Raw genomic sequence first — 72,089 nt, 5'->3', positions numbered from 1 at the left:
AATCTGTCTAAGAGATCCACCATCGGGAAAAGTCCGAGATTTTTCTAAAAAAAAATTCTCCATTTTTCCCCTTTTTAAGTCTACTACTCTAAACTAGACTACTTCCAACTATGTGTTATATAAAAAAACTAATCAGAAAGTAAAACTTCTATACAATTACACTAAGAAAGTAGTCCCCCCCCCCCCCCCACTTATATCATGCATAGTCCTTGATGCATGGATCACACAGAAAGATATTAAAACAAGGATGAGAAATACTCCATGAGACCCACTAGGGCCTAGCTAGCACATGATCATAAATACTAAGGGTCGGGACGACCCCACACTTAAGCTCAGTGTGCTCCTCAGTTTCAACTTCATGTACTCCAACTTCTCCTAATCTGCAAAATAAAAACAAACAAAACACAAAACTAAAAAAATAAAAAAAATACATGTTGGGTTGCTTCCCAACAAGCTCCTTATTTATAGTCGTGGCACGACTCTGCTACTATGCTCAGGCTGGGTGCTTTCGCTTCCTCCTCTTTCCATGGAGTTTTTCCTTCTCGCGCGCTCTAGGAGGCTCTTCTCTTTCCTCTCTAAACCTTTTCTCTTTTACCTTTACACATTCAGCTCGCAACACCACTTCTTGTAACTCGATTTTCTTTTCCATGCCAGTAGGCTCCATATAAGGACCTTGCTCTATCAACTTTGATTCTACCACAGAGATCGTGCACAAATCCACATAATGCTTAGGAAGGTTAAGCGCCTTATACACATTAAATGTGATTTCTTCATCATGCACTCTCATCTTTAGCTTGCCCTCCCTCACATCAATAAGTGTCCCTCCAGTGGCCAAGAATGGTTGCCCCAAAATAATTGGAACCTCCTCATCAGCCATGTAGTCAAGAATAATAAAATCGGCGGGAAAGATGAACTTCCCCACTCGCACCAGCACATCTTCAATAATTCCTTCAGGCATTGCAAATGACTGATCTGCTAGCTGTAGAGTTATACTAGTAAGCCTAGGGGCTCCAAGATTGAGTTGCTTGTATACTGATAATGGCATCAAATTAATGCTCGCTCCCGGATCGCACAAGGCTCTACCAACCTCGTATTTTCCGATCGCCAAGGGAGTTGTGAAACAACCTGGATCCTTCAACTTAGGCGGGAGCTTAGTACCCTAGCACTGCACTCCTTAATAAGTGCCATTGTATCAAACTCTATCAACCTCCTTTTGCTAGCCACAATTAATATCTTTGATGTACTTAGCATATTTTGGGATTTCATGTAGCACATCAACCAATGGGAAATTCAATTGAATTTGGCTCAGCATATCAAGAAATTTATTGAACATCCTGCCATCACTTTTCTTCTTTAATATTTGTGGGAAGGGAGGTGGTGGCCTTGCAATTGGAGTCTTTTCACTTTCTTCAATTCCTTTCTCAGTTTCCACCTCAGTTTCCACCACAGTTTGAGGAACTAGTTCCCCCTTAAGAGTGACTTTTTCTTTCTTTCTTTTTGGTACTTCTTCTAATTCCCTGCCATTCCTCAAGGTTACAGCATTCACCTGAGGATTCTTATTTGTATCACTTAGAAGGGCTCTTGCTGGTCGGGTATTTTGTTGTGCAGCCAACTACCCAATTTGCCTCTCTATATTTCGAAATTCACTCCTCAATTGCTAATTGTCCATTCGAAGTTGCTGGTAGGGGTGTTCGTGAAAAATTGACCCAAACCGACAACCAAACCAAACCGGAAAAAAAACCGACTTTTTTTTTGTTTGATTTGGTTTGATTTTCAATTTTAAAAACCGATTAATTTTGGTTTGGTTTTGGTTTTGACAGGAAAAAAACCGAACAAAACCGACTATATATAATTATATATAATTATTTTTAAAATTACAATATATATATATATATATATATATATATATATATATATATATTTTTCTTTGTGCTTTCTGAACTGGACCTTTTAGGTGATCTTAATCATCCCTAACTCCAACTTGTTCCTTTCAAAATTTTCTCTACTCAGTGCCTTAGTGAAGATGTCAGCTATTNCTTATGCTCTTCTAAATTTCAAATTAATCCCTCCTTTCTTTTCTTTTGTATTTATTTTTATTCATTATTTTATTTTCTAATTTTATTAAATGCTAAATTGAAACTAAAGATCTAATATTTCAAAAATTGATTTAAGTCCTATTAAAAAATAAATTCATGACAAATTCTCCAATTAACAATTAAAAATGCAAAAATGGACTATTTTCGTTATTTTCTTCATACTTTATGTTAAACGCAATTTAACTACTAATTAATCCAAAAATGTAAAACTAAACCCTAAATGCACATGCCATATATATATATATATATATATATATATATATATATATATTTTTCTTGTACTCTTGGGCTTTGTATTTTAATTGAATAGATCTGGGTCTTAAGCACTAGCCCACCCAACTCCCAAATGCTTCAGCAGAATGTAGCTCTATTCTAATACAAAGTACTAGCCCACCCAACTCCCAATGTATCTTAAATTTATGTTCATTCCAAAGAAACAAACCAACAGACAGTGAACCCTAGCTCCTTCTTCTCTCAAATTTTCATAGGCAACAATGAACCCTAGCTCAAGTGGCGATAATTGTGACTGCAAATCTGGAACTATGAGTAACGAGCAGGTTGTTTCTCTCGCTTAATTTTATTTTGATTTTGTTATTCTTTCTGTTATATTTTAAAGTGAGATTTTTTCTACCATCATTTATTTCTCCTCTGTTTTTAGATTTAAATGTTCATCTGACGGTAATAATCTCATGTGGTGTTGGATTTCCAATAACTTCAATGTTTATATGCAATTTTTTTATGTAATGTCATTTTTGAATTTTGTTGTTTTTAACCAGTGTTACATTTTGTCTCTCTCGCAGATGGAAACAATGACTTTCGAAGTAGAGGTGAAAGTTCTTTTAACTACACAGAAACTTCCTCAATTAGAAGGTAGCAACACTCTTGTTGCCGATTCAAGTATATTCACACCTCTTAAAAAGCATAAAAGAACATCTCCTTCTGAAAATAATTCTAGTACCGGGAATGGAAGGGAAACATCTGAAATTTGGAAACACTTTACCAAATTTATTGATAAATATGGTAAGTGCAAGGCGAAATGTCCTTTTTGTAGTCAACGCTATTGTTCTGATAGTAAGAGAAATGGGACAACTACATTATGGAACCATCTGACTGGTATTTGTTAAAAATCCCCTTTTAGATTCATTGATAGGAAGCAATCGACAATTAGGCCTATTCCTATTAAAGGAGGGGGACAAGAAGGTACTAATGATACTTGTAAGCTGGAAAAAATTGTGTACAATGTCAATGAAGTGAGAAAAGCCATTGCTGGATTTGTAATCATTGATGAACAACCTTTTAAAGTCATTGAGGGGGAAGGTTTTAAGAAATTGATGTCAGTTGTTTTGCCTAACTTTGAGCTGCCCTCTCGTTTGACTGTTGCTAGACAGTGTTTGAAAATTTATCATGAAGAAAAAGAAAATCTTAGAAAGTTTATCCAGAACCAACATGTATGTCTCACAAGTGATACATGGACATCACTCCAAAACCTAACTTATATGGTTATAACTGCTCACTGGATTGATGATAACTGGAACTTGCAGAAGAAAATTCTTAACTTTTTTCAAGTTCCAGATCATAAGGGTGAAACGATTGCAAAGGGGATTGAGGCTTGTCTGTTAGATTGGGGGATTGAAAAACCATTCACTGTGACTCTAGATAATGCAAGTGCAAATGATGCTGCGATTAGACACTTGAAGGGGAGGATTGAAGATTAGAAAGGAATCATCTTGAGAAATGACTTTCTACATGTGAGATGTAATGCTCACATTCTGAATTTAATTGTAAAAGAAGGATTAAATGTTCATAATGAATCCGTTACTCGGGTTAGGAATGTTGTAAAGTATGTTAAGTCATCTCCTGCAAGATTTGCTTCCTTTAAGTCGTTTGTTGAGAAGGTAAAGATAGAGAGCCATGGTCTTTTGAGTTTAGATGTTGAAACTAGGTGAACTCGACATATATGATGTTGAGTGCAGCTATTAAATTTGAAAAGGCCTTTTCAAGAATGTATGTTGATGACCATAAGTACCAAAAGCATTTTACAGAAATGACTGGAAGAGGAGGGCATCCAAATAGGGATAATTGGAAGAAGGTAAAAGCTTTTATAAAGTTTCTTGACATTTTCTACCAGATTACTCTGAAATTTTCGGGGACTCTTCATGTTACTTCAAATTCCTTCTGCCATGAGCTTTTTAATCTTCTTAATTTTATTACAAATAATTCTCATGGTGATGATTTAGTTTTGATCGATATGGCTGATAAGATGAAAGTCAAGTTTTAAAAATTTTGGGGTGACTTTGATAATATGAACATGTTATTATTTGTCGCCGTTGTGTTGGATCCCCGATATAAAATGAAATACATGAACTTCATCTTTGCCAAATCTTATGGTCCTTTGGTGGGAAATTTAAGATCAACAAGGGTGATGGATGTTTTGTCTCGCTTGTATGATTATCATAAAGATTCTTCTTCTGAAACTTCTGATGAGAATCTGGGAAGTCCATTTAGATAGATGAGTGAAAGTGAGAATGGTGAGATATGGCACTCACAATGGGAAAAATATGTGCAAGAGGAAGACGATGGTGGAAATAAGAATGATCTTGACAGGTACTTGATGGACGATTTGGAGTTGACCAAAAATTTAGATATCTTGGCTTGGAGGAAAGATGCAAGTAAGAGGTATCCGGTTGTTTCTAAGATTGCAAGAGATGCGCTTGCAATTCCTATTTCTACCGTAGCATCTGAATCGGCTTTCAGCACCGGTGGACGGATTCTTGATTCGTATCGAAGTTCTTTGTCGCCAAAGACGGTAGAAGCTTTAATTTGCACTCAACAATGGTTGAGGTCAACTCCTAAAAAATGCACTGTTGAAGATATTCTGGAGGAAATTCAAAAGCTTGAAATAGTTGAGAAAGGTAATTTTAAATGTCTGACTCTTTATGAATATGTTTATATCTGCAAATTACTTAATGATAATTTTTTTTCTTTCAGAATACTCCAGACACTGTTTTGAGCATTGATTAACTCGGATGATGGAACCAGCTACAACTATATCCTTGTTGCTCGGGATTTAGGATGTAATCTCGATGTCGTTGTTTTAGTTTACCATATGAAAAACTAAGTATCCTTTTCTGACTTTATTATTGTAAAAAAAATTTTTGTGACTTTTTTGCTGTCAGCTCTCTAAAGCTGGTGTTGGAATATTGGTGTTAATGGTTGAAACTTGACAGTACATGAAATCAAAGAGTGTTTGAATGTATTTTTGTGAGAACGTCTACAAATGTATTATGAAAGAATCAATTTAGTGGAAGAATCTATAGTGTTTTATGTTTTATGGAAGAACCTATAGTGTGTGAATGTTTAATAGAACTATTTAGTAGAATGAAATGTGAGTGTCTGAAATAGTTACTTTCATTTTTTCAAAATATATTGTCATTGTCTGTAGCAATTTGTAACAAGTTAAAATATAGATTTGCTAGTCCATATCCAAGGTATTTGTGCAGTAAAGTTTAGATATATAGTGAAGTGCAAGTCTGTAGGGTGCTTCTGGGAGCTTGTTTTTAAAAAAATTAATAAAAACCGAAAAACCGATAAAAACCGACAAAAACCGAATCCATAATAAACCGACTAAATTGGTTTGGTTTGGTTTTAATATTTAGAAAACCGATAAAATTAGTTTGGTTTCTCTTTATGGGAAAACCGACCCAAACCGAACCATGAACACGCCTAGTTGCTGGTTGTCAATCAACAGCTTTTTCAACATATCATGAGTGCTTTCTTCTACCTATTATGGTGGACTTTTGGGCTGATTGTAGTTTCCTTGGGGTCTGTATTGATTTTGACTAGCCTGATTTCCACCCCATGAGAAATTCAGGTGGTTTCTCCAGTTGGGATTTTAAGTATTCCCCTATTGTGCATTTTGGTTAGTTGGACCTCTACTCTGCTGGCCCACATAATAAATAGATTCTGGATTCACCGAACATTGGTCACTCGTGTGACCTTCTCTAAAAATTTCACAACATATGGCCATCCTCTGTACCTGTTGCATTTGATGCCCTTCACCCATTTCCATCTTAGCCACTTGGTTGGTAAGTTTAGAAATTTCTGCTCGCATGGCTGGCATCTCATCCAGTTCAATTGTAGCTACTGCTTTCTGTTTCATCATCCTTGTTGAGTCACCCTCACCCTGCCAGTTATGATCATTTTCAGTGAAATTATTGAGCAGAGTCTGGACCTCACAATATGGATTTTACATGCAACTCCCTCCACGAGCTAAGTCTAAATTCAATTTGGATGTCTCGTCCAACCCATCCACAAAGGTGTGTCCTAGTCCTCTCATTTGTTTGACAATGATGGGGGCGGTCTCTGAGGAGTTTCTTGTATCTTTCTCAAGCTTGACGAAGAGTCTCATCATCTCATTGTTGAAACCCAAGAATCTGTCTCCTCAGTGCCTTTGTCTTCTTAGTGGGAAAAACTTGATTAGGAATTTTCGTGCCAGATCATCCCAAGTGTGGATCGAGTTTGAGGGCTCCTTGTTTAACCATTCCTTTGCTTCCGCCATTAGAGAAAAGGGAAACAAAGTCAGCCTGACATAGTCCTTAGAGACGTTCAGATAGTTGTATATATCAAAAATCTCCAAGAAATTCTGTATATGCCTTTAGGGATCTTCACTTGAAAACCCCACAAATAGCAATGTGGATTAAATCAGTTGCACCATGTACTAGTTCAGCTCAAAGTGCTCAATTATATCAGCCTTCACGAGAGCCTGAGTTAGGTTCGCGAGACTAGGCCTTGCTGCCTCAATCACCGGTCTTTCTTCATTTTGTGCCATCTCGATTGGTTGTGGTTGGACTACAATACCCAACTCTGCAATTCTTGCTCTTTCTTCCGCCTCCCTCCTTAACCTGTGAAAGAGTCTTTGGGGTTCAGGATCAGGAGGGGGAAGGTTGTTCAAACTGTTGCTTCTTCTTAGCATTCAAGGTGAACACATGTAGAGTCAAAAACAGTCAAACAGACTAACACTTGAACAAAAACAAATAAGAGCTTATTTCAGACAAATAACTAATTTCTAAATCCTCGGCAACGGTGCCAAAAACTTGTTGGTCCAAACGCACACGTAATTATACGCGGTCGACAAGTAATAAAGTGATAAGAAAGTATCGTTCCCACGAGGATTTATGATCAACTATTGTCCAATCTAAGCTGTTTATAAATTTAATGTTCAAGTGAGTGTGAAGAAGATGATTGTGATTTTTATAACTAAATTACTACAAACTAATAAGCTACCAAGAAAATAAGATCACAAGTAGAGCAAACAAACACTTAGAAAGAATTCAATGAGATGGGATATTCCAGGATTATGGGGTTAACGTCTCTCCTATTGTATTTTTCAGGTTGATGTAATCACTTGACTTATCTAATTTGTTGATTAGCAGGGTTTATTATGCTCGCGATGTTCTTTCGACGCTTCGCTCTCCTATTCAAGCCAACTTAAGACTATATGTCTATAGAATCAAACTTGACAAGAATGCATGTATATCTCCTACAAAAGTATCCAAGTAAGGCAACTAGAATATGTCTATCTTAATCACGAATATATTCTCCGATGCCCGGATTCAAGAACATACTCTATTCAATCCTATATGCATTTTATAGTTCCTACTTTCGAGTTCAACAATAATTCATAGATAGTACTCTATTGTTAGCTACGCAATAGAATAATTAAGTGCAAGATTGAATAAACAAATTAATATGATAAAATTAAGAAAAAACAATCAACCGTAAAATTACAACAGTCAACAACAACCCATAACCCCAGAATAATGAGGTTCTTAGCCACTCATGTTCATAACAATAATCAAAATATCATTTTTAAACATAAAAGCTATGAATACTAGATGAAGGATGGAAGAATTGATGAATTACGTGCTCCCGATTCTTTCGTACTTGTGTTTTTCTCTCAAAGTCACGTCTCCCCCTCCAAAATAGGTTTAGGTTTGCTTTTATACGAGTTTGGGCCGTCTTGGGTTGAAATAACCAAGTCCCGGGCGAAATAAGACAACTTCATGTCATCAGCGCCCAAGGTAGCGCGAGGCGCTAGCCTTGGCTGTGGAAATTTTGTGCTTCTAGACTGCGTCACAGGTAGCGCCCCACGCTACCTGTGGCGCTACTTACTGGTTTTTTCTCATTTCTTCCTCTTTTCGCTTAAATTCAAGCACCTTCATCGTTTCCTCCGAATGATTCCTACACATAAAAATACAACTAAATTAGCACAAATCATTACATTACACATCCAAAATCTACAAAACATGAGTAAAATGTGAGGCAATATACACATAAATAAACATACTTTAAGCTGAATATCAGAATTTCTATACAATAACCCAAGGATTGGTAGTACAAGTCATGAGCCACTAAGATATAGACTTACAAAGATGGTATAAAAATAAATACAATGTCAGTTTGGAATATACATTAACAGAATTCGAATCTAAAACTACCAAGGACAAGTGGTAGCCATATCCGAAAATAGGTGCATCTTCAGTGCTAGCTCCCATCATCCACAACATCGCAACTCCAAGCTCTGCATGCTAGGTGCAGAAGTGTAGTATGAGTACAACTTACCCCATGTACTCAGGAAATATCATAACTAACTGCAGCGAGGTAATAGTAGCAAGAATTATAAATGATGCTCGCTAATCACCTGTACAGTTCGTAAATCTAACAAGTACAAACCCATAATATGATCAAGTCATCAGTCATAGATAAAACCATCCTGGTGCACACAATAACTTAATGTACTCTGCTCAGTCAACAATCCAGCATATAAAGAATATATGCAAATAAATCAGGTAATCAACCAAAGAAATTGCAAGTAAAGATGAAATGCAATAACCTAATCAAACAATCTGTTGCAGCGTGCAACCCAATCCAAATGTAGATCACAATGCGGCTCTAAGGCCCATATCAGAATTCGAATAATCCAACCAAAACATTGATCGGCTTTCCCAAAGCCCACATCAACCAGAACCACGTCGGTCTCTCACAACCCGCGTGTACACCATCAAAAAGACACATGAGAGGGTGATCCTAGGGGGAAGGATCCATATCCACAAGCTGCACAGATAACTCACTTGGTATCACAATTCGCTCGGCGCGGTCACATGCTCAATATCACAAACCACCCGGCGTGGTCACAGGCTCAATATCACAATCAGTCGACATGGTCACAAGATAAATATCACAATCCACTCGGCATGCTCACATGCTCAATATCACAATCCGCTCGGCGTGGTCACATGATAAATATCACAATCCAGCCGGCGTGGTCAAAGGCTCAATATCACAATCCGTCTGGCGCGGCCATAGGCTACCAGTCCAATCCAAATCACACAGAAAGCAGATTTATAAGAACACATGTACATGATCAATGAACATCAAATTTCATACTTTTGGACTGGTATAAGTGATATGCTATGGTGTATGCATGTGCAAAGTGTGCTATCATAACTCAAATCAGGCAAATGCATCACAAAAGTAGCAATTATCAGGTTCATTCAGGAGATTAACCTCTATGTGACCTCAAATACGGTCCAAATAACTCACAACATGGGTACAAATATAAGAAACATCACATCATTAAGCTTAGCAACAAAATCAAGACATATCATAGCCTAAGCACTACCCCGAGCATGAATAATACCCTGGTGCACGCACATGGGCTCAACCCCACACATGTGCTCCACCCGTAGCACGTAGTCATCACAAATAACCCAGAAAACTAGTGCCTCAACCAAGTTTAGGTAAGACACTTACCTCAAGCAAGCCAAATTGATACTCTAGAAGCACCACCCCGCACGAATTGACCTCCGGACGGCTTGAAACTAGTCAAAAGTAACTCAAAGTCATCAAATAATGTCATAGGAATAAAACGCAAATAATAAAGGTAGAATCTTTAATCAAATACTCAAAGTCAACAAAAAATTCAACCCAAGCCCGCATCCCGAAACCTGACCAAACTCACAAATTCCGACGGCCCATTTGAATACAAGTACAACCATACAAGTTTCACTCAAATCCGACTCGGAATTGAGTTTTAAAACCCAATTATTCACTTTTGAAAAATATGACAAAAACCTCCAAATTCTCTTTTGGATTCATCAATCAAATGTCGAAATCAAAGATGCAATCATGTAAAATAATCAAAACCGAGTCAAAAATAATTACACCAATCTAAATAGTAAAAATTCCCTCCAAAAATTACCCGAATCCGAGCTCCCAAACTCAAAATGTAATACAATAAGCTCAAGTCCGTGATAGAGTACTTATAGATCTGCTCCAGGTAAACGCTTCATGATGCACACATCAACCAAACCTCCACGAACCGCCCTAGCCCTCGCGAACGCGAAGGCACCTTCACCAGCTCCCAGTTCTCCAATACGAACATGGATTCCCAGTCGCGAATGCGTAGATTAAAGCACCCAGCCCATCAACAAACTTCACGAACACGGTCCCATATCCGCAAACGCAAAGAACAAAACTCTTGTAGCTTACCTACCTCTTCGCGAACAAAATTACATGATCGCGATCGCGATGCCTTACGTGACACCAGCAAACCAGCAACACAAAACTCATCCGAACTGATCCGAAACCACCTCGAAACTCACTCGAGCCCCTCGGGACCCTATCCACAGACCTAAATAAGGCCTCAAATCTCACAAAATAACATCAAAATCACGAATTGTCGATCAAGATCAATATGTTAAGTTCATATACTTCAAACTTCGAACCAAATGTCTGATTCAATTCTAACCAATCCGGAATCTAACCAAACATCACACACAAGTCCCAAATGATAAAACGAACATATTCCAATTTTCAGAACAACAATTCAAACTCGATAACATCAAAGCCCACTCCCGATCAAACCTATGAACTTTCCAAACCTTCAAATTGCCAACTTTCGTCAAATATTGCCAACACCTTCTAGAAATATTCAAATGCAAATCAGGGCATACGCCCAAGTTCAGAATCACCATCTTGACCTAACAGAATCATCGAAACTCCGATCCGAGTTCAAATATACAAAAGTCAAACTTGGTCTACTCTTCCAACTTAAAACTTCCTAGTTGAGAATCAATCTTTTAAATCCGTACCGAACCACTAAAAAAATAAAATCGACCATACACGCAAGTCATAATAAACCATATGAAGGTATTAATGACTTCAACCATCAAACTAAATGCAAATGCTCAAAATAATCGATGTGTCGTTACTTAAATACTGCTCAAAACTAATCAGGAGCAGTCTAAACTGAGGTCTTGCAGACCCAATTATCGAACTTCAGCAACAAGAAGGTTTTCAAGCAACAAATTGACTTTAAAACAAGTAGTAATGGACCCTTTAAAAGTACAACTACAGCTGAAACTAAGTCCTCAATTGCAGGAGGTTGCTGTCAACTTTTATGGACACAATTAGGGGAGGAAATTTCAGATACGCAGACTTCTTAAATCTATGCAGAAATCTGAAAAGCTGGACAGAGGAGATCTTCCTCAAGTTGTAGCTAAATTGGTGCTTCAAATGCAAGCTGAAACTAGGTAAAGAAGTGCAAAAAACTGGACCGAGACTACAACTCAAAACTGGTTAAACACTGCAGAAATAACTGCTCAAACGGAGCACAAGCAGCAGAACAAGGAAGAAGACTCAAAACAGCAGTTAACTAGTACCAACAAGTGCATAAATGCAACAGAAGCTTCACACAGATTTTCCAACAGCACAAGGCAGAAAAATACAGCTCATATATCAGCAAAACTCAGTACAAAACTAGAACAAGCTCATAAAATCAATTCAACATTCCTGAGTTCATAAACAAAAGCTCCATACAATAGTTCTAACCAATAGAAGCGTCAGGTCGAACTACAAATTCAGCTCAATACTCAAAAATCAAGCTTAAACAACGTGCGTCGAATTTACAGATTCAAATAGGTCAATTCCAGCTACTAGAGATGAAGTTCAGTGTTCCATTCGGTTAATCAATCTCAGCTCCTTCATTAATTCAGAAATTGACATAAGTTTAAGCTTAGAGAAAACAGACCTAATGCGTCCAGGAGTGCATAGGCTACGCAATAGCTTCAGAACTCAAACGCAGACGTTTTGCATCTGGTTATTCAAAATTTATCGAGCTTCAATAACAAGAAAATTCGATTCTCGATCACTTATTCACCGGATGCAACCAAACATTGGATTCTACTTCCAAACAACACAAGAATCAAACTCCAATATCCAATCTGTGAAAATAATTCCCAAAATCTGAAGACTCAGTGTCGTCTTCTTCAACGAAATGATTGCTGAAATTTTCAATCAAACAAAAGTAAAATCAGCTTCAAACGATCTCAAATCTTCATATTTCACCTCGTATCAATGTTTCCAGCTAAAATCTCGAATATCCATCCAACTTCTAATTTATAGATATCAATCGGCTAATTTCTTCGAGGAACTCGGCAACGATGGGTTTCAAAATTATAACCTGATTTCCCTTAGATTCGAATTTACTATTTCAAATTTCAGCTCCAAAAAGTTTTAAACATTAATGTTAACAAAGAGAAACACATCTCAGAATTCAGAACCAGAAATCGATCTATGAGAGTGGGAAAAAACAAGCAGATGTACAATGAACTTGCTATTTTGGGAATTTTCGTTTTTATTTTTATTTTGATGATAACCAAAACATAAACAAGGAATTTCAAGAACAAATCCTTACCCTATGCTCTAATATCAAGATGATACGGATCATATCGAAAATACGAATAATGCAAAAATATGCGGAATCAAAAAAATTAAAAGTTCGAATTCAAAATAGTGAAAGACAAGAATTTAATTATGAACTAGTTAAGCCCTTAATTTACTGTGATAAATACTAATCGAGGAAGAACACTAATAAGAAACACGAATTAAGCTAAGTAAAGAATGCAATTCAAAGCCCCTAGTACATATATCAACTAGAATAACGAATTAACATTCAAATAAAAAAGATAATCCAAGGGTATGAACGTAAACTCATGCATGATTAACCTAACATAGATAATCTAGAAAATATGATATATAAAGAGAAAATAAGGATACCCTAAACCTCTCAAGATTTGGTCTTTTTTTTATTAATCCATCTTCATAAGCTTCCTTTCTAAACGAAGGGAAGGGACTATTTATACTACAGTGCTATTTAGGTCAAATAACCAAACTACAGTTAGCTAGTAAGGGAAGCTAAGTAGACCTAAATTATAAGACTAGCCTAAATAGCTAAATTTCCAACATAGCCTTATTGATCTTGACTCTTTTAAAGTACCCCAATACTATGATGTTGACTTGAAAATTATCCTTGTTAAGTGTGCTCATCCGGCATGCATCATGCTTGAATTTTATATTTTGAGGATCAATAAAATAGGAGATTTTTTCGTTATAGAACATGGAATTCAATGGGAGCAAAGAGAAAAATATACAAATAGAAAATGAAAGGGAGGAACTACAAAAAAAAATATAGAAGAGAAAAGTCATACAAACTTATAAACAAATCGCTACCCCTTTTTTATATTTCCTTAATTGAATTTCGATTTATTAGGATTGATTAGGACGAAGTTCCTTAAAACCTCAGTCTTCTTTAAAATATCTTGAACAATTCATATAGGTTGATCCCCCTTTTTAAGGAAATATAAAATAGCAGGAACATTTGAATAAGTTTGATTCTTTATCGGGATCATTAAAATCCACTTTCCAAAGATCTTTTCCTTCACTTCGGGATCGAACATCAATTGCAACGATTTGATAAATGGCTCATTAGGATAGATGTAGATGAACAACATCCCCCCCCCCCCCCAGAAACGTATAGGAAGCTTTCTCCTCGTACGCCTCGAGAAAAATCATTGATTTGAGGCTTTTTTTTCTATATGGAATTCTATCTAAGAAATGACAACCAGGTCCATAAAATGATCAAATCAATTTTTTTCTTCTTTCTTCCTGAAAATGAAAAAGATACTGTTCGTACTCTCATAACTAAAGTTGGATAACTTTCAAACAGTTCAAAGGAAAATCTTTCAGTAATTTCATTTATTGAGCGGTCTTTCCTCCTTTTATGCTTGTCTCATTTAGAATGGATTTGGATTCTTCAGTTGTAATGACCCAACCAGTCATTTTGTATATTTGAGTCCCGTTTCCCCTACATGATGCTTTACATATGCGCATTTTGTTTTTATGTGACTTACCGGGTTGGTTGGGTTTGCTTCGGAGAATTTTTGATTACATTGGGATACTTAGTCTCAAGATTAAATGCTCAAGCTGTAAGAGTTGATCAGAGTTTGACTTTTGTGTAGACGACCACGGAATGGTGCTTCGATGGTTCCAATAGGTCCGTATGGTGATTTTAGACTTAGGCGTATGTCCAGATTTTGATTTGAAGGTTCATAGGTTGATTTGGTATTTTTTTGCGAAAGTTGGAAGTTGAAGGTTTGGAAGGTTCATAGGTTTGACCGAGAGTTAACTTTGGTGATATGGGGTTCAGATTGTGGTTTCGGGAGTTGAGATAGATCTGTTGTGTTATTTTGGACTTGTATGCAAAATCTGAGGTCAATCCGAGTTGATTTGATGTGGTTCGACATGAGTTTTGGAAGTTAAAAGTTCATTAATTTCATTAGGCTTAAATTTAGGTGTGACTTGTGTTTTTTATGTTGTTTTGTGTGATTTGAGACCTCGAGTAGGTCTATGTTATACTTTGGTATTGGTTGGTGTGTTTGGACGGGGTCCCGAGGGGCTCGAGTGTGTTTCGAATTGATTTCTGGTCATTTTGGACTATATTAGCACTGCTGAAGAATTTATGAGATCTAGTGTTTTCGCACCTACGATGGATGGGCCGGAGGTGCGAGGTCGTAGAAGCGGCTGGATGGCCACAAATGCAGTGCATGGCTGGGGAAGGTTGAGTTCGCATATACGAACAGTGGAGCGCAGATGCGTAAGCGTAAGGACTACCGCAGATGCGGCTTGGTGTTCGCAGAAGTGGCTGGTAGGGAGGATTAGTGGATTCTGTATCTACGATAGAATTTTCATCTGTGGGGAACTGCATGTGCGATGATTTGGACCGCAAATGCGGAATTGCTGGGCACACTTTATATCTCGAAGGGTTTGGTTATTTTTTTCATTATTTGGAGTTGTGGAGCTCAGCTGAGGCGATTTTTGGAAGACTTTTCACTACAATTGAAGAGGTAAGTGAAGTATACTTAATTTTTATGTTAATTATTGATTACCATGGATTATTACACCTAGTTTAAGTGATGAAATTTGGGATTTTTTACTATGATTTTGGAGAGTGGAAATTAATGATTTGAGTGTCGATTTGAGGTTGGATTTGGGTGAAACACATATATTTGAACTCGTATTGGAATGGGTGTTCGAAATTCATGAGTTTTATCGGGTACCAGGGTGCGAGCCCGGGGTTGAACTTTTGGGTTGACTTTGCATATTTGAACCAAGATCTTAGCTTTATTGTTTGGGATTGTTTTCTATGGCTTTTATTGATGATGTTGAGATGCTTTGGCTAGATTTGAGTCGGTCGGAGGTCGATTTGCGTGGGAAGGGATTTTTAGAGTATTGAGTCACGCTCTTTGAGCTAAGTAACATATCTAAACTTGGTTTGAGAGTTATTATTCCTGTGAACTATGATACTTGAGATGTGTTGGGGATGAAGCACGTGCTAGGTGACGGGCGTGTGTGCGTACACTGGGGCATACATGATTCGGATATAACTTAGGCTGCTATAAGACTTGTTTGCTTTCAAGCCTCATTATATCCGTATTTTCTCTACTTGTATGATTATTTGAGATATTATTCATGTTAGAAATCATGTCTATACTATGTACTCATTTATTCGAGACATGATAGGGATATTCTTGTTATTTTGAGATGTTTGCCTAAATTGTAGTTGTATTCTTAGTCATAAGTCTTCATCCACATGGTATATCTCAGTCTTTGTACCTTAGTTGTATGTCATATCACATGTTGCTGTTTCCTTCTATATGTGATATTGTTTGAGTTGAGTTCTATGAGATGTGAGTCATTGAGACTTGAGCGATTGATGACTAATGTGGGTCGTAGAGCCGTGTTGTGAGTTATTTTAGATCGGGTTGCACACCGTAATGGTTATATTGATTGATGATTAGCACTTGGGCAAGGATCCTCCCCTTCGAAGTCTAATATTACATTGAGCGCAAGCACAGAGTTATATATGTGCTTTAGTGAAGGGCATTTGTGCCAGGCACCCTGTAAGGCCCCGTAAAATGTTGCCAAGAATTTGAGGTTTCATGGCGCTGAGGTAGGCTAATGTGTTGGTGGTAATTTTTTGCAGAACATGGAATTTATGTGGTCCATTATGTGACCGCAGATCTATTTCGCCGGCAGCAGAACCATCATGGATTTGACCAGAAGAAGCTCAATTTTGAGAGTCACTTTGTGGCCCACTATGCGACCACATATCCATTTTGTGGGCCCTACATCCATCACAGAATCTGCATAAGGAATTTCTGATGGAGGATTCGCGGTCTAATATGCGATCGCAATCTTGATCCGCGGACCGCAGAATCGGTCGCAGAATTAAACAAGTTAGCCCAAATTTTGGATACCATTTCGCGGACCGCATACCTATTTCGTAGTCCTGTCTGCGATCGCAGACCCGGCACGGAGGTTGAATTTTGGGGATTTATAACCCGGCCCTGTTTTAATAAATAAACATAAGGGACCATTTAAGAAGGAAAAGCTGATATTTTAAGAGAGAGAGGGGGGAGGAACTAGATAGAGAAGGAGGAGCTCCAACATCTTCCACTTCAAATTATTGATCAAGTCTTGGGAATTCAAGAGGGAAAACTCACAAGTCTCCTGCTAAAGAGCTAAGACCTTGTCCCTAGCTTACAAGCAATGCACTGAGTTTATAAGTATGGTTTCTTATATTGGGGCCTATGGGGTGGTGATTGAAAGCCTAAGCCCTCTATTTCAAAATTTGGCGTGCCTGATAAGAATGTGAGGTGCAGTTCTTGATTTGGGGGTGTGTTGTTGGACATGCATGTATCGATGGAGGCGATGCGGAGGTTGTTGAACTACCATGGATTTGGTTTTGTTTGAAATTGGTGGTGGGGTGAAGGGACTCCACCATAAAAACCTTGTATTCGAATTTGTGCACTATGTGTTTGATGAAATTCCTATTTCACCTAGACTTTGAATACCTTCCCAATAATGGTCCAATTTTGATGTTCTAAACGTCAATACCACACAAGAGGGGGGGTGATTTGTGTGGTACCCAATTTTCGATCTAGAAGAACCTGGTTCTTCTAGATATACTAACTACTGCTGTTTGCGGAATAATAAATACAGAAAATAAAGAACACAGAGATTTTTACGTGGAAAACACCTGGCTCAAAAGGTGAAAAAACCACGACCTACTACTCAGTAGGATTTTTCCAAACTTCCACTAAAATCACTGAGCCAAAACAGCATTTACAAAAACTCTTTGTAAACCTAAGGATTAACTCTAATCCCGTTGTAGCAACCAGCCTCTAACTGCTGCGACAACTTCAAGTTAACTCTAACTTGAATACTCAAAATACCTATTACAATTGCTTCTAGATAAAGCTGAAAGGTACAATATGAAAACACCTACTACAATTGAACTAGAAATAAAGAAAGACACATAAAACTCTTTATGGAGCTGGTTCTTCAATCTGGTTCATGTAGCTTCTGGTTTGCACACTTGAATCACACACGAACTGCTTGCAAAAAGCCTTGCTATTTTGCTCCCAATTCACGTTTAACTTCTGCATTTTTGTGCAACTCTTTAATGTGAGAACCTCCTGCAATTTATAGAGTTAGTAGATGAAGAAATAACTAGAGTTTTGATGCAACTCTTCCTTGGTGGAAGAGTTCTAGTTGATTTCAACTTCTAACTCCTTCCCTATCTTGGATAGTGTTCTCTTTGATTAAGGACTCCTTCTCCTTATCAATTATAGCCAACCTTTCGATTAGAGATATTAAATACACCAAGTTAAGCTTATCGTCCTTTACGTGCATCCCACATGCTTGAATCTGCCCGTTTTTGTGAACCTGAGGGATGGACCACTGGATGACCTGGTTCATGTCTGAGTTCCTTGTCAGTCTTCAAAACTAACCTTTACTTGGGCTAACAAATTCCCCCTTTTTGATGATGACTGAAACACTATGCTTTCCATACACTTAGGCCCTGCAGAATCAGCTCAAACATCAACACAATGTTGGAAACATTTTTCCTTTATATCACTTATCATCAAGGACCAGGTACATTAGGTTATAAAACATCACTGTTCAAAGTGTAAACATCACTTGTTTAAAGCACAACCTTTTCCCCTTTTGGCATCATCGAAAAGTTGCATAAAATATGTGAGATAACCAGATTTTTAAAGCTTACTCATGGCCACATGGGGCTACTTCAAATGCAATCATGAATTAATCATCATAAGATCAAGCTAAGAATTTTAACCATACAAGAAATATAAACAAACAGTTAGAGCAAAAACAGTGAATTTTATTAATGATGATAAGATTCTACACAAAGCATAAGAAGAAAGTAAAAATAACTGAAAACATGAGCAAAAGAAACAAAGTCCGGAATGGGTCACTGGTTGATCTACACTAGGTTAGGATTTAAGGCTAGGAAGAGGTAGGGGCTGGGTTATTTGCTTGGAGAAGTTTCAGCATGTCTTGAAGAATTCCATCATTCTTCTCCTTTTCCCTTGCAAGTTCAGTTCTGAGAACATCTCTCTCAGATTCTACCTCAACCAATCGTGTCTTCAGCCTTGCTATCTCAATATCCTTTGCGTCACTCTCCTGTACCAAGACTCTGACTTTGCTATTGATAGGTGTCTTTTTAGATGAACCAGGTTCATTAGGAATGACATTGACTTCATAATCGCAAGCAAGTAGAGTATTAACCCCACTTCTTCATAGGTACCTTGAAATGTGCAAGCACAGTCGTGAGAATGAAACCATAGGGAATGGCATGAGTTTTGGTTCCATTGATAACCCTATCAGTAGGTCCAAGAGGGTTTCCTGTTCAGATGGAACAGGTTCATCTATATTTCTCTAGTTGAACCTACCCCTCAGCAGCTTCCCACTTCCCCCTGTTTTGCTCACACTCTCTTCTATTTCAGTAAATTCCTCTCCCCAAACAACCATTGCACCAGTTTTTTTATCACCAACAGTACTCCTAGCGCCCTTGCTCTTTTTTTTTCATTTTTACCACCAACTTCTCCAGATTATGTAGTCTCAACACCTGCTATACATCCTACCAGTACAAATCCATTCTCTAAATTTGCAGCACCTTCAGAAATTGTCTCAGGAGTAACTTTAGAATCAGAAGATACCTGTTCAGTTTCGGAATACCTACTTTCTTCCCCCTTAGCAGCAGACTTAAATGAATTTTCAGATTTCTAGGATTCTTCTTCCTACCTGCTTTCAATTGCTTGTTTATTTTCTTGATCTGCTCTCCTTCAGCGACAATCTTATGAGCCATCATCTTTACTCTACTTTTCTTCGAGATTGGTGTAGGTGAAGCAGTGGTAGAAGGTGTGGAAATGGTTTCCTGTGGTGGTGATGAAGGTTTTTCAGAAGTGTTTGACATATCTAGGCTAGGGTAGGAAAAAGAAGAGAATTAGATAGTGTTTGGAAGATAAAAGAAGAATGAGAGTTTTGACGTCTTGAGAGAGATGAGGTTAGGAATAAACTAAAGCTGATCAATATACAGGGAATAATTGATGGGGTAACTACAGCTTTTCAGACTCTTAGAAGTTTAATCAAACTAAAATTCAGTTTTGAAGAGACGTTGGAGTGTATCCTTAGAATCTAGGTACTTCCATTTGGTTGGGACTCTTTTGAATAGGACTGGTTCACTTGTAACGGATAAGTCCAAAAGGAGTTTGGTATTTGGTAGGACTCTGCTCATGATCCAAATATAGTTATTTTAAATTATGCAGAGTGTAGAAAATATACCGTGTTACCTTGATGAACCAGGTTCTTCACTGATAATTCTCTTGTGTGAGTCTAAATTTACCAAAATAGAGAAAATATCATTAGAGATTAATGAGTCATTTTAACACATGGCACAAGAGTATATTATGGAAAGTATGAGACTGAACAAGATTTAATCTAATTATACACAATTTACAGACTTTCTAACCAATTTTTGTTTTTCAATCTTTTTTTTTTCGTTTAACCTTGAACTGGTCCTTTTAGGTGATCTTAATCATCCCTAATTCCAACCTGTTCCTCTCAAAGTGATCTCTACTTAAGGCTATTGTGAAGATGTCAGCAATTTGCTTGTTAGTAGCACAAACTCCACAGTGATCAAGCTTTTCTCATAGTTGTCCCTCAAAAATGGCTCCTAACACTATGTGCTTAGTTCTCTTATGATGAACTGGTTTCTTTGTCATACTAATAGCACTAGTGTTATCACAAAAAATATAGGGATGCAACCAACATCAATTCCAAAGTTCAGTAATGGTTGTTTGATCCACAACAATTGAGCACAACATGAAGCAACAACAACATACTCAGGAAGTGTGCAAATTTTGTTCTCAGGAAGTGTGAGGTACTTGCTTTTAGGGTCCCACTTTGGTGCTTGAGTTCCATAGCCAAGTCCTCTTTTGTTGCTACTGTGATGCTCTTGTAACCAAGAGAGTGCATCAGAGGCCTTGTTCCATTTGCAAGTTCTGTCTAATTCATGTTTCACCTTTCCTAGATCTTCTTTTAGGACTTTAATCTGCTCATCTCTTTTGTACAGCTCATCTTTCATTTTTCCTACATTTTCTTCTAAAGTGAGTTGTGTGTGATCAGATTTCTTTTTACCAGTTCCTAATTTCAATTTTAGATTTTCAGATTTAAGCTCTAGGACTGTGGTGTCAAGTTCATGAACCTGGTTCTTCAACTCAACATTTTTACTATCACTCTCATTAGCCCTAAGTTCCAGGTTTTTGCACTTAGCTTTCAGAATCACACACTCCTTAGACAACTGTTCCTTTTCATTATTTATAACTTCAAATTCATCAATGAAATCTAGAAGTAATTCAGATAGACTTTCTTTAGACAAAAACTTAATCTTGTCTTTGAGATGAATTATACTTACCTCAGATTCCTCATCGGATTTCCCAATTGCCATAAGTGCTTGTTCATCTCCATCTTCGTCTTCTGAGTCATCATCTGAGCTTTCACCCCAAGCAGCAACCATAGCCTTTGTTGATCCTTTGTTCTTCTTGGGATGAACCTGTTCCTTCTTCCTGTTCCTTCGTTCAGCTCTTTCCTTCTTCCATTCAATTTCCCATTGAGGGCAATTTTTGATGTGGTGATCAGTCTTCCCACACTTGTAGCACCCCTCATTGGTTTGTTTTTCAGGAACCCTTGGTTTGTTGTAGCTTCCATTTCTTGAAGGACCATTTTCTCTTATTAGGTACTTCTTAAAATCCTTTGTGATCATGGTCATTTCATCCTCATCTAGATCAGCACCTTCAGTGATTCTGAATGCCAGGCTCCTTTCCTTCTTAGGTGCATCCATCTTCATGGTTTGTCTTCTAAGTTTCATNCGTTCTGGTGGTACTTACCACTTTCTTGCATTTAAAAGAAGATCTTACCTGCTTCCCCCTTGCACAAGCCTCACAAACTTTGTCTTCCTTGAACTTGATGTTAGGCAGCCCTATCACCAGGTCCTTGGAGACTAATTTGTTGAGTTGACTCAGACTTGCATGTCCAAGTCTCTTGTGACAAAGGAGGGGATCATTGTCCAACACACTTAAGCAAGTGAGTTCATTTTCTTAAAGTGTGGACAAATCTACAATGCATGTATTGTTTACTCTTTTTCCCTGCAAAACAATCTTGTCAATGGTAAGATTAATCACAAAATATTTGGTAGTGGTGAATGTTACCAAGTTACCTTTATCACGTAATTGTGATACACTGATTAGACTGTACTTTAGGCCATCTATCAAGTAGACATTCTCAATAGAGTGAGAGTCAGTCTTACCTACCTTTTCAACCCCAATGATCTCACCTTTCTTCCCATTTCCAAAGGAGACATTACCTCCTTTGAGGTCCTCAAGTGAAAGGAACTGGTTCTTGCATCCAGTCATATGCTTTGAACAGCCACTATCCATGTATTATATTTGGCTGCTCCCCTTCACTTGGAACCGCGAAAGGAAATCAGGGGTTAGTCTTAGGAACCCAAACTAGTTTGGGTCCCTTTCTATAGGCAAAAGGGTGAATCAAATTCTTTTTAGCCCAACCTGGCAGCCTATTTTTCCCTTGAACAAATTCTTTATTCTTTTGACTAGCCTTTTCTTTTGCAATACATTCACTTTTATAGCGACCATTTTTACCACAATGTGTGCAAATTTTGTTCTCAGGAAGTGTGAGGTACTTGCTTTTTGGGTCCCACTTTGGTGCTTGAGTCCCATAGCCAAGTCCTCTTTTGTTGCTACTGTGATGCTCTTGCAACCAAGAGAGTGCATCAGAAGCCTTGTTCCATTTGCATGTTCTGTCTAGTTCATGCTTTACCTTTCCTAAATCTTCTTTTAGGACTTTAATCAATTCATCTTTCTTGTACAGTTCATCTTTCATTTTTCCTAGATTTTCTTCTAGGGTGAGAAATGATTGATCAGCCCTTTTCTTTCCTGTCCCTAATTTCAGTTTAATATTTTCAAATCTAAGTTCTAGAATCTTATTTTCAAGTTGATGAACCTGGTTCTTCAACTCAGTATTTATGTTGTCACTCTCATCAGCCCTAGACTCTAACCTTTTACATTTTTCTTCTAGGATAACACGTTCCTTAGACAGAACATCCTTCTCACTATTTATTATTTCAGACTCATCTATGAAGTCCATCAGCAGATCAACCAGTTTTTCTTTAGACAAGAACTTAATCTTTTCTTCAAGGTGCAGAATACTTACCTCCTGTTCATCTTCTGATTCTCCGATGGCCATAAGAGCTTGCTCATCTTCAGCTTCATTTTTTGAGTCCTCATCTGATGTTTCTCCCCATGCAGCAACCATAGCTTTAGTTGATCCCTTGTTCCTTTTTGGTTGAACCTGTTCCTTCTTCCTGTTTCTTCTTTCTGCTCTTTCTTTCTTCCATTCAATCTCCCATTGAGGGCAGTTTCTGATGTGGTGATCAGTCTTCCCACACTTGTAACACCCCTCATTGGTTTGTTTCTCAGGAGCCCTAGGTTTGCTGAATGTTGTTCCTTTTGAAGCACCCTTTCCTCTCATAAGATATTTCTTGAAATCTCTGGTTATCATAGCCATTTCATCATCTTCAAGATCTGATCCTTCTGAAATTCTGAGAGCTAGACTTCTTTCTTTCTTTGGAGCATCCATCTTCATTGTTTGCCTTCTCAATTCATAGGCAGTGAGATTTCCAATCAGTTCATCCAACTTTAAAGTAGCAATGTTCTTGGATTCCTGAATGGCAGTGATTTTTCTTTCCCAGGAGATTGGCAGAACTCTAGTTAGAATCTTCTCCACCTTGTCTTCTTCCAGGATAATCCTTCCAAGAGACTCAAGTTCATTTGTCAGTGTAGTGAACCTGGTATACATTTCTTGGATAGTTTCTCCATCCTTCATAGTAAAATTCTCATATTGAGAATACAACAGTGTTCCTCTTGACCTCTTCACCTAAGGTGTTCCTTCATGAGCCACTTGTAAAGTGTCCCAAATCTCCTTGGCAGTAGTACAGCCTTGAATCCTGCTGTACTCATCAGGACAAAGTCCACACACTAACCATTTCTTGGCTTTTGCATTTTTCTCCCATTTCCTTAGATCTTCAGCAGTACAATCTACTCTTGTCTTTTGAACATCCACTCCTTCAGCATTCTTCTTGGTTGTGGCTAAAGGACCATCAGTGATGATATCCCAAAGCTCATTGTCTTCGCCCATTATATGGTCCCTCATTCTGTTTTTCCACCAGGAGTAGTAGAGGCCATTGAAGAGAGGAGGCCTGGCAGTGGATTGCCCTTCCCAGTTCCCAGGTAGTGCACTCATGTTGATCTTTTCCTAAGGTATTAACCTCTTCAAGGATAACCTGCTCTGATACCAATTGATGTTCTAAACGTCAATACCACACAAGAGGGGGGGTGATTTGTGTGGTACCCAATTTTCGCTCTAGAAGAACCTGGTTCTTCTAGATATACTAACTACTGCTGTTTGCGGAATAATAAATACAGAAAATAAAGAACACAGAGATTTTTACGTGGAAAACACCTGGCTCAAAAGGTGAAAAAACCACGACCTACTACTCAGTAGGATTTTCCCAAACTTCCACTAAAATCACTGAGCCAAAACAGCATTTACAAAAACTCTTTGTAAACCTAAGGATTAACTCTAATCCCGTTGTAGCAACCAGCCTCTAACTGCTGCGACAACTTCAAGTTAACTCTAACTTGAATACTCAAAATACCTATTACAATTGCTTCTAGATAAAGCTGAAAGGTACAATATGAAAACACCTACTACAATTGAACTAGAAATAAAGAAAGACACATAAAACTCTTTATGGAGCTGGTTCTTCAATCTGGTTCATGTAGCTTCTGGTTTGCACACTTGAATCACACACGAACTGCTTGCAAAAAGCCTTGCTATTTTGCTCCCAATTCACGTTTAACTTCTGCGTTTTTGTGCAACTCTTTAATGTGAGAACCTCCTGCAATTTATAGAGTTAGTAGATGAAGAAATAACTAGAGTTCTGATGCAACTCTTCCTTGGTGGAAGAGTTCTAGTTGATTTTAACTTCTAACTCCTTCCCTATCTTGGATAGTGTTCTCTTTGATTAAGGACTCCTTCTCCTTATCAATTATGCAACCTTTTCGATGAGGAGATATTAAATACACCAAGTTAAGCTTATCTCCTTTACGTGCATCCCACATGCTTGAATCTGCCCGTTTTTGTGAACCTGAGGGATGGACCACTGGATGGACCTGGTTCATGTCTGAGTTCCTTTATCAGTCTTCAAAACTAACCTTTACTTGGGCCAACAAATTTGATCATGTTTCTATACATTGAAGCTACCAAGGGTCGTGGAACATTGTAGTAATTCTAACGAAAGCTCATTCGAGATATGTTGGCTAAACTTTTTTCATAGAATCGGTTTCCACGAATTTCTCTTAAACTTTGATTATGGTTTGATCAAGTTCATGTTTCCGTCATTACAGTCGGCTTCTATGGCTGGCTTATCCAAAGGCTTTAATTCATGTTCCCATTTTCAAATCACTATGCTCCTCTTTTATGCTTGTTCCCAATGTGTTTTAAATTCTTACATGCCTATGAGTTGAAGAATTTGATTTAACTCAATGTTCATGTCACTAAATGTTTTAAGCAGTGAAAGCATGAAATATGAAATATGAAATACGACCAACGTGCCAAGAATGATGATTTACATGTGTGTCCAAGAGTGCCAATGAAATAAAAGAAAGTATGAAAGGCTATGAAACGAATGCAATTCTTTTATATGACGAATGGCTAGGTCATAAATTCCCAAGCCCGAAACTACACGTGCCAGTGTAGGAGTTTATTGAGGGGCGAGTCCCCATTATAGTGTAATGTGATTATTCCCTTTGATTGAGATTAGATGATAGCTAGAAAGACCAGGTCGATCCACACGATATTTTGGTGAGAAAGCTTAGCCGATCGAACTGTGATCGGATTCCATGCCGCGCACATGGTGGTAATGATTTATTATATCAACCCTCATGGATCGGGGTGAGATGGCTTAGTCGATCGAGCGGGGATCGGAGTCCATGACATAGGCATGGTGGTGTGTCGGTACTAAGGATCTCCCAACTTAAATTATTATTGCTTATTTGAAAGGTTCACTTCTTTTAACTCGGCATTCAAATATTGTTTATATTCTTATTGTTTTCACTTGTATGAACCCTTTATGTTGGCATTCTATTCCATGAGAGGGTACTTAGCTTTACATACTAGTACTATTCCATACATACTAACGTTCTTTTTGCCGGAGGCGCTGCATCTTTAATGGACGCAGATCGTTCCTTGGTAGGTAGCATTAACCGTTGATAGCATCATACTCTCTTCTTAGCTGACTTGGTGAGCCCTACTATAGATCGGGGCCTTGCATCATTTTGATTCCCTTGTACAGTACTTTAAAGGTATAGCCGGGGCCTTGTCACCGGCACATCCATATTGTACTCTTGTTCACTTAGAGGATCAGTAGACATGTTGTGGGTTGTATTTTGATTGGGGTAACAAACTAAAATGTTGTAGTTGTTGGACATGTTTTCACTTCTAGACCATGAACTTGTAATATTTCGGAAATCGTAAATGAAATTTCTATAAGTTATGAAATTGGTGTTGTACATGTTATTCTCTAGTTTTTCTAACTCTTGGTATTCATCATCACATTATTCATGGTTGGGTAGAAGGCATCAAGTAGGCTTGCTTGATTGGGATATCTCGGTTGAGCGCTGGTCGCGCTCCCTAGGGTTGGGGCGTGACACACCCACACAGTGCTGAGTGTGGTTGTGTGTGTAATGATGAGGGGCACGTGTGCCGCGCACCGTGAGTATGCTGAGAGTGAGTGTACTTGATTATTTCACTATGATGTTATTGACTTGACATGTATATTTGGCATATAGGCATAGAGATGTATTTTCCTCATGCTAGCTAGTAAATGAAATGTCTTATCCGTGGTTGAAAGTTTGGAAAATCACAGTTTCCATGATAAACTCACATTTTAGATATTTCGGTGAAAGATTGGGCTTTGACTGTTATACTTGGAAAGCATGTCTAATTTTCCATAATTGTGGACGAGCTGACATGATATGTTTTGGGTTATTTACTTTTACTGTCTTCATTATATTATGAGTTGTTATTGACTATTGGTGTTGGACACTGACTTTCTTTCGAGCTCGTCACTACTTTCAGCACGTGGTTAGGTTTGTAACTTATTGAGTACATGAGGTCAGCTGTACTCACACTACACTCTGCACTTTATGTGCAAATCCAGGTACTTCCAGGTGTGGTGATTGCTAGAGTTCGCACAGGTACCAGCATTATGAAGACTGCGAAGTAGCTGCTATGTTGTTCGTAGATCTTGAGTTCTCTTTGTTTATTTCTGTTATCAATGTTCTATCGTTCATACAGTTTGTATTGAGGAGTTGGATATGTATTTGAGATTCTATAGTGCTCATGTACTCGTTGACACCAGATCATTGGGGTGGTTGTAGTTACGTTATTGTTGTTATTTTGGATACTTTTATATTATCCCATTGTCGAGATTTATTTAGTTCCATTAATATGATTATTGCTATTGTAAAATTGTTGGCTTGCCAGCAACCAGTGTTAGGCGCTATCACAGCTCCGGTGGCAGTTTGGGTTGTGACAAGTTGGTATCAGAGCCCTAGATTGCCCAAGTCTCACGAGTCATGAGCAAGTTTAGTAGAATATTTTGGGTCAGTACAGAGACGTTTGTACTTATTTTCGAGAGGTTACCAGACTATTAGGAAACTTTACTTTATTGCATTCTTATCGTGCGGATTTGTTAATTCTGAAGTCTGAACCTTTGCTCTTATATTCTCTCATAGATGGTGAGGACAGTTCAGCTGATCAGGAGCCAGAGACCCAGACTGCAACCATTACTAGGAGTAGAGGCCAGGGCCGAGGCGGAGCCAGAGGTAGAGGCAGCGCTCCGCCTAGAGCACGTGCAGCGGCACCTGATGTTGAGCCTCAAATTAAGCAAGGGGAGGAGATCCCTGTCCCGGCCGAGCCAGTAGGACCAACTCAGGTCCCAAAAGGGTTTATTTCTACCCCAATACTTCAGGACGCCCTAATCCGCTTGGTTGGCCGTATGGAGAGTGTGGCCTAACCCGATATATTTCCCGTTGCACCAGTCGTTCTATGCCCAGGGGAGGAGCTCAGACTCCCATTACCCACACTCCAGAGCATATGGCTCATGGGTATCAGACCCCAGCAGTTCTACCAGTTGGGGCAGTTTATCCTGTTATTTCTACGCAGCCTGAAGAGAGATCCACGATGTCAGCTGAGGAGCTGAAGAAATTGGACAAGTTCACCAAGTTGTTTCCCACTCGCTTTGGTGGTTCACCTTTTGAGGACCCCTAGGATTTCTTGGACAGTTTCCATGAGGTATTACGCCACATGAGTATAGTGGAGTCCAACGAATTTGACCTCGTAGTGTTTCAGATGCATGGATATGTCAAGAGATGGTGGCATGAGTATGTTCGGGGTGGGCCCGGTTCTCACAGTTGTTCTTAGAGAAGTTCATTCCCTTTCACTCAAAGAGAGAACTTCTGCAGTCAGTTTGAGCGCCTCCAGTAGGGTAGCATGACCGTTACTCAATATGAGACCAGATTTGTGGATTTATCATGCCATGGAGCTATTCTAATCCCTACTGAGAGGGAGAGGGTGTGGAGGTTTATAGATGGTCTTACATATGGTATCAGGCTACTGATGTCCAAAGAGACTAAGGATGATATTTTTTTTACTCGAGCTATGGAGATCGCCAGGAGGATCGAGCGCATCAACGGTCAAGTAGGGAGTCATTTTGGAGGATTCAGTGGTGCCTCATCTGGAGGCCGAGGTCAGTTTCTGAGGGGCCAGTCTAGCAGACCAGTTTATCATTCGCCACCCCCTAGGCAAGGATCTTAAGGCCTCATTTGTTTTTTTAAGATTAAAACGTTTGAATCTGAATGCACATCTGAATATCAAGATGTGCATTAAGATTAAGACATCTGAATTTGAATACACATCTGAATTTTAAGATGTGTATCAAGATCTGAATACTAAATAATTAAGACTGTTTGTATTTTAAGATTTGAATATATAAAATTTATCTTTATTTAAAAATTAATAAACACAAAATTCAAATAAAATACTAATTAATCTAATATTCTATCAAAAAAACTAAAATATATATTTTTTAAAATATGGTTGTTAACGGTGGTGATGGCTAACGGTGGTGCTTGTGAATGCTGACTAGAGGTGGTAGATGGTGGTGGTTCTAGGTAGTAGCTAGTGGTGATTGATAGTGATAGCGATTATGGTTGAGGATAGTGGTGGTGGGTGGTAATAATTAATAATGGTGGGTGGTGGTGGTGGTTGTGATTGAGGAAGGTGGTGGTAGTTCATCATGGTGGGCAGTTCTGGCTATGCTTGTTGATGTTGACGACTCGGAGATTGGTGGAACTCACTTGGAATTCAAGACAAACACTTTTCTTACTTCCCAATACTTTGCCTACATTAGAATCCTACATGAAGTTTTCTGTGAAGATACTGGCCAAAGACAAGAAAGGATGTGAAGACAACACTTCGAGATGAAGTGTGTGTCATTCGACAGAAATGACATTGACAAGCATTTTCAAAATATGGCGAAGATATACTTCGAGATCGGTGGAGACATCAACCTGAAGCAAGCCTTTGTCTCTTCCCTTACAAAGTTGTTTGCAAGCCTAACCATAACCATCATTGAAGAAAAGTTTCAGTCCATAACAATCCCAGAAGTTGGCTACATAAGGCAAGCTATTTTCGTCGTATTGGATGACATTTGTACGAAGCACTCTGCCCTAAAACAAATTATCCAACACAATCCAGTGCTTGACAAAGCATGCCGTAAATCTGATTTGATCACCGGATCAGGATGTTCCTTTCACACATCTAGGCGACGGAGAGGATTCAGGAGGTTCAGATGGCCAAGAATTCCATATGGGAAATCAAGGTCCAGGAGGCGCACAAAATATTTCACACGAAGGAGACCAGGAAATTTTCACAAAAAAGAACGGATGCTTTATTTGCCACAAGATTGGACATTTCGCAAGAACTTGTCCTCAATCGAGGAAATTTGTCAAACTCTTGCACGAAATTGAAGATTACACTAGCATACATCCCGGAAAAGAAGAAGACCTCGAGTCCATATTCTCTATGGACGATGAACCCACTGAAGAAACCTTATTCTCTCTTGGTATATACGAAGATCATGGTGATGACCACTATCAAATTTTAGAACCAGCGGCTAAAGCCCAAGAAGAGATCAATGCTCTCACAGTCATCCCTCAAGTGGAACTCAAGGTTTATTCATCCAAATGGGATAAACCAACTCGGGTCATTGCTTTCATTAACACTGAAGCTGCCTGTTCACTCATGAACCATGTTGCTCTCCCTGAAGATCAATGGGTGCCGCACTTTAAGGATTTCAACAGTGCATCAAATGGAATCTTGACTACCACTGTCATCACAAAGCACCCGGTCACAATTGAGTTTTTTTAGGATTGAAGTACAGAACCAAGATGATAGGGTCCGATGTAACAGGGAAAGATCTTATTATTGGATTCGACATTTTCAGCCAACTAAAAGATAACCTCCAAATCAAGGCTAATGGAATAACCTTTAAGAAGAAGTTCAAACCTTATTCTAAAATTCCAAGGCTATTCCAAATCACCAATGACGAACAAATCAAAGAGATTGAACAAAATCTCATTGAGCATTCATGTGCTGAATCCCACAAGATCTTATCAAGAAAGGAAAAAGCCCGTTATGGATGAACGAAGATTTTTTATCAAGCTCCCTTTCAAGAAGAATGATTTTTTATCAAGCTCCCTTTCAAGAAGAATGAAACATCAATCCAACAAAATCCAATCATTCAGGCATGAATCCAGATCATCTTCAGCTTGCAAAGAAAAAATGCGAAGAACTCTTGGAATTTGATGTAATAGTGCCATCAGATTCACAATGGGCATGCGAAGCGTTTTATGTCACAAAAGAGCTGAGCAGACAAGAGGAAAACTCAGGTTAGTCATTAACTACCAGCCACTTAACCACTTCCTCCAAGATGATAAATTCCCTATCCCAAATAAACTCACTCTTTTCTCCCACTTAGCCAAGGCCAAATATTTTTCCAAGTTTGATCTAAAATCTGGATTTTGGCAATTGGGGATCCACCCTGAAGAAAGACCCAAAATGGAATTCTGCATCCCCGATCATCATTTACAATGGAAAGTCATGCCCTTCGGATTAAAAACTGCACCCTCCTTGTTGCAAAAATCCATGATAAAAGTATTCCAGCACATCCTCCATACCTCTTTAGTTTACATTGATGACATCCTATTATTTAGTGATACATTGGAGGAACATGTCAACTTGCTTCGTCAATTTGAGGCATTGGTAACACAGTACGGGATCATGCTTTCTGCAAAAAAGATGGTTTTTGCTCAAAAAGAGATTGATTTTCTCGAATGCATTTTGTCCAAGGTGCATACCGTCCAGGACCACATATTGATTTTCTCTAATGCATTTTGTCCAAGGTGCATACCGTCCAGGACCACATATATGTCAGGAACTACTCAAATTTCCAGATACCAACCTCACAACAAAGCAGATCCAACAGTTCTTGGGTGTAGTAAATTATGTAAGAGATTTCATCCCAAATATCTCTACATACATTTCTCTGCTCACAGAGATGCTCAAGAAAAATGCTCCATCATGGGAAAACAAACAAGATGAAGCAGTCAGGAAAATAAAGGAGATATCTAAAATGTCAAGTCCCTATACATCCCTTTAGAATGTAAGAAGATACTGCAAACTGATGCCAGCAATAAATATTGGAGTGTCATTCTATTTGAAGAAAAAGATGGCCGGAGAAAAATATGCGGATATGCCAGCGGAAAGTTCAAAGATGCCGAGCAACATTACCACTCCACTTTCAAGGGAATTCTTACAGTAAAGAATGGAATCAAGAAATTCAATTTCTTCCTCATTCACACAGAAGTTCTAATAGAGATGGATATGAAGGCCTTCCCAAAGATGATCCAGATAAATGCAAAAATTATTCCCAATCCTCAGATTCTCAGATGGGCTCAATGGTTCTCTCCATACAAATTTCAAGTCAAGCACCTGAAAGGAAAGGATAATATTCTCACAGATTTTCAGTCTCGGCCGTAAGAATTCTCAAAGAGATTTTCCCTAGCGAAGATGATGTCAAAGAAAAAGTTAATCAGCCACATCTTCATGTTTTCAAATGTACCAAGAACAAGTTCATTAAAGCCAATTGATCATCCAACGGGGTTGTTCAACCTCATGGATCCCTTTGATTCATCAATTATAATGGAAAGAAGAATTTATTATGAGCTCCAAGTTTTCTGGTAACATGGAGGATCCATTCTTAAGCCTTATGGGGTCAATCCAGAATATCCAGTCTGCCATATATTCATAGCACAAGCCATGGATTTTCCACAAGAACTATTATAGTTTTTATGGTACATATGCCATCAGTATTATATTTTCATGGAATTCAAATGCAACGTCTTCAAGGATTTTGATAACATTGAACCAACTCTTAAAGTATTTTAACTATGGTTTAAGCCTAGAAGATATTGGATAAATATTTCAACGATTCCTACACAGCAAAGGTATTCATGTTCCATAGGCCAGTGAAGATTATTAATGGAAAAGTCCAGGCGAAAGCAGAGGCATCGTTCTGTTGGAAATTTCCCGTGTCCATTTTATCGATGGAAGAAAATATAGTGAAGCACAAAGAATTATCTTCCAGCAAAACGGGTGCATCCTGAGAGAGATATGGCCAAAAGATTGGGCGAGCATGAATTATACCAGCACTCATCCTCACTAGGAAAGGGTCTGGGAAGCAGCAAAGGAATATCAAACCCCATAAGAAGTCATCCGAGAAAAGATCACTCACGACATCTCCAGATTAAAGTTGCGGATTACATCTCTCAATCCAAAGGAAAAAGAACACAACAAAGAAGGACCGTCAAGTTCCTGTCGTTACTACACAAGGTCTTTGAAAAGATGCCTAGAAGACAAACCCAGAGAAACAATGAAAGATCATTATCTAAATCCCTGCTAATCCCACATTACCTACCAAAAAACCCTAAAAAATTATCTACCCATGCCAAGACATATTTACACATCTTTCCATACTATCTGGGCCCCATTTTCACATGCTTCCACATACTTTGTCACATGCAACACCCTATTTTCACATGTCGTCACATGCTCCCGCATACTTTTACATGGTATACCATGTATAGTTCACCTCTTTCACATGTTTTCAGGAGCATTTTAGTTGCTTTTCCTAAGGTCCTTCACATTCCAAAAGGGACCCACTTGTAGATAGGTTTGCCATGTTAGATAGGTTTATTTTATAATGTAAGTTTGTCTTGTAATAACCTCCTAGTCCTATATAAAGGAGGCCATATAGTAGTTGTAGGATGATCTTGTAACCTTTGTAAACCTTTGTGATATACTACATATGAGTCTTTTCTAAATTTCCCTCTTGTTCTTTCTTTCGAATGGATGGAAAGGCCGGTCCATGTATGAAAATAGAGTAATAATACTCTAAGAAAGTTAGCTTATTGTAGTACAAAAGTTTTCTGAGTTATAACAGCTAAAGTTGGTTATAGTACAAAAGTTTACTGAGTTTTATAGCTTCGCAAGCCGTCCCTTATGGGTTGTTGAAGCCAGCCCCTTTGTAGGAAAACTTTTGTGACTATAAGCAAATTAACTATTTGTGTAGCTTGGCAACCGTCCCTTATGGATTGTTGAAGCCAGCCCCTTTGTAGGGAAACTTTCGTATCTATAATTTAGTTTGCTTCCATGAAGTCTCTTGCTCTGTTCATTATACTGCTGCTTATTGATGACTTATTTGATCAGCTTCAAGGTGCTAGAGTGCTCTGTAAGATTGATTTGAGATCGGGGTATCATCAGTTGATGATCAGTGCTTAAAAAATTCTGAAGACTACTTTCCGGACCCACCGTGGCCATTATGAGTTTTTGGTGATGTCGTTTGGGCTGACCAATGCCCTAGCAGCTTTCATGTACTTGATGAATAGCGTGTTTCAGCCTTATCTGGATTACTTCATCATAGTTTTCATTGATGATATATTGGTATATTCTCGTAGCCGAGAAGATCATGAGCAACATTTAAGGATTGTACTCTAGACTTTGAGGGAGAAGAAGCTATATGATAAATTCTCCAAGTGCTAGTTTTGGTTAGACTCTGTGGCATTCTTGGGTCATGTGGTATCCATTGAGGGGAACAAGGTGGATCCAAAGAAGATTGAGGAAGTTCATAGTTGGCCGAGATTGTCTACTCGTACTGAGATCCGAAGTTTCCTTGGGCTGGTTGTGTATTATCGCCATTTTTGGAGGGGATTTCATCTATAGCAGCATCACTGACTAGATTGACGTAGAAGGGTGCTCCATTCAGGTGGTATGATGAGATTGAGGATTGCTTTCAAAAGCTCAAGACTGCCTTGACTACGGCTCCAATTCTAGTTTTGCCTTTGGGATCGGGTTCTTATACAGTTATTGTGATGCTTTATAGATTGGCATTGGGTGCGTGTTAATGTAGGAGGGGATAGTGATTGCCTATGCTTAGCTTCAGTTGAAGCCTCGTGAGAAGAACTACCCAGTGCACGATTTGGAGTTGACGGCCATTGTTCACGTGCTTAAGATCTAGTGGCACTATCTTTATGGCGTGTCTTGTGAGGTGTTCACAGATCACGGCAGTCTCCAGAACTTATTCAAGCAAAATGATCTTAACTTGAGGCAACAGAGGTGGTTAGAACTAATGAAGGACTATAATATTACCATTCTTTATCATCCGGGGAAGGCCAATATGGTGGCTTGATGTATTGAGTAGGAAGGCTGAGAGCATGGGGAGTCTTCTTTTTATTCCGGTTGGGGAGAGACCATTAGCTTTGGATGTTCAGGCTTTAGCCAACAGGTTCGTGAGGATGGATATTTTAGAACCTGGCAGGGTTCTTGCATGTGTGTATCATGGCCATCTTTATTTGAGAGCATCAAGGCATGTTAGTATGATTATTCCCACTTGCTTGTCCTAGGGGACATAGTGTAGCACGGTGATGCTAAGGACGTTACTATTGATGATGATGGGGTATTGAGGCTTCAGGGCCCTATTTGTGTGCCTAATATGGATGGGTTGCGAGAGTTGATACTTGAGGAGGCCCATAGTTCGTGGTATTCCATTCATTAGATGTACAAGGACTTGAGGCAGCACTGTCGGTCGAGGAGGATGAAGAAGGATATTGGTAAGTATGTTGCTCGGTGTTTGAATTGTCTGCAGGTGAAGTACGAGCATAAGAGACCAGTTGGTTTGCTTTAGAGGTTAGATATTCTAGAGTGGAAGTGGGAGCGTATCACTATGGATTTTGTAGTTTGACTTCCACGGGCCTTGAGGAGATCTGATGAATTGTAGGTTATTATGGACTGACTAACCAAGTCTACACATTTCTTTCCAGGTCATGATACCTACTCTTCTGAGCAGCTGGCTCGTATTTATCTTCGTGAGATTATTATCCTCCATGGTGTACCCGTGTCTATTATCTCGGAACAAGGCACATAGTTTACTTCACTTTTTTGGAGAGAAGTGCAACGTGAGTTAGGCACACGGGTCGAGCTGAGTAAGGCATTTCATCCCCAGACAGACGGATAGCCTGAGCATACTATTCAGGTATGGGAGGCATGTTACGAGCATGTGTCATTGATTTTTGGGGATCATGGGATCAGTTTCTACCATTAGCAGAATTTGCCTACAACAACAGCTATTAGTAGAGTATTCAGATGGCTCTGTATGAGGCTTTATATAGGAGGCGATGTCTTCCTCCGATTTGTTGGTTTAAGCCTTGAGGGGCTAGGTTGTTGGGCATTTATTTGGTCCACGATGCTTTGGAGAAGGTGAAGTTGATTCAGGAACGGCTACGTACAGCCCAGTCCAGGCAAAAGAGTTATGCGGACAGGAAGGCTCATAATGTAGCTTATATGGTGGGTGAGAAGGTTCTACTCAGATTTTCGTCCATGAAAGGTGTGATGAGATACGGGAAGAAGGTCAAGTTGAGCCCTAGGTATATTGGTCCTTTTGAGGTGCTAGAGAGCGTTAGAGAGGTGGCCTACAAACTTGTTTTTCCACCCAATTTATCGGGAGTTCACCTAGTGTTTCATGTTTTCATGTTGGGAAAGTATTATGGGAATCCGTCACATGTATTTGACTTCAGCACGGTGCAGTTTGATGGGGATTTGACTTATAATGTGGAGTCGGTAGCCATTTTTTACTAGCAGGTTCAAAAGTTGAGGTCAAAGAATATAACTACAATGAAGGTTCATTGGAGAGGTCAGCAGTCGAGGAGGCTATTTGGGTGAGCGAGTAGGAGATGCGGAGCAGATATCATCGCCTTTTTGAGACTCCGGGTATGATTCTAGACTCGTTCGAGGATGAATGTTTGGGAGAAAGTAACGACCCGGCCGGTCGTTTTCTGTATTTGAGCCTCGTTTCCCCTACTTGATGCTTTACATATGTGTATTTTGTTGCTATGTCACTTTCGGGGTTGGTTGGGTTGGCTTCGGGGGTGTTCTGGATTGAATTGGGACACTTACTCTCAAGGTTGAGTGTTTAAGTTGTAAAGATTGACAAAAGTTTGACTTTGATGGTTCTAATAGGTTCGTATTGTGATTTTGAACTTAGGCGTATGCCCGGATTTTGATTTGGAGGTTCGTAGGTTGATTTGGTGCTTTTTGGAAAAAGTTGAAAGTTGAAGGTTTGGAAGGTTCATAGGTTCACCCAAGAGTCCATTTTGGTGATATCGGGTTCGGATTGTGGTTGCGAGAGTTGGAATAGGTTTGTTTTGTCAGTTGGGACTTGTATGCAAAATTTGAGGTCAATCCGAGCTGATTTGATGTGGTTCGACATGAGTTTTGAAAGTTAGAAGTTCATTAGTTTCCTTAGGCTTAATTGAGGTGCGATTTATGGTTTCTATGTTGTTTTATGTGATTTGAGGCCTCAATTATGTTCGTGTTATGTTTTGGAATTGGTTTGTGTGTTTGGATGGGGTCTCGAGGGGCTCGGGTATGTTTCGTATTGATTTCAGGTCATTTCAGACTATGTTGGCATTGCTGAAGAATTCATGAGATCTGGTGCTTTCGCACCTGAGATGGATAGGCTGCAGGTGCGAGGCCTCAAAAGCGTATGGGTGGCCGTAGATGCGGTGCATGGATGGCGAAGGTTGAGTCTGCAGACGCGGACAGTGGAGCGTAGAAGCGCAAGGACCGCTAAGAGGAGCCGTAGATGCGGCTTGGTGTTCACAAAAGCAGCTGGTACGGAGGATTAGTGGCTTTCGCATCCGCGATGGAATTTCCGCAGATGCGGTACCGCAGATGCGATGATTTTGACGACAAATGCGAATCGCTGGCCAGACTTTCTATCTCGAAGGGTTTGGTCCTTTTTTTCATTATTTGGAGTTGTGGAGCTCAATTGGAGGCCATTTTTGGGAGACTTTTCACTACAATTAAAGAGGTAAGTGAAGTTTACTTTATTTTGATGTTAGATATTGATTACCATGGATTACTACACCTAGTTTAGGTGAATTAAAGGTGAAATTTGGGGACTATTGACTATAGTTTTGGAGAGTGAAAATTGATGATTTGAAGGTCGATTTGAGGTTGGATTTGGGTGAAAACATATATTTGGACTCGTATTGGAATAGGTGTTCGGAATTTGTGTGTTTTGTCGAGTTCTGGTATGTGGGCCTGGGGTTGACTTTTTGGGTTGACTTAGCATATTTGTCACGACCCAAACTCCCAACGGAGTTGTGACGGCGCCTAACACTGCTTTCTAGGCAAGCAAATAATTTCACAATAACAATAAACTCAATTAACAGAAGTTTAATAATCTCAACAACGGAATAATCATAATATCTGAAAATAGAAAAAATATCGCAGCTACAACCATCCTAATGATCTGATGTTAATGAGTACATGAGCACTACAGAATCTCAAAATACATAGCCAAATCCTCAATACAAATTGTCTGAACGATAGAACAGTGATATAAGAAATAAACAAAGAGAACTTCAAGGTTTGCGAACGACATATCAGCTACCTCGTAGTCACCACAATGCTGGTACCAGTGCGAACTCTTAAAATCACCACACCCGGAAATACCTTGATATGCACATAAAGTGCAGAGTTTAGTATGAGTGCAACTGACTCCATGTGCTCAATAAGTAACAAACCTAACATTGGGCTAAAAGCAGTGACGAGCTCGGAAGAAAGTCAGTGTCCAATACCAATAATCAATAACAACTCATGATATAATGAAGAAAGTAAAAGTAAATAATTCAAAAGATATCATGTTTAGCTTATTCACAATTACGGAAATTAGACGTGATTTCCAAGTATAACAGTCAAAGCCCAATCTTTCACCGAAATCACTAAAACATGAGTTTATCAGGGAACTGTAACTTCCAAAATTTTCAAAAATAGGTAAGACGTTTCATTTACCATTTAGCATGAGAAAAATACAGCTCTATGTCTGCATGTTAATAAACATATCAAGTCAATAACATCACAATGAAGTCATCAAGTATACTCACACTCAGCACACTCAGGGTGCCTGGCACAAGTGCCCCTCACCATCACACACACAATCACACTCAGCACTGTATGGGTGCCTGGCACAAATGCCCCTCACCAAAGCACATATATAACATTGTGCCTGCGCTCACTGTAATATCAGACTCCGCATGGGATGATCCTTGCCGAAACATTAATCATCAATCAATATAATTGTTGCAGCGTGCAACCCGATATAAATATCAATTTGTTGCAATGTGCAACCCGACCAATATAAATCATAATACGACTTTATGGCCCACATCACTCATCAACCGCTCAAGTCTCAATGGCTCACATCTCATAGAACTCAGCCCAATAGTACCACATATAGAAGGCATCAACAGCATGTCACATGACATAGGAATAATGTACAGAGATTGAGATATAACATGCGGATAAAGAATTATGACTGAGAATATGACTACATTCAAGGAAAATAGCTCAAAATAGCAATAGTAGCTCTATCATGTCTCAAAAAATTAAGCACATATCCTAGACATGATTTCTAACATGAATCATAGCTCAAATTATCATTCAAGTAGAGAAAATACGGCTATAACGAGGCATGAAAGCAAACTAGTCTCATAGCAGTCTAAAGTCTACCCGGATCATGAATGTCTCGATGTACGCACACACGCCTATCACGTAGCATGTGCGTCACCCAAAAACATCTCAAGTACCGTAGTTCACATGGATAATTACCCTCAAACCAAGTTTGGATATGTTACTAACCTCAAAGCGCGTGAATCAACACTCAAAAAAAGCGCTTCCCACGCGAATCGACTTCCGAGCGACTCGAATCTAATCAATGCAACTCAACATCATCAATAAAAGCCATAGGAAACAACCCCAAATAATAAAGCTAAAATCTTGGTTCAAATAAGCAAAGTCAACCCAAAAGTCAACCCCAGGCCCGCATCTCGGAACCCGACAAAACTCATAAATTTTGAATATCCATTCCAATACGAGTCCAAATATATATGTTTCACCCAAATCTAACCTCAAATCGACCCTCAAATCATCAATTTTGACTCTCCAAAATTATAGTAAAAAATCCCCAAATTTCACCTTTAATTCACATAAACATTTCAATGGTGAAACGGCCAATTATCCATGGAAGCAACTGTGAGTTGAAGACAAGTGTGAGCTTGATGATCTCATGTGGTATGACCTTATTAATGATCCATTTCTACATGGAAAGGAATAATAATTTATACCACAACTTGGTAAGGTTAAGAGTTTAAGTGGAGGTATAACTCAAATTGGGAATGAACATCGCATTGTTAATTACTCTTTTTATGTGAAAAATTTGCCACAATGTGATGAAAGTGAGGGACAAGAAATATTGACTACATTGAAGACTACCCACACTTTGTTTAATGTAGTCAAAATTGAATACTACCTACACTTTGTTCAATGTAATCAATATTGAAGACTGCCCACACTTTGTTCAATGTAGTCAATATTGAACTAAGGAAACATTAAGGAAAGATTCTAGAAACTAGATTAAATTAACACTAATTTGGGCTGCTAAAGTTGCTCCTTGTGGGACTGATTTGGGCCTCATTCCACCTCCCTCTGAACTCCAATTTGGGCCTCCAAATAGTTGTAAGACTTGCCCCAAATATCTTCTTTAAGCTGGAACTCTTCCTCCACCATAACACGCTTTAATTGTTAATTGCAACCCATTAAGCTTGCCTTCAAATTCCATGGTCTTTAATGGAGTTATGCTTTCTTGAGTGTTATCATTCTCCGCTTCTCAAAGAAGATTCGTCCTCAAATCTTGACACTAACAATATTTGTTCCTCCAATAGATTTGATTATCCGTTGTTGCTATCAAGTATCATGGCTAACATCAACTTGAGGAAATTATTTTCCAAATTGGACTTATGTGCTACATGTTACGTATGTATAGATGACGTATATACGAGGTGGCAGGAGTATATGCGGACACTGAGGTTATACCATGTTTGAGATAAATTTTAGCCTTCTTTATACCTTGTTTTAATATATATATATATATATATATATATATATATATATATATATATATATATATATATATATATATCGTATAATAGTTTTTATACACTTGTTATACATAATTACTATACAAACACCGTCTAGCCACCATTAGATTCCCACCCACCACCGATATCCACTTTAAAATATTTTTGCTTACAAACACAATTAGTACTCAAAAGAGGAGGAGGAGGAGAAGGGAGAAGAGGAAGAACAAAGCACCTGTACATAAACAAAAGAATCTAACAAAGAAACTTTTGGTCTAAGTTCAGCGTTGGCAAGGTTTTTCTAGCCGAAATATGATTAGTTTTTCAATGGATTTTCTTAGTGGTTTAAATTCTCTACTCAAAGGTGGATATAGTAGACAATTAGTGATGGTAAGATGACTGTGAAAGTGGGAGGATGAAAGTAAAAAAGATAAAGGGGGAAGGGGCACCGAAAGAGAGAGAGAGGGGGAGGGGAGGAGGGGGGGATTGTGGCCTAAAAGGGAGAGAGTGAAACAAGTTTGGTCTTATGGTTTAGCTAGAATATGATATTAAATTTCTCAAAAAGTTTAAACTAGATAATTTGAAGAAAATGACGCTATTTTTTTTGTTTGAACTAAAAGGTGAAAACCAAATGAAGGAAGCTTGAAAACAAGGATCTTTTAAACGAAAACTCAGAAAAAATTTTATGCTTTTAAATTTTTAGAAATTTTAAAGAATTATAAATTGAGTGATAAAAATGATAATATACATGTATCTTTTACCATGTTAGCCTAGGAATTATTGTATATTACCCTTCTAAATAAAGGTATCTTGTCTCTTACACTTATGTACTGCTTTATAAATACAATGACAACCCCAAAAACATTACTATAGGGCATTATTATATCATGGTATCAAAAGCCTAAAGATACTACCCTAACCTACCTAGCGCTGACCGTCGATGAAATTCACGGCTGAAGCATCTCTTGCTTTCTCCACGTTTTTCCTTCTCTGTTACTTGTGTCTTCTTTTTGCTATCAAGCCTTATTTAATTAATCCTTTCCACTGTTACTTTATAGATTTTTTTATACTCTTTTAAGTTTTAACTTTCTTGTGTGCCCCACATTACATACCATAGTTCTTCGCCTTTTGACCTTTCTTCTTTAAACCATTAGATACATAATTGTTCTTCACCTTTTCTTTCCCCCTCCAGTCAATTCTCATATTTACAAAAAAAAAAAGTCCATCTCTCGTTATTTAGTTCTTTCAATTTTGTTTACTTATCTTTTATTATTAATATGGCTCTGCTTTTCTGTGCATATTAAGGATCTTGTTCCTGAAGTTTTACATCAAAATAATTATCTTAAATGGGTACATCTCATTCAACCTGTTATTGAGATGTATGATTTGTTTGGACACATTGATGGTTCTGAATCACCTCCTCCTAAAGTTAATGTTTCTTCTGATGGTACTTCCAAGTCAGTTAACCCTGCCTTTGTTACGTCGAGAAAGCAAGACAGTCTTCTTACTTGGATTCAGGAAACAATTCACAGTGACCTTATTCCTCTATTATATCATTGTTCTAGAGTTGCAGATGCTTGGACCACATCAAAAAATCACTTTCTCCATCAATCACAGCGAGAGAAATGCAGTACTGCATCAATTACATACTATTAAAAGGGGAGATCTCTCTACAAATTGTTATATGTCTAAGATTCAGGAATTGGTTGATTGCCTCCACTCTATTGGCCGTAGTGTTAATGACTCTGAGTTGGTTCGATGTGCTCTGAATGGACTTCCGTTGTCTTATGACTCTTTTGTGATCATAGCCTCGCACATGCGTCCTGCTTCTCGATTTTCTGAGTTGTGTAAGATGCTTCTTACTCATGAGGCTCGTACTTTGCCTTCTCCTGATCTAGTATCGTGGGCGTGGCCGAGGTCGTGCTCAAGATTATGGTCGTGGCAATATTTCACAGTTTCATTATAGCCCGTCACCTTTCCCAGTTTCTCGTGGTGGTCCTTTCCAGCATTCTACCTCTGGTCGTGGTGTCTTGGCTCCCTCACCTTATCACTTGCCTGCATTTGTGGCTCCTACTCCCACTTCTACTACTGTGATTTGTTAGTTTTGTGATCTTTCTGGTCATACGGCACTTGCTTGTCCTCAGCGCCATAACAATGCTTATACTGCTCCTAGTCTTCAGGTGAATATGGAAGCACTATCATTGCAGTCCCCTCCAGACAAGAATTGGTACTTGGATTCTAGTGCAACCACACACATGACTAATGGTTTGGGTAATCTCTCTTCCTTTTCTCCTGTTTCAAATGATTCTATCTTGGTTGGTAATGGTACTCGTATTTCCGTTAGTGGTGTTGATTCTTCTTCTCTTTCTACTCCTTCTTGCTCCTTTACTTTGTCCCTCGCTTTATATGTTCCGCATCTTTGCAAGAATTTATTATCTGTTCATCAATTTACCAAAGAAAATAATTGTGGTATTAACTTTCTTCCTTGGGGTTTTGATGTTAAGGATTTGGCGACGGGGAAAGTTCTGCATCGCTCCCGCACTGATGGGCCTCTCTATCCTTTTCAGTCTTCCTCTGCATTGTCATCGTCTGCTCAGCCATCAACCTTTGCTGCTCTACATGACTCTAGTTCTATTTGGCATGCACGTTTGGGGCATCCAAGTCATGTTGTCTTAGACTTACTTAGATCTAGAAAGTTAATTTCATTGTCTAGGCCTTTTTCTAAATCTTTTTTTTTTTGTAATTCTTGTTTAAGCTCTAAACATTCGGCTTTGTCGTTTTCTTTAGTACTTCAACTACTTCTTATGTTTTAGAGTTAATTCATTATCATGTTTGGCAATCCCTTGTGCCCTCAGTTAGTGGTTATCATTATTATGTTCTTTTTATTTATGATTTCACTTGTTACACATGGATTTATCCTCTTCGTCATAAAAGTGATGTCATATCTTATTTTGCCCATCTTAAACTTCTTGTTGAAAATCAATTTGGCGGGTCTATTAAGACATTTCGTTCAGATGGCGGGGGCGAGTATCAAAGTTCTTCCTTTATCTCTTCTCTCCGCTCGCATGGTATTCATCATCAATTATCTTGTCCTCACACAGCTCAGCAAAATGGTGTAGCTGAGTGTAAGCACCGTCATATCACAAATGTTACTCGCACTATACTTTTTCATGCTTATGCCCCTCTTTCTTTATGGGTTGAAGCTTTCTCACTGTTGTTCATCTTATTAATCGTCTTCCTTCTTCTTCCCTAGCTAAGCTCTCTCCCTATGAGAACCTATTTGGGGTTCCACCTGACTATACCATTTTAAAACCTTTTGGGTGTCTTTGTTATCCTAATTTGCGTCCTTATCGTTCTCACAAACTTGACTCTCCTTCTTCTCCTTGCGTGTTTTTAGGGTATAGTTCTAGTCACAAGGGATATCGGTGACTACATCTTGATACTAACCGTGTCTATATTGGTCGCTTTGTTCGCTTATTGAGCATTGTTTTCCATATGCAAATTTATCTGCTTTTCTACCTCCTCGTCCTTCTGTGCCCCGTGTTCTCCTCCCTATACCTGCTGCGTTACCTAGTCCTACGCCTACTGCACCCGAGTATTCTAGTTCTGCCACTACTTCCGTGTCCCCTTCTTCTTCTGTTGAATCTCCTATTTATTTTCCCTTCCTCCTAGCTCCTTAGACTCCTCTTCCTTGCCGTTGTCTAGTACTGATTCATGTCTTATATCCACCTCCACTATTGAGCCATCACCTTCAATCTCTGATTCTGCTCATCCCATGATTACTTGATCTAAGTGTGGTGTAGTTAAACCAAATCCGAAGTATGCTCTTAATTCTATGTCTTTGACTAATTTGCCTGTTGAGCCTACTTGTTTCAGCTCTACACCTAAGGATGCTAGATGGCGGAGTGCTATGGCAGAAGAGTTCAATGCCTTACTTGCAAACCAGACGCGGTCTCTTGTTCCTCGTCCATCTAGTGTTAATGTTGTTGGCTGCAAATGGGTCTATCGAGTTAAGCAGAAGTCTGATGGCTCTCTTGATCATTGTAAGGCGAGATTAGTAGCCAAGGGCTATACTCAGGCACCTGGTATGGATCATGGTGAGACCTTTAGTCCTGTTGTTCGTCCCACTACTATACGCCTAGTACTCTCTATTCTCGTGGTTGGTCTATTTATCAGTTTGATATAAAAAATGCATTCTTAATGGTTATTTGCATGAGTCTGCCTATATGGAGCAGCCACAGGGGTTTATTGATTTTGTCTGACCAGACTATGTTTGCAAACTACATAAGGCATTATATGGTCTCAAGCAGGCGCCTCCTGTGTGGTTTAGTCGGTTTGGTTCCTTTCTACTATCACATGGGTTTCAGAATAGCCGTGCAGATTTATCTATGTTTGTTATTCATCTGGTGGTCAATATATTTTCTTGTTATTATTTGTGGATGATATCGTACTGACAGGCTCCGATCCTAGCTTAATATCCTGGTTTTCTAGATTACTTTACTCTGAATTTTCTATTACTGATCTTGGTGATCTTCATTATTTTTTGGGTATTCGCGTCACTCGGTTGGGGAATGGTTTGCATCTCTCTCAGAGTAAGTATGGTTCGCGTCACTCGGCTGACATTCTTACCAAGGGCCTATCCTCTCATCGATTTAAGACTCTTCAACACAAACTTTGCATGTTCCCACACTCGATTGACGGGACGTGATAATATACATGTATCTTTTAGCATGTTAGTCTAGGAATTGTTGTATATTACCCTTCTAAATAAGGGTATTCTTGTCTCTTATACTTATGTACTGCTTTATAAATACAATGACAACCACAAAAACATTACTATAGGGCATTATTATATCAGAAAATTCATGGACTCACTTCAATTATCTTTGATTTGTCTTAGCTAAACAATAAGCAAATAGAAACCAAAAGGCGCTTCTAAGATGCAATTACTATTGTTTGGAACCAGAATGTGTAAACTCTATCTTTCAAGTTTAAATATTACTCGAAAATAAAATAGGAATCTCCAATTCAAAATGCATGGCATTTACAAAATAGCTGAAACTAATTTCTAACTATTAAATGCAACTTTTTACCTACTGGATATGTTAATTATACTTACCTTTTCCTGTATATTTTCCTCGGGTCTTGAAACGAAATTGCAATAGATTTACCTCGTTAACCGCCACATTTTCTGGAGACAAAATCACACATTCAAGAGAAAAATTCACCATGCACCCAACACTCATTTTTTTCCTCTCCATTTGTTGCTTAAATTATTTCCCAAGAAACTTCCAGTTCTCTCGCTCCTTTTACACAGCTTCGGACAAATTAGTTCAAAATCTCAGACTAAGGAGAAATAAGAGATCTGTCGGGCACGCGAATCAAATTGATATAGAAGGTTGTGATATTCCTTGATTTTTATAAAATTTGCAGGCCTTCATTAATTAATAGAAGTCTTAACATTCAAACCCGTTTGAGCACCACAATGCATGTACAAACTTGGAATGTAGCAATACATATATATTTAGCTTTCCACCAAGCACTGCTTTGCTGCATAATAGACAAAATTGAGAGGCCATCAGTTAACAGAACATACACAATGTGTGATGTGGTTGGGGAAACTAGTAACGCCAACTAGCTGGACCTGGAAATCCCCAGTTCAGCATTTAATGTAACAATTTTAGGGAAAAAAAGGGTAATAAACATTTGCCAAGAGCTGAAATGGCTAAGCTTTTCCCAGGTATGATTGCTCTGACTGGTATGCAGTCCTTTCAACAGCCATCAACCACTCATCTTCTTCACAGGTTCTATCCTGCTTTCAGTGACAAATTAAAAGAAGGTAGTAAGACTCATCTAGTTCGCGCAACAGAGGAAAAGACAGAAAATAAATTCTTGTTCTAGAGTTGCATCACATATTGATAAATGCCCACTAGCAAGTTAACTCATAAAGTCTTAGTTCTGTTCTGACACAAGCACGACTAACATTTGAACTGAACGGCAGTATTGACTATTTATATAAAAAAATAAAAAATAAAAAATAAAAAGAGAAGGGAACTAAAAAGAACGGGAGAAAATCCCAACCCTTTGGGTCATTCAACTACTGAGCTTCAGTATCACCTAAAGTTTGGGTTTTGCTCAATTAGATCCTACCGTATCAATTTTCCCTGAGATCTGAGATTCATTAGACATCCTAACCATGATGAGAAGTCACACCTGTGGGAGCTACTGTTCCTAGAATTAAAAAAAGTGTATATCTATAAATAAAATCCACAACAAGAAGCTGGAAGGTGAAGATAAACAACCTCAGTAAGATCCAATGCCTTTTGTACATTCTCAACGCTGTCTGCAACTCTTATGGCTTCAAGCCACCATTCTTTCTTACAGCTGCTGAAAATGCTTTCGTCACTGTTTACAGTTGGCTGCCCCCAATCCAAATTATGTCCAGGCAGATTGACGGAAATGGATGAATGAGGTATAACATTATCCGGGACAGGTCGCAAGGGAGATCGGTAGCCTATTAACATCAATAAAGGCGACTAGTCAGTTAATTTTTAGCCAAAAGGTTTAACTGATGAAGGAAACAAGAATATCATTTACCTCTGCAATCAGGATCGTGGCACTTCTGATAATAAACAGCCCTTCTCAGATCAACTACGTATATAACTGAGACCACATGCAAAAAGCAAAACAGAACCAAAAGGGGGAACATTAAAAAAAATGCCAATGCATAGAATCTATCTAAACATTGTTGTTGCTATTGTTTGTTTATTAATCCCTTTCTGTTCTTGAACCGAGGGTCTACCAGAAACAATCTCTCTACCCTCATAAGCTAGGGGTAAGGTCTACGTACACATTACCCTCCTCAGACCCCACTTGTGGGATTTCACTGGGTTTATTGTTGTTGTTGCATAGAATCTATCTAAACTCTGTAAGAGATAATCAGAGGACAACTATATCCGATGTTACCAATAATGAAAACAAAAACATGTCCTGCAAGGTGCCCTTGGATGAGAAATAGAAATAGCAGAGAGTAGCAGCTCAAACAGATGTGACTACTACCAAAAGTTTTCCTTGCAAAAGTAAAGTTTGTGAAGCATTACCATGATTGCTTTTATGTTGTCTGCCAATTCTTTCACAGTATCTATTTCTAGACATGCTGTAGACCATCAATGCATACTCAGAGAACCAGTACCAACTTCGGATTTTTCCTGGAAAGAATGTAATAGAGAAAGTAAGCAGTAATCTGTAGTTTTGCACTTTAACACATGTGAACTACTAAAGCTTTTAAGCATTGACAAATACAAAACTAGAACTACAACACTAGCTTTGACACCCAGACATCAAAACAATGAAGACAGTCATGAGCCAGGTAGTTCGCAGCAATTACTATGCCTCGATCTAAAGCTAGTTGGTGTCCGCTATATGAATCCTCACTCCCCGTATTGCTCCTTTTGAACATGTTTCATTCTAATGTTCAATACTTTAGTTTCTCTAATACTAGAGGTTCTCTTTATTTCTGTGAGAAAGCACCGGAGAAAACTCTAATTATTAACAATGATACAATGAGCCCTATATATAATACATATTCTACTCCTACTACATATTGGACTAGGACATATTCTACTCCTACTACATATAGGACTAGGGCTATTTACACTTAACTATCTAACAATTTTCTAATGACATAAAAATATGTAACAAGATATAAAATCTCTAAGCAGAAGTTGGACTTAGTAAGTTTACCAACATGACTAAGCTTCATCCCGTTTCCAACTAGTTGGTATTGCATGTATGTATATTCTTCTTCCATAGTGTTCTTTTTGCTAAATCTATACAGATTCCAAGAGATTGTACGTTCTTCGAGTCAACTTTTTTTTTGTAGGTCTTTTGAAACAACTTTATTCTATATGATTCCAAGAGATTCTAGGTTCTTCGAGTTAATTTTCTTTGTTTGTGGGTCTTTTGAGACAATTTTCTTCTATGTGAGAGCTACCTTGTCCACCATATTAACGCCTTCAATCATCCTGATTTCTCCCCTATGGATCAGTATCCGGAGATCTACATAGAACATGACCAAACAATCTCAAACGGCCCTCTGTCATTTTATCCTCTATCATAGGCTTTACTTGTATGTGATCATTTCTAATTGCATAATCACCTTAACATTTGTATTTCTGCAACACTCATCTTATGGATATGTTAGTGTCTTAGACCATGAAAACCCAACATTCACTCCCATATACGCTATTGGTCTTACAACAATTTTATATAACTTGTCTTTGGTAAGTATCCTCCTAATGCATAACATTTTGGAAATGCTTCACCATCTCCACCATCCTATTTTGATGTAAACCAAAGAAATGTTTTAGATGATATAAATCATACATAAATGTTAATACGACGAACTAAGCATTTCCTATATGATAAGGTTCTATGGACTACTCGCAACGTTGATCAGTGTACTGCCTACGTAGTCACGATCCGAACATTTCACCGGATCATTCAATTAGTAGGAGTGACGAGTGATGGTAACAAAGAGCAGGGACGTAGTCACCGCGAGCTGATAACTTCTGCTTACTAGGAATTCCTCGCTGAACACTAACAATTGTGATGATCTATCTCCATCACAATGAAATTTCAAAGATTACCCGAGCATGTCGACCTAGGCTATAAATTCGTTGAATACATCAGCGTAGTGCACGTGCCACCTAGGACATCTAAGGGCATCATCACAAACTTGTTATTGCCTCAAACTTCCGTGCTTAAAATGACAGTCTCTCAAAGAAGCTAGCAGCAAAGATACCTCCACATAGCTAGTTAGCAGGCTAAGTTCTTGTTTGATAACGAAATTAACCTAACAAATCATTTCACCAACTAAGAACGCCCATGCACCACTACCCATATAATCAAGAAAGAGCTTTCAATCTGTCAATCCTTACTATGTCTGGACCTGGTAAGTTTTCTTGTATTGAGTCAAATTAAGCCACAAGCTCTATTCCTGCCCTTCTGCTAATTCTTTAAGTATCAGCCTTGCGACTATACTCTCATTCTTTAAGTATCAGCCTTGCGACTATACTCTCACTGGAACCCAAAAACTTTGATTTCTCGTAAGATGCCAGTGGAGTCCTAAAAGCAACATCAAACGATCCTTGGTCGACATTGTTTATGGTTAAGACTCGGACGGTATCTGATGTTCTTCGAGTCCCCAATTTTCATTCTTGATTAAGGAAAACATCCTTATCAATTGCTTTTACAGTTGTTCTTCTTTCATAAATCCAAGAATTCACCTGACTATGAAATACGAAGCCTCGACCATCACTGTTAATCATTGCTCTAATCACGAAAGTAAATGTAATAGGACCGAAATCCTATAATATTATCACATGCTAATGTATACAAAGGGTAAGCTCGCTTTGAGCACCTCTAATTTCTTCAAATTAACGACGCTTGAGGCACGACCCAATCAATTAAAGCCAAAAGCGCATTGCCAGCAAAAGGGACGAGATGACCAATGAACACCTAGGGAGGACCAACCAGCCCATCCCGAAATCCAACTACGAACTTTTTAACTGCAACTTAAATATACGCAGTTGCTGGCACCGGACTTGCCCTCCAATGGATCCTTGTTAAGAGATTTGGGTTGTACTCATTCCAGTTACCAGACTCAAAAAAAGCCAGGTATTGCTATTTATTGCCACTACCTCCCTATGTCAGGCTTGGGTAATTTGCGCACCTGCTGCGAATATGATAGCCGTTTCTCAGGCTCCCACTCTGGAATTAAATCCTAATTCTCTGTTACCCATCACCACCATGGTAGGTGTTAGGGGCTTGGCTCATTGACTCGGCAAATGGCACAGTAGCGGCAAGGGGATGGCATGATTGACCTTGTCATAGGCCTATGTGCGGGATGAATCAATCATGTGGGCAATGTAGGTAGCATTGCTCAGTTAACAATAAACAATATGGGGAGATTGGTGCGTCATGACATGGCATGGGCACCGGGCAGCAAGGGCAGTGGCACACTAGCTTGTGGCATGTGCCAAGGTAGGACTAAGTGTGGGCAAATCAAGGCAAGTTAATGGCAAAGGCTAGAAAGGACAAAGGAAAGGCAAGGCAAGATGAAAGCTAAAGAATGGCACGAGGGAAACAAGAGTTGGCACGACAAAGTGAAATACGGCCAAGACATGTGTGAGTGGCAGTGGCATCGGACGTGTGCGGCTATATCATGGGCGGCAGGTTACGGCATTGGCATCGCGGCGGAGCAGTTATCAAAGGACCAAGACTGGGCGCAATGCCAGCCTTGGGGGCGCGTAGTAGCTGAGCACAAAACACATATACAGTACACATAGAGCAGTTGAGCGGTTATAACTACTTGTGAATAGTTTCCTAAAGTCTTGCGGCACCTTTGAAATTTGAAATTTGAATGCCTAGGCTATTGGGATGACAACTGCACATTAGTTCTTATTTGCCTTGAGCTCGACAAGTGTCATAAGCCTATTTGTTGTAAGCCAACGGCTGGCACATGTGCTATAAATGTACAGCCTTGGCCTTAAACGGTGAAAGACTTGCTATTTCACTACAGAACACTAGGTTGAAATGTGAGGGTTTCGAGAGAGTGTTGAAAGGCAGCAATCGACTTGTGATTGTGCCTAGTCGAAGTTGAAGTTGAGTTGTGGCCGATTGTGGTCATAACGAGTGACCCCCTTTGTATATTGTGATATTAATGCAAAGGTTGTTTTGTTGTGCTAAAAATAACTAAGTCCCTAAAAAGTTTAAACGTTGACGAAGGCCAGTGTTGTGAAGAGCGTGAAGCGAGGAAAAGCGACAAGCCCCTTTTCGCTTAAAGCGAGAAGCGAAGCGCTCACTTTTTTGAAGTAAAGCGGAATTTACGAAAAAAATATTATGCAGTTCTTGTTCATGATGCATTTGAGTCTTTAACTCTCTTTTTTTTTAAGGTATGCTTTCAATTCTTCCTTCACATGCGGCGGAACTCCAGGACAAGATGCGACGTCTGGATCACCACCGATTAGATGCGCTTTTTGACGATAGATTCCCCCCTTCAAAATCCTGTCACAAAAAAGACATCTAATTGCCATCTTGTTGGTCTCTTGTAGAATAAGCCCAAGCCGGGTCTTTCCTATCTTCTTTTGGTGCCATTAAAAAGAACAACTACATAACACATACGAAGGGCAATAAGAACTAAAAATAAATGATATGAAAAAATGTAGTAAGTATACGAAAAAGGGCAGTATAACTGAAACGAAAAAATGGGCGCATTTCAATCTTTTTATAACAGAAACAGTGCAAGAAAATGAAGAAGAAGAGGAGAAGAATGAGAAAGAAGAACTGAAGGGGAAAAAAAGTTCGCCTACATTTCGTTGCTATTTGGACACTGAAACAGTGAAAGAAAAAGAAAAAGAAGAAGAAGAAGAAGAACAAGAAGGTTGAGGAGGAGGAGGAAGAAGAAATCACATAACTGGGACCAAACTTGATCTTGAAGTTGAAAAGTGTAGAAAACATCAACCCTAGGTCGCCTCTGTTGTTCTCTGTTGTTGCTGCTCAATGGTCTTTTAAAAAAAGACAGCCTTCTTAATTAAATACGTTGGCAGACCAGTTATAAAGAGAAGCGCTCACTTCTTACTTCACATTGCTTCATTGCTACTCGCTTTTTCAGGGGAAGCGAGCGCTTTTGTAAATCTGATACGCTTCACTTAAGAGAAGCGTCGGATGCCTCGCCTCGCTTCGCTTCTCGCTTTAAGCGAGGAAGCGGTCGTTTTTTACAACACTGACGAAGGTTGAGTCAAGTCTACACTTGACTGTCGCACAGTGGGCGAACCTAGGGCAGAAACTCGGGCATAGAAAATCAACCCTATGACAACTAGTATTAGAGCGCACATTAAGGGAGCGGACTTAGCCGGATGGCGGGCGGCACGATTGCAGAACTTCGCCAAAGGGTGAAACAATTGGAAACACTTTTTGGGCAGGCCCTTGAAACAGGCAAAGATGATTCAGTTCTTGCGAGAATGGCACGTTTAGAGGCAGATCATGCGGCGAGGCATGAGGCTGCCATGGCAGAAATGGAAATGATTCACAAAGAAAAGGAAGAACTGCATAGGGAAGTACTCCTAACTCCTCCATCATAATGATGGACCTTTGATAAAAAATAAAATAAAAAGTACTCTTACTTCGAAGGGCATTGCAAAACACTATCCCTAGAGGTGAGGAGCTTGCAAGAGTAAAGATGCCAGAACCAAACGCGTACAACAGCGTGCGGAGTGCCAAAGAGTTGGAAAACTTCCTTTGGGATATGAAAAATTATTTCCAAGTAGCAAAGGTGTCGGACAATAAGAAGGTGTCAGTCACAACTATGTATTTCGGTGATGATGCCAACGTTTGATGGCGGATAATGGCTGCGGAAGTGGAAAGTGCATGACTGCCACGTACTGAAAGTAGGGAAATGTTGAAGAAGGAATTAAAATCCCAATTCCTTCCGAACAACTCGTCATGGGTTGCAAGGAAAGGCTGCGATGGTTGAAGCAAAGCGACACTGCGAGGACATATGTCAAGGAGTTTACTTCCTTGATGCTCAATATAGGCAACATGGCAGAAGAAGACAAGTTGCACTATTTCATGAGCGAGTTGAAGTCTTGGGCGCAACGAGAGTTGAGAAGGCAGAATGTCCAAAATCTCTCCTCTGCTATCGCGATGGCAGATGGGTTGGCTGACTTCGATGAGGGTGATGACCCTAGGGAAAATTCACATTCCAAGTTTAAGGACAAAGTGAAGGAAGCGAAGAAAAACGGGAAGGGCCATATTGCCGTAGATGAAGGGAATACTGGGAAAGGAAAGCAAGCGAAGACTTCCTATGGTATGGTACAAAGAAGGGTGGCAAGTCCAAATGTTGCTTTGCGTGCAGCGGGCCACACTTGAAGAGAGACTGCCCATTACAATCACGGGTGAATGCTCTACTTACTGCAAAGTTGAACAAAGAGAAGAACGCAAGATCGAGAGTAAATACCACAGCAGTGGTAGAAGAAGGGGAACCAGAAATTGAGGCATTTTTATGCACCCAATAAAAATACTAGTCCCAAGGTGAATCTGTCCTCGACGAGGACGTCGAGTTTGTTAGGGCTTGGCTCTTTGACTTGGCAGATGGCATGGTGGCGGCAAAGGGTTGGCATGATTGACCTTGTCATGGTCCTATGTGCGGGATAAATCAATCATGTAGGCAATGTAGGCGCCATTGCCTAAGTTGCAATCCATATGCGCAGACTGGTGCACCATGTCATGGCATGGACACCGGGCGGCAAGGGTAGTGGGACACTAGCTTGTGGCATGTGCCAAGGTAGGACTAAGTGTAGGCAAATCAAGGCAGGCTAATGAAAAGGCTAGAAAGGAAAAGCAAAGGCAAGGCAAGATGAAAGCTAATGAATGGCACAAGGGAAACAAGAGTTGGCACGACAAAGTGAAATACGGTCAAAACATGTACGAGTGGCAGTAGCGCCGGACGTGTGCGGCTAAATCATGGCAGCAATTTGCGGGCATGGCATTGGGGATGAGCAATGTTGAAGGTCCAAGACTGGGTGCAATACCTGCCTTGGGCGCGCGCAGCAACTGAGCACAAAACGTACATGNACTCGTTTGTTTGGTACACATTGCGAATCGCGTCGCGGAACCGTACCCACAATCTACAACATGTTTAATTTTATTATCATTTGAAGTTATAGTCGAGTCACGTGAAACGCACACTCGAATTGGGGATTATGTATCATGACTATACCACGGGAACCGTACCCAAAACCACAATGATTTTTATTGATCGCGCCTAAAGCAAGCTACGATGTTTATGATTTTCCTAAAACTAAATAAGATTATTTTGAGGCCATGATCTATGGAAGTCAATTGTCCCGTGCATCACTAAACTAAACATTACAAAAACTAATTTTATGAACCAGCGAGATCACTCAAGCTCACTGCCCATTAAAGTTTAAAGACATGCATTCATTTACACAACTTCAATGTACTAGCATATACCAACCAAGGAGTGCAAGGATTCAAACAAATTCAATACGTTACCATCAGGTGGTTTGGTAATCGGCAAAGATTCTTTGATCTAAATCCCAAGCGACTTGGCTAACACAAATGATTTTTACAGAATATCAAAAATTGGCATCGAGTCAGAACACTAACACCTATGCTATTGACCAAAGTTAATACAAATGCACACTTATATTAAGAAAGGCAATCAAACAGATTTGGACAGATGCCTTCAAATCTAAGATTTTGACACAAGAATTCCAACACAATTGTTCATTGCCTCTACTGTTGCAACTCCAAATTACAAACAGAAAACAAGACTAAACAGTACTATAGCTTTAACAAAATAAATGAACAACTGAACAAATGAATTTCTGAACAGTCACTTAAGCAAATATACTGCCAATTAAGGAATACATCATTGTGGGCTTAAAATCACAACACCCATCCCTCATTACAGAATATGACCAAACCTCACCATGATCACAACCCTAAATAATACTTAATGGATAGCAAACCCAAGCAACGAAGATCCGACAGAAGTGCAACATTGCTCAAGCCCTGAACTGCAAGTCAAACCAATAGGTGGCTAGATCCACAAGTACTGACCTTCAAATCAAGCATTAGGACTTAATCTATTAGAAACCATGAAAGCAGACTCAGATTCTAGTAGTGCTCAAATATAAACAACAAGTGTTTAGTCATAGAGATACACATGGCAATCATGTAGGCAATGTAGGCGCCATTGCCTAAGTTGCAATCCATATGCGCAGACTGGTGCACCATGTCATGGCATGGACACCGGGCGGCAAGGGTAGTGGGACACTAGCTTGTGGCATGTGCCAAGGTAGGACTAAGTGTAGGCAAATCAAGGCAGGCTAATGAAAAGGCTAGAAAGGAAAAGCAAAGGCAAGGCAAGATGAAAGCTAATGAATGGCACAAGGGAAACAAGAGTTGGCACGACAAAGTGAAATACGGTCAAAACATGTACGAGTGGCAGTAGCGCCGGACGTGTGCGGCTAAATCATGGCAGCAATTTGCGGGCATGGCATTGGGGATGAGCAATGTTGAAGGTCCAAGACTGGGTGCAATACCTGCCTTGGGCGCGCGCAGCAACTGAGCACAAAACGTACATGCACTACACATGGAGCAGTTGGGCGGTTGTAACGGCTTGTGACCAGATTCCTAAAGTCTTCCATCACCTTTGTAATTTGAAATTTGAATGCCTAGGCAGTTGGGGGATGTCAACTGCACATTAGTTCTTATTGGCCATGAGCCCGACAAGTGTTGTAAGCCTATTTATTGTAAGCCAAAGGCTGGCACATGTGCTATAAATATACTGACTTGGCCTTAGACGAAACCAGATGGTGAAAGACTTGTAATTTCACTAAGGAACACTAGAAAGAAACGTGAGGGCTTCGAGAGAGTGTTGAAAGGCAGCAATAGACGTGTGATTGTGCCTAGTCGAAGTTGAAGATGAGTTGTAGCCGACTTGTGGTTATAACAAGTGAGGGGTCCTTTGTATATTTTGATATTATTGCAAGGGTCCGGAATTTTCCCGTATCTATTGTGTCCTTACTTTGTTGTGCTAAAAAAAATCTGTCCCTAAAAAGTTTAAATGTTGATGAAGGCTAAGTCATTGACTGCCTCACAGTGGGCGAACCTCGGGAAGAAACTCGGGCATAAAAATCGACCCTGTGACAGTAGGCCATTATCCTACCACCAAAAGTTGATAGGCAAAAATTTGAATGAGCATCGCTGGCACGATAGTCATGCGATACGTCGAGTTATCATGAATCATTGCAGCAACAGGCAGAGCCCGCGTCAACTTTTTATCTAATGAATGCATCCCTTCCAAAATTCGGGTTTGTTGCATGTATTAACTCTAGAAACTATGGTTATTCGAGTAGTAGATACCACCAAACAAATTATAACTGATATTATGAGTCAATTCAGTGTTTCACTATCTGAATTAATTCATACTTACACATGCATGACCTAATCACTGAGACAAGCATATGAACGTTATCAACTATCAAGTGGCTATAATCTTTGTATAACTTATCCATGAACCAAATGACACATCAAAATACAGAAGAACTGAAAGAGCAACCAGTATTGTGATAACAGTCTAAATCAGTAGCCAACCAAAATATGGGTGGGAGCCTAGGAAACACCCAATGAATGCTCTCTTCCTATGTAGTAAGAAAAAAGACAAGAAAGGGAGGAAGGATCAGTCACAATTTGCTGGGTTTTTTGCAAAACCTTTACATGAAGGGATGGGCAACTAAATACGTAATATACTAATGCATTTACAGAACTTCCTAGTATGAAGAAAATGGAGATAATTGCAATGGGTAATTACAATATGTACTCATAGGACAACGTAAAACACAAGATATAAAAAGAAACAAACTATTCATGTGCAACACAATCATTTATTCAACAAAAGCACGCATGCTAATAGTAAAAAAGAAAAGGGGTAGAGGGAGAAAAGAAAATCAAGTCATCCATGTTTGTCTGCTCTAAAGAAGCTGAATATTTAGGTGTCACCTGGTATATTTCCGATTGAAGCAACAGACTCTACAAACATATCCAAAGATGGGAATGGTGATTTTCCCATCAAATAAGTTCTCGAGGGATCGCTTGTACAAGCATTTAGGTCAAAGTCCAATGAAACACCAGAATGCAGTTGGAAACTCTCGGTACTCTGCATATGAGACAACATTGAGCCCTTTAGTGGAAGGAATCAGAGCTTTTCCCTAAATGATGGCAGCAGTTACAACTCAAGATCTGACTACTGCCTCTGGTGTCAGGATAGAGTTCATATTTAGGTAGTTAATGAACTTATTTCTATATTTCAAAAAAAATAAAAATCCAAGAGGGGCTAAAATAAAGTCCACAACACGAAAAACATATTCTGAAGTGAGGAAAACTAAGTGCTACTAGTAGTACGTAAGTGGAGCTACCTCCGTATCAAATTGAAGGGCCTTTACGCAATCTAGATCCATTTTGCAGATGAGTAGCTTCTCACAATCAGCATCTATCTTGCAAATCAAGGATGCCATAAACACTTCTTCCTTAGTCTGTCATAAATTGAAAAGTCTCTGGGTTAAACTACAAGCACATATCACATGTAAAGCATAGTACACGGTTTTCATAGATGGTTTTTAACAACCGTGGACATACTTCCCATTTCCTTGTCTAGAATATTTTGCGCCAACATATATTGAAATGTAACACGTTGTAGAAATATAGGGAGCAGCAGATGTAGAGTGCATCAAATATTAATCATTTGTGTCTTGGTGATGGACACACTGACGCGCCATATTCAGGGGGAGGTGCCATAGTGTATGTTATTCGTGGATGACATTGTACTGATTGATGAGACACAAGGCAGTGTTAACGCGAGATAGGAAGTTTGGAGACAGACTCTGGAGTCAAAAGGTTTCAAGTTGAGTAGGACCAAGACAGAATACTTGGAGTGCAAGTATAGTGACGGAACCAATGAAGCGGACGTGGACGTGAGGCTTGATACACAAGTCATTCCTAAGAGAGATAGTTTCAAGTATCTTGGGTCTATTATCCAAGGGAATGGGGAGATTGACGAGGATGTTATACATCGTATTGGAACAAGGTGGGTGAAATGGAGGCTCGCATCTAGTATTTTTTGTAACCGTTGTTTTCTTTCATTGTTGATCACCTTACTATCTTGTTGTTTTTATTCTGCTTTTATATGGCTTTTTGGTACTGTCTCTTCTTGTCTATATTTTCATTAATGTGGTGTTTATGCTTTCCTGAGCCGAGGGTCTATTGGAAATAGCTTCTCTATGCTCACAAGGTAGGGGTAAGGTCTGCGTACGCCGTACATACTACCCTTCCCAGACCCCACTGTGTGGGATAATACTGGATATGAAGTTGTTGTTGCATCCAGTATTTTATGTGATAAGAATGCGCCACCTAAACTTAAAAGTAAGTATAGAGTGGTTGTTAAATCGACTATGTTGGACGGAGCAGAATGTTGGCCAGTCAAAAACTCCCATGTCCAGAAGATGGAAGTAGCAGAGATGAGTATGTTAAGATGGATGTGCGGGCATACCAAGATGGATAAGATTAGGAATGAAGACATTAGGGCCAAGGTAGGAGTAGCCCTGGAGGAGGACAAGATGCGGGAAGCGAGGCTTAAATGGTTTGGGTATGTGAAAAGGAGAAGCACAGACCTTGGTAGGCTGAGAAGAGGAAAAGGTCAGTGTTTTTGAGAGCGAGAAGCGCAATAAAGCGACAGGGGCTCGCCTCGCTTCAAAAGCGAAGCGCACGCTTCATTGAAGTGAAGCGCAATTTTTAAAAAACATAATGTAAACAGTGCAAAGACACAATATAAATAATCCAAAAATTCAATTCAAAAACTTTGGGACATTTTTAAATCCCTATTAATATAAGAAAATACATAATCAAATAAACTGAAAATACATATAAAATTAATCAAATAAACTGAAAATATAACATATATATAATAATTAATTTTATAAACTGAAATACACATTAAAAAATTCAAATAAACTGAAAATATAACATATCATATATATATATATATATAATAATTAATTTTATAAACTGAAAATGCATATAAAATTAACCAAATAAACTGAAAATATAACATATATATAATAATTAATTTTATAAACTGAAATACCCATTAAAAAATCAAATAAACTGAAAATATAACACATATATATAATAATAATTAATTTTATAAACTGAAAATACGTATAAAATTAATCAAATAAACTGAAAATATAACATATATATATAATTAATTTTATAAACTGAAGTACATATAAAATTAATCAAATAAACTGAAAATATAACATAATATATAGTAATAATTAATTTTAGAAACTGAAACACACATTAAACAAATCAAATAAACTGAAAATAATATATATATATATATATAAAATAATTAATTTTATAAACTAAAATACATATTAAAATTAATATAAGAAGAATAAAAGGGGGGAAAAACCAACGCCTGCCCTAGCGCAGACACTGGTCGAGAAAAGCTGAAAAAGAGGAGAGAGAAGAAGAATAAAAGATGAAAAATTACCTAGAGGCTGAACCCTAGTTGGCTGCTGCTGCTAACGTTCATCATCATCAGAAGAAGAAAGAAGAATAAAAGAGAAAAATTACCTGGAGGCTGAACCCTAGTTGGTTGCTGCTGCTAACGCTCAATTTTTGGCAAGACAAAGAAGGTCTTTTCACTTTGGGTCTGTTTTGTATAACAAAAAGAAAGACCCAAACTTTTTTCTTTTTCAAAATGGCCCCTCTTAACAAAAGCAAGCGCTTCTGCGCTTCTCGCTTCTGGGTCGCTTCTCGCTTTTTTGGCTGAAGCGATCGCTTCTGCTGGTCGTGTCGCTTCAGTAAGGAAAAAGCGACAGCTTCTCGCTTCGCTTCGCCTCGCTTCGCGCTTAAAGCGACGAAGCACTCGCTTTTCAAAACACTGGTAAAGGTAAACCAAAGAAGTATTAGGGAGAGGTGATTAGGCAGGATATGGCGTTGCTTCAGCTTATCGAGGACATGACCCTTGACAGGAAAGTGTGGATGACGAGAATTAAAGTAGAAGGCTAGTAAGTAGTCGAGAGTGTTTCTTTCCCATACCAGTAGTATTAGTGTTAGTCTTGTATTCTATTATTATTAGATTCGATTACTACATGTTGTTCCTTTCGCTTCGTTTTCTTATTATCTTGGTGTTGTTACTGCTTGTTACTGCTGATTTCTTTTCATCTTTTCTTAAGTCGAGGGTCTACCGGAAACAGACTCTCTACCTTCAAGGTAGGGGGTAAGGTATGCGTACACACTACCCTCCCCAGACCCTGCTTGTGGGACGACTATACTGGGTCTTTTGTTGTTGTGCTTCTCGAATCATGAAAAACCACTTTTAGAAGCCAGCTTTAGCTGGCTATTAGAGCAAGTAATATATTATGTGTACAACTAATTTAAGCAAGACTGCAGTCTATGACACTCTTTCAATTTTGGATGTTCCAACATTTTCGACACCATTCTTGTAATAATCTTTATCTACATAACTTTCACAAGTTAAGAATTCAAATTCAATTAACTACTCAAATTTTAAAATTTGATCTCGTTCCACTACCATTAATATAAATATACAAGTTAAAGTAACATCTTAAACTCATACCCTATCAAATATCACCATACAAATTGGAACATAGTAAAATTTAGCACTTTTAGAGGTAAAAAGGGGCAACAACCTCCAGTATGTCATAACAAATAATAACCCTCCGCCTAACTTTATACTGGTCTTCTCCCACCCTGATGCAGTATAGCAGGAGAAGATATTCCCCAAATAGAGGGAGGAATATAAAGAATTAATCATTTATGTGGTGCTGTTTGAGTACACTACACTGTAATGTTAAAAAGTTTTATGTTCTTTCATTGATTTGTGTTTTCCTTACATTTTTTATTTTTTATGTTGAGTACCAATTATAGTACATATGAGACCAGTACTCACTGTATATACATTCAGGTTCCTTTTTTTTTTTTATAAGTAAAATTGAAATGACTTTTAGGTATTCTTTTCCGATGACTTAACAGCTTATAATACATAATCTTTCTTATGTAAGGAACTTTCTGCAGGTTTCTGGTTCATCTATAAAGTGAAGATTTGGCTTCTCCAATCATATAAATCGCTTGGTAGAAAAATAAAAGTTCCATTTAGTCCTGGAACAAAGGCAGCTAAACTGAAGAGTTCAAAGGAAAATTGACTTTATTGTCAATATAAGTAGCAGCCATCCCTAAGAAAACTCAAGAAATCAGCCAACCTAGACGTAGTGGATGTCAGTAAAAAGTTCTATTCAATAAGAGATGACTCATTGGAGATCTCCACTGAAGTAGCTCGACTCATATCCCTCTGAACTCTTCTCCATTATTCCAACAGATATCAGGTATAGGTTATTACATATGCGAACACTTCAGGATCATTCAGTTAAACTGCTAACAAACACATCTTTATGCAATCTTTTGCAATAGAAGCCAAAAACATCAGTTCTCTTATATGATGTCCCATGCAATGAACCTACCTGATCAACCATCTTATTCTGCAACCTATCCACCTTTACTGGTTAAAAGTTAAAACGGCAAAGACCTCATAACTTGTGTGCTCTCATGTACTTCATAGAAAAGCGGAGCTTGTTTTATTTGACAAATTTATTGGAAAATGGTCAGCAACTAAAGCTCCAGAAATAGACAGTGAGATGCGAAATTATTGAATTATGCTAGTAGAAAAGCGGAGCTTGTTTTATTTGACAAATTTATTGGAAAATGGTCAGCAACTAAAGCTCCGGAAATAGACAGTGAGATGCCAAATTATTGAATTATGCTATTTCCATTGAAGTTTAAAATCAGCTTGGTTAGAGGATTTCGATGATATGGCTTCTAATTAGATTCATAACTTTTGTTAAATTACCTGTAGAAAAATGTTAGTGGAATGCTTCTAAGCAGTAAGCAAGTGGAGCAATGACATGTACATGAAGCACAATATCAAAATAAGATGCTAATATGAACCTAGTAGTTATGTGGTTTAACTTTAACTGCATTTAGGTTTAAATGCTATAGATCTTTTCTCAACATCATTTAATACCAAAAATCTTTTTTAAAGCTAAAATCTGAGGTTGATCTTACAGATTACCACTCACCTGGTTAATTGACTAAATCATACACACGGAAGAACATAATCAACCTCGTAAGGAACACCATCAGAGTAAAGAGTTACATACCATGTCCTTACATTTAAAACGTCCACTTGGCAGAAGCACAGAACTCTTCCCTGCTTTAGATGACAGGGCTAGGCGAAAGCAGCGATTTCTAGAGTAGACAGCTTTATCCACAAACAGTTGATGTGGAATATCAATTAAGCTTGAATCCTTTGAGACAAAAAGCTTTCTAAATCTTCCATCAGTTTCACTTAAGCTACTGATCCTTGAGCATATCTGACAATAGGCGACAAGAACTGATAATTGATTCAGCATTCAAGAAGAGAATAAGAAAAAAATTTAATGACCAATAATTTGGAGTAGTATTCGTTTGAAAAAGATATGAACAATGCAAATGCTGTTAGACATAAGAATTAATTAAAGAAAAAGTGGGATCCAAGTTGAGCACCTAAAGTTTGACCTGCACACAATGACAAATTGAAATTAAACAGGGCCAAAGCGGGATGAAGCCGATGAATATAATACCTCTGTAACAAATGCACCTGCATGCAAATTGTCCTTGAAAGCAGCCTTTGGAAATCGAATAATTAAATGACGAGAAAATTTTTCTGCCAGCAAAGCGCTACGTCAATATCAGTTATGATAACATAGAAAATTCGTAGTACCATATTACTAATATGTTAAAAAAGAAGTTTTCTGCATCAGATCCTGTGATAATTCTCCCATATACTACTATTTACTGCAGTGCAGTTCCTAACCACATCGTGTGCCTCATTTGATCCACCAAAGTAACTTCATCCACAAAACAATCAGATTTGTCTAAACCTGCTTCCTCTTTTAAATGCAGATCTTTTTTAGTAATATGTTTGTGCATCAACTAGAAGATCCTGGGCTACAGAAAATTAGCATGAGATCTAATGAAAATGTGATCCACAGAAAGAGAACATTTTCCTGTGGATATCATATCAAGTTGGGAAATAAGCAAGGAAAGAGTTCCAAAGTTTCACAAGAGTAAGGTGTGCTGAAGACAGTTATTCTTCAATATTAACCATCTTAAAGCCCACTTCAGAGATATTAGTCTGTCACCAAATAGCGATGCAGGTATTAAAGCAAGTCAGAGTAAGGCGAAAGCAAGACCAGAATATTACAGTGACATATAGGTGCATCACAACTCATCCTGATGTTCCACTTTAGTCTAAAAAGTTCTCTTTGCCATATTGCCAAGTGGGATCCTAATTTCACATGCATAAAAATGAGTTGAATGAATTGTTTATACACTTCACCAGGCTTTCATGCCAGATATTCTAGCTTATTACCATTGAAATGAGTGGAAAACATGTCTCCCACTAAACACTAGGCTATTGTCAGAAAAGTACTTTGCAACAGTGCGAGTCCATCGGCTGATCGTTCACCAATATATTATCCATATATACAAACACAAATACAAACATGCATACCTACATATTATATCGACAACATACTGCACGCAGCTGAAATACTAGATAGAACAGTCCACTAACATGTAACATCCTACCTTCATTGGAGGAATCGAGCTCCACAACCCAGTCATCGCTTCCTTCAAGACAGTACTTTTCCTTGACTGCATCAAAGATGACCTGTATCAGAAGGTCAACCATTTCATCTCCATTTTTACCTGCATTTTCTCTCTTGTTGAACTCCAGATCAAAATAGAGGTGGCATGGCAATCCCTGAAAATAGGACATACCAGTTGACAACAGCAGCATTCTTTTTTTATGGATCAGATAAAAAAATAGATGTGGCAGTAGAGGTGGTATGGCCGTATGGCAATCCCTGAAAGTAGGACATAACAGTTGACAACAGCAGCAGTTCTTTCTTTATTGATCAGATAAAAAATAGGAGTGGCATGGATCTCTCTCTCTCTCTCATAAAAAAAACAGAAGTGGCAGTACAGGTGGCATGTCAATCCATGAAAGTAGGACATAACAGTTGACAACAGCAGCAGTTCTTTCTTTATTGATAAGATAAGAAATAGAAGAGGCATCTCTCTCTCTCTCTCACACACACACACACATACACATACAATCTAAGATACTGTGATCCCAAGTTATATTTGAATATACAAGAGCTTGTAATTCCTCCTGTGACAAAATCAAGGGAAGCTCAAAAGTTTCAGGGATGAATTTTCACTAAGCCATTCCACAGTGGTGATAAATTACAAAAGATTACCTCCTGGATTACTTCATAGTGGTGCCGAAATATAGGATTCATAGTTTCGTACCTAATCAAAATTATAAAACACAATAAGTTTTAGAACATGGGGGAGGTATAATCTTTTGCCATATTTTAAAGCAGATACAGCTGAACAAACTTACCTTCTCCAGAACTCTTTATATGTGGAAACAAGGAATCTCCTTTGACCATTCACATGATCCTGATAACTGAAAACACGAGCATTTGATTGCTCTTTAGCATACTTCATCGCTTCATCTTGCCTTGGAAATGTGGCCCATATATCTTGTCTAGTTAAACACAGGGATTATTACAATTTTTAAATATTAAAAAAAAAAAAAAGACTTTTAGCAAAACACTTACCATCACTAATGGGTAAAAGGGGTAAAAGAATCATCTGCAAGTACCTTAATTTATTTTGCTCGTTAAGATCTACACGGATTTCATTCAAGAGGCGCAATAGACGAGCTGGTCTTTTTGGAGGAACTCCATGAGGAGAACCATAAAATACAAGGGGAGAGAACTGCCGCCCCTTCTTAACACTTTGTATCTTTGCTGTTGATGAACCCAACTACAAGAAGAATCATAAAATTTCAGTTAATAGTTCCACCCCACCGTGTTATATAGCATAGGATGTGCTTGAAAACTAAAATACAATTTAAGGAAACTATGTGAAATAAGAAACTGAAGTTTATTATCAATGGGAAAGAAAAAGGAGCCATGAAAGTTAAGAAAAGAAAAAAGAAAAAAGAACAGTATGTACATTCTGTAGGCAGAGCTCAACATCCGAAGGAGTTGATAACTTTTCCAATGTATCATCTTGCTTCACAGTCCGCTTTCCCTTTTTCCTTTCTCTTATCGCTGATTCTAAAATTTGCATAAGAAAAATTGACAACCACAAAATAGAGAAATATCAAAATTAGCATTCACTTAAAATGTGGTCAAAACAGCAAGAAAAAGCATAGTAGCATCCCACTTTCAGATATCCTAAATACCACAAGGAAACCAGAATATTTAAAAAATTAAGCTTTGATGATTTCATTATTTTTGCTGCTGAACTGAAGCAGTTCAAATTGCTATTCTACCTGCTTTTAAGCCTCATTTGCAAATAGAGTATAATCAAAGTCAAAGTCTTGTAAACCATTCTAACATGCAACAACAGACATACAATCCAGAATTAGTCCATTGTCAAGACAGATCTTATGCGGTATTGCGGTTCAACACAACCCTTTGGCTAAGTCGTACAATTGTAAACCAAAAAAGATTAAATTTCACTACAATTTATTGCAAAAGAAAATAAAAAACCTTTTGACGAACTATGACAACGAAAATTTCAAAGCAGTCAAAGCTTTTTTTTTTTATTTTGAATAAAAATAGCGGTTCAGACCTCTGGATAAGGAAACAATCTACTCCTAAGAGAAAAGAAAAGTTTGGAACAGTTGAAGTGTAATTGGCACAAAAACAAAAGGGAATAGAAGAGGGATTACGAGGGGGAGAGATGCCGCATTTGAAGCATTCAAATAAACGATCTACGTCGTCCATCCGATTATTTCACCGTAGGGCTGCGGCAGCCGAAAAACCATTCGTGTCAGGAGTGTCGGTATTTCCTTTGAGCGGGAATTGGCTTCTTCACAAGCTATTTAGTGGGCGTTTGGTCATAAACTGTAAAAATTTCAAAACAGGGTGCAAAAGTTTCTCAAATTAAAAATGTTATTCGAAATTTAGAGTTGTGTTTGGAATTGAATAGAATTTTGGTTTGTTTTTGAAGTTTTGTGATTGAAATTTTTTAAAATTTCCAATATGAAAATTGAAATTTTTATGAACAAATGCTAATTTCGAAAAAAAGGTAAAAAAAATTGAAAAAAGGGAAAAATTTCTTATGTCCACACGGGCTCTTAGAAACATTGTCTTATTCTTGTCTTTTTTTAGCTTTTTATGCCACTGAAATCCGGGAGAAATTCAAAAATAGCCAGATTTACCACTGGTCGTTGAAAAATAGCCAAGTTTCAAAAGTCATCGAAATTTAGCCACTTTAAATCTGAGCGAAAACACGGTTCAAAATCCAGAAAAATACGCCCGCAAATTTTACGGGANTTTTCTAGGATCGTAAAAAATTTGGGGAAGTTTAGGTGGGTTTTTCTGGGGGAAATCGGATGGGGGTTTAGGAATTAGGAGAGTGTGAGAAGTTGTGGAGTGTGAAGTTTGAGGAGGTTTGGGGTGGTGACTGCCGGTCAGTGGGTTTGGAGAAATTAGGGCGGCTAGGATTTTAGAGGGGATTTGGGAGAGGTAAGGAAGATGAGAGAATGGGGTCTTGCTTAGGGTTTGGGGGGTCTCTCAAATATTTGGGTTGGGGAATTAGTTCGTGGCCGTCGGATTAGATTAGATAGACGGATGGGATTATTTGGGGGTAAAACGGCGCCGTTTGGTTAAAGAGGTAGCTGGATCCGATTTAAAAATAGCCAGATTTACCACTGGTTGTTGAAAAATAGCCAAGTTTCAAAAGTCATCGAAATTTAGCAACTTTAAATCTGAGCGAAAACACAGTTCAAAATCCGGAAAAATACGCTCGCAAATTTTACGGGAGTTCCAGCATAAGTATGCTTGAACTCCCGTAAATTTTACGGGAGTTCCAGGATAACTATGTTGGAACTCCCGCAAATTTTACGGGAGTTCAACCATAATTATGCTGGAACTCCCGCAAATTTTACGGGAGTTTCAGCAAGTATAATTGTCCAGTATAATATACTGGAGTTTGGAGCACTGGTGCTCCACTCTCCCGCAAATTTTACAGGAGTTAGCAAAGTATACCGGTCCAGCATAATATGCTGGAGTTCGTACACAAATGCACCAGAACTCCCGTATATTATACTGGACCGGTCCCTGTTGCAGCAAAATAGTGGCTATTTTTCATTGACTTGATAAACGCTGGCTATTTTTCATTGACCAGTGTAAAAACTGGCTATACCATGATATTTTAACCTAAAATCTTCTTCGCAAGTTATTTAGAAAGTACTACATTTGCTAAGAATAGGTATATATTATCTTTTTCAAGAAACCGTAGTTTTTACTTTTTGAAACAATAATAGTTTTTAAAGAAACGGCAAATGGGAACGTCATTTTCGCATATTTGCCCTAAAAATATCTTCCTCCGAATTCGGCGCTTCAATCCCACGATCTCTCACCACGATTTTAGCTCCTCACCCACGAATTCTTCTGCACTGGATTCCAATAATATGATTTCACAGTTTTATCAAATCAGTTTTCTACTTTTATAGTACATAGTTCTATTCTTTCTCTCTCGTGTGCATATCAAACAACAATTCTGGACTACAAGAGCTAATTGGTATGATTTGCACCTCATGAACAATCTTTATCCCAATTGAGATTGTATTTTTGTAACAGATAATTTTCGTGAAGTTTGTTGACGGCGTATGTTATATATAGAAGATCTGGTATCTATGGCAACTGTTGTTTACCAACCTTGGGCACATACCATAGATTCTTGCTCATGTGCCATAGTTGCCTTTCACATGCATTATTTGGAGAATCATCAGCAAAAAGTCTATTATTTCAGATGATTTATTGCCTCATATGTGTTTCTATAAGCATTTTGTTGGAGCTTCTACTTATATTTATAAATACATATGTCTATTTCAGGATTTAATGGTGGTTGAAATCAATTTCGTTACCGAAAGTAACAGCAAGACAATGAATTAAAAATTAAAGTTTTGTATTGTCACATTTGGAAAAATTCGGATCACGACAAACCTGATATCCCTTTTTCAATTGAGATTATTCTGATGGATGAAAAGGTATTGTTTTAAACTTTACGATTACTTTCTATTTTGCATTATTTACATATGCGTAAGTATATTACAATCATATATGGAATAACTTAGTGATTTTAACTAATTGAGTATTTTTGTAGGGTGACCGTATTCACACAAGTATTGGCAGGGCTTCTATCCAAAGGTTCAAACAAGAAATTAAGAAAATGGACATCATGAATAATTTCGTGGTTTGTCTATATTTTACTTAAAAGGAAAGAAGTCAGCCCTAAGATATTGCCAAGTGTTGCACGTATAAAATGACATGTAGCAACTTTAGGACAAATTAATTATTTTAGGTAAAATTAGTTTTTCTTTTTAATTTTATTTTAAAACAATTAAATAGGTATATATATAGGGTAAATATGTTTACATTAAATTATCGAATAAGGAAGTGACGCGTGGAGCCGAAGACGAAAGACAGTTGAATCCGAAGGCGACAATCTCATTTGTTACCGGAGAGAGTAATACTCACAGAGATGAAATAAATGCCTGCCACCCAGTAGTATTAAATGAGGAATATTCTATAGCATTAAGTATATGGTCCGTTACGAGGAATATAACATTCATTGCCTGCCGTTATACGTTCTTCAATGGCCCTCATAATTGACATTAAGAGGGGCTTGATCCTAGGACCTTGTTCCCTAGGTACAACTATAAATAGTGAGCTGTATTATCATTGTAGATGACACAAATTTTCCGGCAAACATACGCTACACTCTATTCAAAGCTTAATATAACCTTCTCTTCTTGCTTTTTGATTTCATTGATCTTCTCTTCTCTATCTCAAGGCTAAGTACTGTATATTTATATAATTCATCTATTATTTCAGGATCAAATTAATTCACTTATCTAGAAACCACGTATAAATTCAACTGTACCGTTTTACAGGTAAATAGTTTGGTATCCACCATGGGGCCTAGACATTTGTGTAATTAAGTTGGTCCTCGCCTCTTTTACTAACGTGTTTGATTATTTGTTCTTAGAAAAAAATCATAGAAAATGGCATATAATGATGTTAACAACACACACAACCTTGAGGCCCAAAGAAACTAACCTCAGCACGAGGATTCAACCAGTGATACCTGCAGTGAGGTGAACGAAGCCACACCGACCCACGGTAGGCGGTACCCGCGACGTGTTTGGGAGGTGACTCCTAATGATGCTGAAGAGGAGCACATCGTTGAAGTGGTAAGGGTCCTGCATGAGCAACAAGAGGTCATTTTAGGCCATCTCACACGGCAGGATAAGGTTATGATAGAGCTAAAGCAGGCGTTATCGGGTGCTTCCAGTAACACGAACGGACGAGGTCTAGTTCATCCCGGTGCTCCCGCAAATCAAATAACGTAGAGGGTCGACAACAACACCCCGAGGGGCGAGGTCGGCTTCGATGGGGCCCGGGGGGAGCAGATCCGGTCACAAAAATGAGGGTGATCCCTTCAAAAGCGAACTCATATGGTTTATGAGGGAAGTGAATGCCCGCATGGACCAAATCCTAGGTGCACCACCGGCGCTGAAAGGACTGGACTCAATTTCCGTACAAACCAAGCGCGGTACCGAAATTGATCCCGAAGCGATTTAAAATTCCCCACGTGCCGAAATATGCTGGGGCTTCAGACCCTCATGAGCATATCACCACCTATACAATAGCGGTGAAGAGGAACGATTTAGCTTCCCACGAGATTGAATCAGTTTTGCTGGAAAAAATTCGGAGAGACTCTCACGAGAGGAGCCTTGACATGGTATTCGCTGTTGCCCGAGCATTCCATAGATTTCCTTCGAGATGCTCGCGGATTCTTTCATTAAGGCCCGCGGCCAGAAAGGTGCAAGCCCGAAAGACCAACATATTTAGAATTGCACAAGGAGAGTCCGAGTTGATGCGAGAATTCGTGACCCGGTTCCAGAAGGAAAGGATGTTGCTCCCAATTGTTCGGGATGAATGGGCGGCTGAAGCATTTACGAAGGGTTTGAATCCGAGAAGTTCCGATGCTTCCTGGAAGTTGAAGGCAAGCTTGCTCGAGTTCCAAGAGACGACTTGGGCGGATGTTCACAACCGGTACAAGTCAAAGATAAGGATTGAGGATAATCATCTCGGCTTCCCGGCGGTGGCTAAAGGTCGGGAGAAGAATAAAGAGAAATCAAAAGACGATTTTGACACAGATAGACGGTCTTTGAGGGGCCGGTTTTTGCCATATGAACAGGCCGAAGGACGCGACAGAGGTTTCCGGTCGGCAGACAGGTTCGTTATCGATAGAAGAACTGATCACGGCTGAAACAACAGATCATTACAGGTCAAGGAAACATTAGGTACTTGAGATCCTTCCTACCCCAGGACTGCACCCCGAGCTCAGGTATGGGTTTATTGAATTTCTTAAATTTAATGCCAATTATTTTGAATGGTCGCATGCGGATATGACAGGTATCCCAATGGAAGTGGTCGTACACAAGCTAAGCCTAAATCCCAACATTTCTCTTGTAAGATAGAAAAACGTCCTATTGCCAAGGCCAGAAATAAATTCGTCAAAGAAGAGGTAACTTGCTTACTTGATATCGGTTCAATCCGAGAGGTAAAGTATCCAGACTGGCCAATTAACGTAGTAGTAGTTTCTAAGAAGAATAATAAATTTTGCATGTGCGTACACTATAAAGACTTGAATAATACGTGCCCAAAGGACTTGTTCCCATTGCCAAACATCGATCAAATGATTGATGCAACGGCCGGTCACGAGTTAATGAGTTTTCTCGATGCTTACTCCGGGTACAACCAAATTAAGATGAACCCGGAGAATCCGGTAAAAACTTCGTTCATAACGAATTTCGGCACATATTGATATAATGTGATGCCCTTCGGGCTAAAGAACGTCAGAGCCACTTATCAACGGTTCACAAACAAGATGTTTGAAAAACAGATAGGAAAAATCATGGAAGTTTATATAGATAATATGCTTGTAAAGTCTTTAAACGCATGTGATCATCTTAAACATTTGCAAGAAACTTTTGACATCCTAAGGAAGCATAACATGAAGCTTAACCCCGAGAAGTGCACGATCAGGGTCAGCTCCGGCAAGTTCTTAGGATTTCTGGTATCACAAAGGGGGATTGAGATAAACCTCGATAAGATCAAAGCCATCGTAGACATCCCGGACCAGCTATCAAGCGTAAAAGAGGTTCAAAGGCTCACAGGAAGATTAGCCACTTTGAGCAGGTTCATTTCCCGGTATTCAGAGAAATGCCACCGTTTCTTCGCACTGCTTAAAAAGAAGAACAACTTCGTATGGACCCCGGAATGCTAGTAGGCTTCGAGGGATTTGAAAAGGTACTTGTCAAGTCATCCATTACTATCAAAACCGGAGAAAGGCGAAAAATTGTTAATCTACCTAGCAGTTTCGGAGGTAGTGGTAAGCGCCGTTTTAGTCCGTGAAGATGAAGGTATGCAATCTACGATTTATTACATTAGTAGAATTCTAACGGGAGTAGAAAATCGCTACTCGTATTTGGGGAAGCTGGCCTTAGCTCTCGTAGTCGCCACTCGGAAGTTAAGGCCTTACTTCCAATGTCACCTGATAGCGATGGTGACCACCTTTCCTCTACGGAATATCCTTCATAAGCCCGAACTCTCGGGTAGGCTGGCCAAATAGACCGTCGAAATGAGTGAATTTGACATAGAATATAAACCTAGGACTG

The 72,089-nt window shown here is 38.7% G+C and overlaps 2 protein-coding genes across 3 annotated transcripts; one reads left to right on the top strand and one right to left on the bottom strand.

Moving 5' to 3' along the window:
* The first annotated feature begins 30,810 nt into the window (after window positions 1-30,810).
* On the top strand, window positions 30,811-32,102 carry LOC109242371. Its single transcript, XM_019409230.1, has 2 exons — window positions 30,811-30,952; window positions 31,723-32,102. Exons 1-2 carry the CDS (start codon window positions 30,811-30,813, stop codon window positions 32,100-32,102), a joined length of 522 nt encoding a protein of 173 aa, XP_019264775.1.
* A 13,935-nt stretch (window positions 32,103-46,037) lies between these two features.
* LOC109242373 (DNA-directed primase/polymerase protein) lies at window positions 46,038-66,226 on the bottom strand. Of its 2 annotated transcripts, XM_019409232.1 has the most exons (14): window positions 66,066-66,225; window positions 65,342-65,445; window positions 64,986-65,149; window positions 64,722-64,868; window positions 64,576-64,627; window positions 63,902-64,076; window positions 62,893-62,975; window positions 62,431-62,643; window positions 57,604-57,720; window positions 57,188-57,344; window positions 47,698-47,805; window positions 47,195-47,260; window positions 46,900-47,111; window positions 46,038-46,409 (listed from the first exon to the last, which is right to left on the bottom strand). In XM_019409232.1, the coding sequence occupies exons 1-14, from the start codon at window positions 66,118-66,120 to the stop codon at window positions 46,323-46,325; spliced, it is 1,740 nt and encodes a 579-aa protein (XP_019264777.1). In that variant the 5' UTR covers window positions 66,121-66,225; the 3' UTR covers window positions 46,038-46,322. The 2 variants fall into 2 exon arrangements, with proteins under 2 accessions (XP_019264777.1, XP_019264778.1); XM_019409233.1 differs by lacking the exon at window positions 62,893-62,975 and having other exon boundaries at window positions 62,431-62,663; window positions 66,066-66,226.
* Between the last annotated feature and the right edge of the window lie 5,863 nt (window positions 66,227-72,089).

The sequence above is a fragment of the Nicotiana attenuata genome, unplaced genomic scaffold (assembly GCF_001879085.1).
Source record: "Nicotiana attenuata strain UT unplaced genomic scaffold, NIATTr2, whole genome shotgun sequence".
In the NCBI taxonomy this organism is placed as follows: domain Eukaryota; kingdom Viridiplantae; phylum Streptophyta; class Magnoliopsida; order Solanales; family Solanaceae; genus Nicotiana; species Nicotiana attenuata.
The sequence above is the reverse complement of the archived record's forward strand: the minus strand, read 5'-3'. Positions and strand labels throughout refer to the sequence as shown.

Excerpts from the sequence above, each read along its gene's own strand:
- LOC109242371 (XM_019409230.1), top strand. The coding sequence starts at position 30,811 with ATGAATCCAGATCATCTTCAGCTTGCAAAGAAAAAATGCGAAGAACTC. Across the intron at positions 30,953-31,722 it reads CAGACAAGAGGAAAACTCAG|AATGTAAGAAGATACTGCAA; the intron begins GTTAGTCATTAA and ends ACATCCCTTTAG.
- LOC109242373 (XM_019409232.1), bottom strand. The coding sequence starts at position 66,120 with ATGGACGACGTAGATCGTTTATTTGAATGCTTCAAATGCGGCATCTCT. Across the intron at positions 47,806-57,187 it reads TTCAATCGGAAATATACCAG|GAAAAATCCGAAGTTGGTAC; the intron begins GTGACACCTAAA and ends CATTCTTTCCAG. Across the intron at positions 47,112-47,194 it reads CCACGATCCTGATTGCAGAG|GCTACCGATCTCCCTTGCGA; the intron begins GTAAATGATATT and ends TGATGTTAATAG.